Below are 72,089 nucleotides of genomic sequence, written 5' to 3' on the forward strand. Positions count from 1 at the left end.
ATAAACGAAACCATTGTGAAAACAAACCACGATTTATGTAAATAAACAATAAAATACAGAGTACAGCTCTAATCTAGTGCGTCCGGTTTCTACCATTTGGGGCAATTACTGAGAAAGAGTTTACAAACTTAGGGGTCATACTTCTTCCTATGATTAAAATACAGAGGCAATCAGATCGGTCTTCAGTCCGGTCAGAGAGGCAGGAGGATCGGTCGGGTACGGCTCCTCGGCGGGCTTCGGCGTCGTAGAGTTTCGGCTCTGGAGTCTCGATTCCAGCTCCACTTCCCAGGCGTCTTATTCGGACCTTCAGCGTCCCTGTTATCAGCCTTTCCCCCTTATATACTACGGGTCACGTTATCTCCGATCACCAATCGCGATGGTTGGTGAATCGCTGGTGATTCGATCTTCGTGACTAAGAGTTTGGATCCGAAGAGAAAGGAAGTGCTTTCCGGCGGCGGAAGGCTGAACATTCTTTCAATTTCGAATTTTTCTAAAATTTTACAGGAGGGGTTAACAAAAAAAAAAAGTTTTGGGCCGGGCTTAATCCAGTCCTCACAATATATATATATATATATATATATATATATATATATAACCTATTGAACGCGTGTGTGTCTGTCCGTGTAACGTTATGCCGAAAACGGCCACTAGAGGCGCCCCTGTCATGTGTCATATTTCGCACAATTAAATTAACAATATAAATTATTATTTACATTAACAGTATAAATTGTTATTATTCATTTGGCCAATAGTCAATAACAATATAAATAATTCAGTATATTTGTAATAGGAATTTATTATTGTCATGTAATGCCTGTAAGGCGCACTACGGGGCGTCCTTCAACACAGTTGGTCGGCAATCGGCCAAGCAGTTAATCCTCGATGCGGCTCTCTGGTACTTTTGGTATCTTGTTTCCATGACAATTTGGCTCTTCTCACTTGTCAAACTGCCGACCCCTGGTGTAGTCTAACCACCAAATACCGTATAATAATTCGTTTATAATTAGCGATTATGGCATTCATAGAAATTGGCCTACTCACTCATCTCGTGTGTCAAACTTCCACTCAATCCATAATCGCCTATATTATAAATTAATTGCATAATATACTATTTGAGTGTTCGCTAATTTTATCAGTTTATTTGTTTTGTATGTTGTGGGTGTTTGAAACAGATGTGTCCATGATGTATTTGGTTTTATGTTTGACAATAAATATGATCTCTGGTCTGTTGTGATGTATTCTTTTTGTTTGTGATTACGGCACCAGTCAATATATATTGTATGTGGTGTTTTCTACGATTGTCTGGGGTGCGTATTTGTATTATGGTTGTGGTGTGTATAGTTGATTTCTGTTTCTGTGCAGTCTTTTGAATTATTGCTTTCGCTCTTTGGTTGCCATCCGTGCTAAAAATGTGTAACCCAATATGATGTGCATAGTGTGGCATTTTCTACAAGCGTCGTCTCTACATGTTGTGCCTTTTAAAGCGTGCTTTTTGTATTTATAACCTGGTTTTGTATGGCAGTTATCAACTGTTTCGTCTCTCCACGTGTGAGTCATTGTCAAGTCAGTCAACAGTCAACAATCAGTTAAAAGTATGACGAAGTTTTGTCGATGAGATATTTGGAGTGCCTGAAGTGGAAATCTATTCTGAGTCCAGGACTGCCTAATGGCATCTATGTCTTTTGTGTACTATGTTAGATCCAATTCAGTACTGAGCAGGTTTAGTGGTATGCCGTGTTTCTGTCAAAGATTTACAGTTTTGCATAATTGTGATATTTTTTGTTCTCTATGTAAATTCTCTCGTAATATCTGTACTTGTTTGCAGTAACAATTTAAAATATTGGAGCAGCTTTGTATTCCTTTTATACGTGGATGACTCAGCCTTTTTACGGAGGCTTAGGGTAGTGATTAATTCTGTTAATTAATATTATTCATGTTTTTTTAGTTTTTCTTGTTTTGTGTGTATTCAATGTATAAATTCCAATGAATATATGAGCACTGGGACGATATATACGTTGATTGCTTTAAACGTACAATACCTTTTCCGTTGAATTCTGTTGCTAGTATTGAGTTTGACCTGATGTTGTATTGTATTGTTAGTCTTTGATTCGTTTGATGCATAAAGTATAGCTCAAAAAACCTAAAATCGGGTAATTTCAGAGTAGAATAAATAACGATACTCTTGGTAATTCGGCTTATTAGTTATCCAGCATATTGCCCATTGCAATCGGTTTCACTTCCGTGAAAGCTCTATTCATGTTACACATTTTGTTTTCCAGTTTAACTGTTTCATCTCTGAGTGTAATATTACATGTCAACACGCCAAATTATTTTTTGTATATGCCTTTAAAAACAATCAAGCAGAACTCAGCCTTTAAAAAACGGCTTTAAAATGAAATGTGACCGTCCAAATATACTCATATAAAAGTCTTACATAAATTTAAAAAGTGTCAATTTTGAATGAATTATGTACTTTGTACTAAAATAAAAAATACAGTTAAAATCACGTTAATAAATACTGTATTAAATGTACAATAGCATAATATCGTTTCTATACTTTAAACTGACATATTCTGTATTCGTAAGAATTTAATTGTGATGTAATTCGTGATATTAAAAAGTATTGACTCGTGTATTTATAGTATTTAAAATTATGTAGCAGTAAATTAAAATGTGTGATAATAATAATAAGAAGAATTATAATAATAATCTATATATTAATTTGATAAGCTCAAACACTGTCCAGCGTTGTTTGAGAGAACGGCTAAGTGTGCAAACATGGATTGTGAATCAAAATAAAGCTTCTTCCTGGTGTAGCAATTTTAATGGGCAACAGTGCAAATTTGAAGAAAATATGTAATGTTTTTAGCATTGTATTTGTCTCAGCCGGACATTCGAAGTTCGACTGGCAACTCTGGCTTTCGCCGCTCCCAGCGCACGAAATTCATTCTGTTGTACAGTACTTGTGACAGCGAAAAGTACGGATGTACAGTACACTACATTTATTCGATACTATGTGTACTAAAATCTTGTCGTATAATGTGTAGTAGCAGAGTTTAATTCGTATATGAATGTTACACACGAATTAGACACAAGTTGGTATTCGACTATCCAGCGTTAGTATTTGGAGGATTGGTAAACCCAATGTATTATGTAATATGTGTTAACTTAATCTGCGCTGTACTGCAAGATCATTTTGGAAGTAATACAAAAGACTTTATTAGTAATCTACGTGTAATAATAACTAATTATAAACAAGAAATTTTATGCTCTTTTCAATGAAAATACTTTCTCAGAGTATAGCATGATCGCGACGTTTATGAGAGTTCATGATAAGAAATATGTATTACTACAGCAACTAATTAATTTTTAAACCTTAAACATTACCTGCGCTATTTCAAAAAAACATTTCCACTAATTATAGCTTGATAGTGGACATTAAGTGGAAGTATTAAAACATTACTTAGTATCTATTGCCATAGAAACTAATTATTTTTTAATTAAAAATGCCTAATTGCTTTGCTTAATGCTTAGTTTTAATTAATATGCTTATTGATACCGTACACTGATAACACAGTTCGAGATTATATAAAAATAATTTCTTCGGAAAATTGATGTTTAACCGATATTATTTCCTTGGAGGCGCATTCCTGTCGAGGAAGAAACATCTAAAATGGACGAGGAGCAACTTTTACCGGAAGTCATTTTTTCGCCTTTATTATTAACGTTGAGAATTTCTGGTTGCGATCTTTCTTTTTCCAACAAAAAAAGTAGTAAATTCATGCCAATTTACGTGTTAATGGTAAAAACATTATTCTTTATTAAAGCCATGACTTTATTTGTATGTTTCTACACCGAAGACGAAAGTATTGAACTGGCTCTTTGTGATTTTTCAGCATATTTCAAAGAACATGCCAGAAGCAGAAGATTAATGATGTTTGCAATTAATACAGTTAACTGGCAATTTCTACGAATGTGGAATTCTGAATATTACAGAAATAAATTCACAACGTTTGAGATTGTCCTGAGAGTTTTAATTAACGATCCTTTCTTCAGATACACTCAGCTAAAAAAACTTTTGAAAACTCAACATGTACTTATGGTAACTTGGATAAGTCTGACACTGGTTGGTAGTATACTTATTCTGTATGTGCATGGTATACACATGGTATACACGTGTACTATACTTATATAGTATACTATATGTGTACTATACTATACACATGTATACACATGGTATACATGTGTACTATACTTATCGTTGAGAAAACGCAAATGAACCATTACCGATAGTATCTGTTTATTCTCATTCAACATAAACATGTTTTATATGTGTTCAATGTACCTTTCTTGTATGTTTCTTCTATTCACGATATGCGAGGTGATAAATATGCAATTTTCATGTTTACATAAATATAGCAGAGAAGGAACCATTTTTTCTTTAAAACGCATTTGGAAATGATTACAGAACTCGAAAGATATTTTGAAATTCGGCAATTTCGTTCAGAATCAACAAACCATTTTTTAAAAATTATTTATGTAATTTGCATTGAATTATCTGTAGGAATTCGATCTTCCACCGATAATAGGACGACTTCCTTCCGCGATTTATGGTTTCTGCCTGGAAGTTTGATATAAACAATGGGTGTCCGACTACAAACGACTTTTACTTACGTTTTTTTAAAGTAATAAATTTTTCTCTGTTCTAAATTAACCGTTTTTTCGCGTCTTTCGTGACGGGTCAGACACGTCCGGTACATGACATTTCCATAAAAGTTTAAACAAATACTGGAAATGACAAAAATAAACAATTTATGTATTTTAGTACTAAAATACAAATAATACATACATAATACAAATTTATACGATACAAACAATGATAGAAAAACTTGTTCTTTTAATTTTTTATAAACTAACTCTATTCAGCGATTTTTTGAGAAAAGCCGTTAATTACTTTATCATAAAAGTCGCCGGTCGTCGACTCCATCGACGTATTTAAAAGCTCTTTTTCTATCGAAAACAACGCTAGCGACGACGATCTTTCCTCCGACCGAGTGTTCCTGGCCAATGTATGAATTTGTTTCGTGGTCAAAAACTGCGCTCAGCAGAAGCACCGGTAGATGGTACCATAAAAAGTAATGATATTAAATCATATAATTCTTTTAGTACGTCTTTGTTCAGATCGAAATTAATTATAATATGTTTTATGTCTAAGAGTTACTTATCAATATAGTCCGGACACGAATATAAATATTCCGATTCGCTACGTAATTTAGATAAATCAAAAAATTTCCCATAAAATTTACTTAACTTAAAGAATTAAAACACGCTTGGAAACATTGTTAATAATTTTAATATTATGAAAAACATCTAAAAGTGATAAAAATTCTAATGATTTTATGTCTGAAAATCTGTCAATATAATTATTATCTTGTGGTGGTTGTGGTGAATTTTAAAATAGTGGTTACTGGAGTATATTATTATTTTCTTTTAATTATACTGTAATTAAATATAACTTTCTAAAAAAACGTATATAAAAATAACATTAAATACTCTATACGCTTTAAATCTTAAACAATTCACTTAGTCAGATAGCTCCCTACCAATGGCTAAGGGATAGAATTGTTGGAAGCGTTACACGTGTGTAGTGTCCACCAGCTAAACCGGCTGAGGTTTGAGCTCTGTAAAGCGCATGCGCCAATGCCCTCTGGCTGCTTTACACCATTCAGTTATTCTCTCCTTGAAAGCTGTCCCAGAAGCGCTTCCATTCTGCCACTGACATTCGAATATACAATAGCAGTCTTATCGTTTTTTTCACATGTAGTATAGAAATTTGTAATAAGATACATAATGCAGTTATAATAAAATATTGATTTTAATTAATTCAAAGTACGTTAAAATATGAAAATTTATATTTTACAAAATACAAGGGAAGGTCATTGGAAGGTAGATGCGGCGCTTTCACCGCTTCCAATGACGGCACGCTACTGGATAATATAGTTATTACATATGTAAAATCTTTAATTTAGCATGTTTTGTTCTCAGAAAACTTTCAGATAAATCATTATTTTTTGTCACATATGCTTTAATAAAAATTTTGAAATATTTATCTGCCAATAATTTAATACAATTGTCACAACACCTTTAATATTCGCATTCTTTAACCTACTGAGTGCATCTGAAAATCAATATAAACACATACGTTGAATGATAATATTTTAAAAAAGAAATGTCGATATAAATGAAAACAATCGAATTGCTTATTAATATACTTACACTTGTTTGTTTTTATAGAATCTGTAAAACGACTTGCGATCACTTTGTATCTTATAATTAAAGCAGCCATACGTAGCGAAAAATAACCCCTCTTTCGGCCATTCTAATTATTGTCAGATATAAAAATGTTCAAAACTTTATATTAATACCCAAAAACGTCTCCTTATTACATGCGGTACAAATGGAGTAAAGTGTAATTATCTCCTCGAACCACTAGATGGCCGGCAGAAGCTTGTCGCCAGTTTTGTTTTCACTATTGTCGTGATAAACTATTTGATAAAGTTACAATTCGATTGCACAAATGAAGCTTGATCCGTTGCATCACAATTTCAATTATTTAGCCTCATTTTGTACTTTTCCATATAAAGTCGTTTGAACTAATGAGTAATCTTCATGTTAGTAAACTCTTTGTATGAATTTTCAATTCTTTCCGTTTGTTAAAAGGCTCGCAATGGAGGGCAACCAAAATCTGTGCGCCTTTCTAATTACAAATTTTAGAAAATTTTCAGAAATTTTGGTACAGTGGTCTTTGATCTCTTATTGTCGATGCCACTAATAATATATAATTCAGAAACAGTGATATAAGGTTATTTTGTAGCATAAACAAATTTAATTATTGTTTTTAATCATAGAGGCAAGCGTCAAGTAAGCGAGTGATCGACTGAATGGGTTAACAAAGCGAATCTCACTATACATTTTTTTTAATTCTTTCCGCTGTTTGCACACTAAAAGGGTCTCGTTTAGCAAACTCATCATGGATTCGGCCATCCCACAATGGAGCGAACGCGTGGTGAAGGACAGGACCTAACATATTCGGTCGGACCACCCCCGATAACACTCCTGGAAATTTCTCGACCCGTCCGGATTCGATTCCGGATCTCCAGAGCGGCGAGCAGCCAGCTTAACCGCTCGACAATCCAACGGTCGAACCTTACTATACTGCAATAGGACACATTCTGTCTATCCAAATTCACGTTTTACTAAAAACATAATTTTGTTGTAATAACTGTTTGCCACAGAGTAAGTACGCACTTATTTGCTATTATTATTTTTTTACTATTTTTTTTACCGGCCGACGTTAGTAACGTAATTAAAACTATCTTTGAAAATTTAAATTTAGATAGTTTAAATACCGTATTTACTCGCATACAAGACGACCTCGTATATTGGATGAAGTGTGACTTTAAAGATCAAAATAAAGAAAATTAGATTTATTAATACAGTTCTTATTTTATTTCGTTTAATCACGAGTAAAATATCAAATACACGTAAATGCACACGTAGTCCCACAAAAATTACTGGCATTATAAACTGTAAGAAAAAATTTTGTAAAGTCGACAACACAATTTGTTCATTTAAAGCTGGACAATCGAGACCTTTATGCAAAATTCTTAACAGTCGAATTCACTCTTCGTGGATTACACTTATGAGTTTCTCCAAATTCTGATTTCCGAATAACTATCTCTTTTCACATAGAAATGGATTAAAAGTGATATCGGGCTTCCGTGCGATTTTGCAATTCGATTCAAAATCTTTGCTTTTCCGATTGCTATTTATCTTTACTCCCGACTACAGTAGAGCGTCGAAAATTGGCGTCAATTGGGGACTGGGGTTGTTCCGATTAGTCATTTGTTCCGATTACCGACTTTGTACGAAAAAATATATTAACCTGTCCGATGTTCAAATTTTTCTCCCTTGCGTGTCGGTTCGTGTGGAATTTTTCTCCGTTGCGTGTCGCTTCGTGTTGAATTTTCGTCGATTTTAAGCCTAACGAAAAGTTTTATAATAATAATCGAGGCTATCGTATCGTTAAAAATTATTTTTGCATTTTGTACAAACAAAATAAATATATTGAAGAATATAAAAAACATGAAAATTATACTTTAGAAGTAAATCTAGTATCAAAAACGTTCGATTCAGCACGACACAGTCCGACTGAAAATCGTTCCGATTACCGGCCATTCCGATTACCGGCGTTCCGATTAACGACGCTCTACTGTATACACAAGAACGATTGAAACGATCCAGATAGAATACTTCTGTTTTTAAACACGAGAAGGTAAGCATCCGGTAAAAAAAAAAAAAAAAAAAGAAAAAAGAAAAAAATGCGAATACACGGTTAACAAAAATATTAGAAATGCGAAAAAACCTTTGCTTGCTCGTATAGGACGACCTAGGTATCTAAAGCAACGAAAAATTAATTAATAAGTTGGTGCTGGGTTCTGTACTGGCCACAAAAGATTTTTTTTTTTAAATCGTTTTTAGTTTTACAGATAGACCCATGTCGAATTCCAAGAAAAAGTGTGGACAATATAATGTCGAATATTTGAAATATAGTTTATATTCAAGCACTCATAAACAAAACATGCCTGATTTTTCAGTGTTTTCTCTAATAAAACGAAGAAACCTTTACGATTTTAAAATATTTCACCAAAATAAGTTGTAAGAAAAAAAATAAAAATTTATCTCTCTTTCAAATGCTCAAAGAACAACATTCAAAGGCCCACCAGTGGCCAAGCGATTCCATTCCTTGAACACTCAGAGTTCGGTCGTGGGTTTGCGCCTCGCCGGGACGGGCAGGCCACGTGAAGTTTTCCGGGTTTTTTTTTACGTCTGTAACACCTAAATGGAAGCCAGTTTTCCTTAAAAGTCCTCCCTTGAAAGAAACCCCCCAAGGCATATCGCCCAAGTGTTGCGTTGCCATTACTTAATAAACAAATAAACAAAAATTGCTTTCTGTCAGTAAAAGTTAATGCATCTATTACGCTTGCGGATGTTATGCCTGCAAGCATGACGTTTACAAGCAAGATGGCGACCGGAACCGCCGTTGTTTGGTTCCACATTTAGAGGCGAATATCTCGCAAAGGGTCGGATTTTTCTTTGTTCTTTGCCGATAAATATCGTTAGCGTCTGGTCAACTGTGGTGTACTGACTGTTAAACTCGTCATAGCCGTAGCACTCTTTATAGCTTTTGAAGGTAGTCTTCAGGCTGATTTTCGGAGGGTTATATCTCGCGAGAGTCAGGTTTCGGGGTATGGTTCCTTTCACTATTTTGTTTCTACAGCTTTGTTAACAACCCAACAGTGTCATTTATATCTGCAACCTTACCCTGGAAATGGGAATAGCGAGTTTGTATGAAAGTAGTGGTGACTCGTGCTGATGCGACGTCACACTCGTAACGTATGGAGCCACGAAGCAATAGAAGGAGAAGATGAACATACTGAGTGAAGAGTTTTGATTTTTTCGGTGTTACGGTCTTTCACAAATTTACGTCAAATAATGAAGTTTTTACATTCCTTCTAATAAAATACAGTATAATTTGAATAATTCGCGTATTTCCTCCTGTTTTTTATATCTTGTAAAGAGAGCGTTGCTTAAAAAGCGACTTTACAGTTGGATTAACAAGCCAATGACCCAACACGTATCAAATGCCATGTCATTGGATCGCTTATCTGACAGCACTAATTGAACCCACTCTTCCAGACAACGTGCTCATTTGCTATATGAATCGGCTCTCCTCACGTAACTTATCCGACGTAGAGGTTCCCTATGTATGTTAGCAACACCATGCCCCGGAAATCAGCAAGATCGGGAAAAATTAGGAGAAAATATAGTCTGTTTATATTGGTTAGTGTAATTTCGACGACTTGTAAGAGATTTTAAAAGCGAAATAAATCATGTTTATTCTTTACGAGAATATCGCGGCGAGTTTCCGAGCGGGTGGCTACATCACCTTGTCGCTTTTTCTCGTGTACCCACGCGCCTATGCTCTAAAGTGAAAATTTGTAAATCTCTGGATAGTCAAAGACAAATTAATTTTTTCATGCGTTATACGTGGAGAAAAGCTATTTAGAGGAACTTCTTCCAGTTCTTAGGAAAATTTAATTTTGGGCTAATTTTAGACGGTCTGACTATTTAGACGACAGGAGATTGGCAACAATGTCGTGATTAACGTTACAAAGAAATGGCGTTTGTTTGTATCGGGTCGTGCGTGTCGACCTGCTAAAAACAGTTATTAATTTGATTTTGTTGCGTTATTTTGCTTCGAACCAGTTTGTGTGGCGTTCTGTAAGTATTATCCTCTTTCTAAATTGTTATTTCTGTAATAATAAAAAGTAATTCGAATAATATGCATGATTTTGTTGTAAAGAAAGTAATAGAAAAAACGAAAAGATGTCCCAATCCAATTCCTGCCGAGATTCTAGCATTGAAAAAATCGTTGGTAGTCGCTATTCGGTTTTTTTTAGATGTTTCGTTATTTAAAATTCATTAATTGTGTTTTCTGCACCGTCATTTCGACGCCATGTTTGAAGTAACAACATACGACCACTTAAAGCATCGTTCACCAATTTCGCTGTATACCCGTGTTAAAAAATGGCACACTACGTTTAACCCATTTGTTGAGGATTGCGTAAGAAACAAAAACGTAACTGTATTGCCAAGTGTAAACGGATATGAGCGGCAACACGTTTCCTCCACAGTAATTGCGTCGAAATGGTTGTTAATCGTGATTAAAAAACAGCGCCATCTCTAATTATGAGCAAATTTTGAGTGGTTAAATAATAATTATCGTCGTTCTTTTTCGTTCACGTTATAATTATTATACAACTAGCAGATGAGCCCAGCATTCGGCGGGCTGAAAGTAATGGTATTGAAGACCAATTTAACTTTAATCAATTTTAATTTCTGAAATGTAAGAAAACTTGTTTGGAACATATTTCGAATTTGGAACAAATTCAAATATTTGTTGAAACTCGTTTATTTTGGATTTATTGTTTTTGGGTTACCCAAACAGTTGTAATTGATCCATATATTCTAGTAGTTTTATCCTGTTTTGTTATATTTTTTATCTGTTGATTTACGAGTGTTTTGGATTAATAAATTGGGTTTCTTATATTCCATATCCATTTTTTCTGCAATTCTCGCATTTAAATCGCCTATAATTATGATTTTCCATTGTTCAATGAATTTAAAGACGTCATTTTAAATCTGGAGGGATATAAACTAGTATAATGGCTATCAATCTGTTTACCAAAAAGTGTAAGTCTGGATTGGTAATTTGGATTGAGACTGATATACAGTTATCAAATTTCTGTATATTTTCAATTACCCCTATATTTTTCTTAATGAGTAAGCTTAAACCACCATACGGATGACCTGGGCCAACTGGTTTATGTGCTACGGTTGATATATCAGTATATTCAATGTATTTATTTTTTAATCCTTCGTGTGACGAAGTCAACCAGGTTTCCGTTAGTCCTATTATATTAGTATTATGTAATAAATATCTAAATTCAATACTATCAATTTTTTCAATAAGCCATTACAGTTCCAATTTATTATGTTTAGGTAAGATTTTTTTTGATTTTTATATAATTAGTTTCATTATTAAGTATTATCGAAGGTTGATGATTATCGGAATTATTCAAGTCGTATAGTCTAAAAAATTCTCTGCATATACCAGTTGATTTATTGAAAAACTATAAGTTACTTTTTTCTGTTTGATTAGGAGAAAATCGTCTCATAATTTAACCTGTGTATTTTGTTTTTTTAGATCAATGTAGCAAGGTAATAAAGCTTTCCTTTTCTTACGAGAATTAACAACCAAATCTACAGACATGTTTAAATTTTGCCATGGTCCCAATGATTTATTTTGTTTTTGTTTATTGAAGGTGATCATAATTTGATTTCGCAATTGATCAGATTTTAAGGTCAAGCATAAGATATTAATTTTTGAGTTAGGAATATTGTGAATTGATTTAATTTCTTCCATTTTGCATGGAATATTTATTGAATGATCCAAGAAATTCAATATGTCTTCTTCATTCCCGTCAGCAAATGTTTTCGAATAATCATATATTATTAAATTATTATTATTATTTAATTTATTATGCAGTGCATCAATCTTAAACTGGAGCAACTCATTCTCTTTTCTTAATTTTGTAATTTCAGATTCAAGATTATCATTTCTATCTCTAATAGCCTGAAGTTGACTAGTAAAGTCACTAATTTCATTATGGATAGTAATAATTTTTTTACGGATTAAAGAAAATTGATTTTCTATTTTTTCGTTACTAGAAGTAATCAAATTGACTAGCTTCATCCAAGGAAGTGCAGTTGTAGTGTCCAATAGTTCCATATTTAAAGTTGCACATGAAGGATTCAAAGTAGAGTTTTCACTTACCAGAGCAGTCGATTCCACTCTTTGTGGTTGAGTATACTCGGTAATCAAGTTGCTTTCACTTTCGCTTAATTTTGTATTAAAAGAAGATTGCGTAGTTCGGTTTGCTGGTGGTCTACCTCTTTTCGTTGGAGTTTTTTTGAAGAGGACCTGGGTTCGGCTCGATACCAGACATTAGTAGTAGTAATTGAGTCAATTTTAAACTAAACATTGTTGAGACATAAACAGAAAAAGTGAAATGGGTTAAATATTTTCCGACGAAACAAGGTGCAATCAAAATTTCACCAGTCGCCATGACGAACGGAGCCCTAAGTGTTAACTACACAATATTTAGAAAATGTAAACTAATTACAAAATATGCTCAAAATGACTTATTCCTAAGTTCTACATAAGTGTTTTAAATTTTTTCCCAATTCTTGAAGGATAAAAATTTGAAATAGATTTTTTTAAAATCTATTTTTCACTTCTAGTCTGGTTAAAAATTTTTTTGTTTTGATTATATACAGGGTGGGCCAGCGAAAACGAAACGGCAGAGTGTTCGTTTGTCCAAGCAAATCGCTCGGACAGGTCGATTTTATTCTCGAGGGGACATCTTTTGCAATAAAGTTTTTGCGATTCTGAATGCAACAGACAACAAAAAATTTTAAAAACTCATTTATTTTGTATTAACTAAACAAACATTTATTTCGAAAAAAATGTTTGTTTAGTTAATATTCAGATTCGCAAAAACTTCATTGCATAAGATGTCCCCTCGAGAGTAAAATCGACCTGTCCGAGCGATTTGCTTGGACGAACACGAACCCTCTGCCGTTTCGTTTTCGCTGGCCCACCCTGTATATGTTTCTTTATAATTTCTTACTTGTTTATTAGTGTGACTGGAAGGTCGGCACCTTTTTAGTGCCCTGTTAGGACTGACACCGTTATGTCCCAATTTACATGGAAGCCAAGACGGCGTGTTCATTCGGTATTAGAACGTAGGTCATTAGAGAAGACCGTAGGTCATATCTGTGCGCATGCAATCAGATTCGGGATGGAGGATTGAGAGACTGCGTACTGGATGTAAATGACTCTGATTTCAGGTTAACTAAAGAGCCATTTATTTGTAAAGGAAAATACATTGTATACAATTAATATTGTTAACGAGTTATAACAAATTCAGCTAGAATAGGTCTAGATATTTCGCAGTTCTGGAGAGAGAGAGTTTGCGAGTCGATAAATACCCTTGATTAGAGGATGTCCAAAAGATAATGATAGATTTGTTTGAGACTCTGGAGTCTGAAAGTCCTGGATTGTTATCGTTCTCAAAGGGTTCAAAAAGATTTGGATTGGGAAAGTCTGGATTGGATTGTCGGAAATGTTTGTATTCACTGGTGCTGTTGGTTGATGGTGAAATCTAATCGAGTAAATTTTCGCACAGGCACAACAAATTTTTGGTAAACTTTAGTCCAAGAGGAACAGGCGATGACTGACTCTTCAACTGTCAATTTTGATATCAGTGCTTAAGAATAAACCAGTATTAAAAAGACTTTAAAACCATTACTATTTATTTTCTTAATTTTTGCTGTATAGGCATTTTGATCTTCCGATCCTCGTCGGTACATTTATAGGATAGAATTTAGTCTACAAACAAACAAACATGTCAAAAAAGCAAAAATTACAAAAGGCCACAAACTATTTTTTTAAACTTACAACTGCTGTTCTACAACATATTTCCATGAGAATCAGTTTTTTGTTTCTATGCCATATACAATCGTACACCATTCTGGTTACTCATTTTTATGCCTGCATTTAAATTTAATAAATTTACATTTTCATTTTTTCACAATAGAGAAATGTTCTCTTTTTCTTTTTCTGCTATTTTTCTCAAACGATATTTTAATATTGTCTTGGTCTATTATACATTTACATTTTTGTTGATTTTATTTAAGGCGATCAGTGGTGTTGTAGTCTTAACACTGTTTAATGTCCTTTCACTCTATTCTTAAGTTGTCTACCTGTTTCTCCTAAATAAATTTCTTTGTTATTATTATAATTACACCTTAATTCATGCACTATACCAGCTGAATTTATTTTTTCTTTTTTATTTATACTTTTATTCTTCATTTATTTTTTTACCTGTAAATTTTAGTTTTAGTTAATATAGTTACTGATTGATGTCTTACGTGTTAAAATATATCCTTATCCAATGTTTTACATAATATCTATTTTTTCCACATTTCTCCTGCCATGTTTTAAGGATAATCTGAGGATATTCATTAAATCAATATTTCCTGTATTTTTAACATCGTTCTGTCTTGGTTCAAAGTTGTACAGAAATAAATTTTTTTAAGTTCTATTATAAAATTATTATTTTTTTAATATAATTGGGACAATATCAATATAATAATTTATAACTTTTGCTATATTAGTTTAGTATTTAAAATATAGAATGTATCATTTTTCTATTTACGGTAATATCCAAATAAATATTACTATATTTGCAAGCACTTTCGAAGTTTTATAAAGTGTCATTTTCAGGCAGAACATAAACTCAAATAAATCTTTCGGACAAACATTCTGAATTAAAACTAACAATATGAGTTCTTATAAACATAGCGATATTTATATGCCTTTGTGATAATTTCTTCCTTTCTTGCTTAAAAAAAAGATTGGCTTGACATCCAAACCTCAAATTCAAGTATCCAAATAATTACGGATTTATTAAATTTCTTTTCAGCTCGAATTATGACTGTCTTTCTTTTGTTTGTTCTAATATTTCTTTATGTTCAGTTATTTTATTATCTGTCGGTACGACAATATTCACGCCAAACACCGTATAAGCGTTGCGAAAAGTTCACTGAGTTCAGCGTTATATCCACGTTTGCACAAACGTGGATATAACGCTGAACTCAGTGAACTTTTCGCAACACTTATTTTATTATCGTATAATATATATATTATTACATAATGGGAATAATGAATAATACCTTTAATTTTATTTATTTCTTTGTCAGTTGGTTTCATAACTATTTCAGCTAGTTTTCGGGCCAATTACAGCTGCTCATATTCATTCCGTCTGTCTGCGTATAAAATTTCTCCTTGCATTCTCGAAAGTAGTTGTTGTCAAATACAAATTTCACTAATTCTGTTTCTCATTCATTTATTATTTATTCTTTTCAATGCTCCATAAATCATTTTTCTTGTTATTGATGGATAGGTTGAACTATTATATCGAGTCCTGTAAATTTGTTTTTTGTTACTTAATTTGTTTATAATGTATTTGTATTTTGTATGCTATATTTTGAATATTCTAGTTCATTTAATATATTAATTTTTAAGTATTTTTCTAAATTATAATAAAAAACCTAATTTACTAGGATAGATGTACCAGTTTTGGCCAGTGTACCAGTTCTGGCCATAAAACAAATTTAACTTAAAAATATAATCACCACATATTTAAATCTGTCCAATGAAACAAACTTTTATTGTTAACTGTTCACATTGTTAACAATAAAAGTTTGTTTCATTTGTGATTATATTTTTAAGTTAAATTTGTTTTCTGGCCAGAACTGGTACATCTACCCTACATATTAAAGGTCTCACTTTATTTAATATTTTGTTTATTTTACTACTAAATTTTTAAAATTGGAATTCTAATATTAATGTCCAAGATCTTACTTTTCTCATTCTGTTACAGAAGTTTATAAATAAGCACTTATAATTTTTTTTCTCGGCATTTTTAAATTTCTACTATTAGTTCACACTCACCCTACATATATTTATATATCTTGTTCAAATTTTCAATCGTTTATAAAATACTTTTTATTCATCCACTCAAGTTTAAATACATTTTTTTAAACTTGTAGTAGATGACACTTGATGTTAATACAGTTTTTTCAAATATTAATTCATTAATTAAATTTAATTAATTAATATTAGTTTTATATGGGAGAAAAAATTTCTCTTATATATTTAGCATATGTATATATATACAGTCAAACCTGTTTTTATGCAGTAATTTTTTTTTGTGTGATTTTTTTTTTTTATTTGTGCGGTATAGTTGGCAACTAGTCTTGTGCGTTTTGTCATGTCTCACGTTGACTTATTATCGCTAAATAAACTTATTATAGCATAAATGAACTTATTATAGTAATATTATTGCACGAATATGCGAAAAATGAAATAATTTATTTTTTAAGTCAACAAAACACCACCTGGACAAAAATATGTAAAACAGACGATAGACAAGACGATGCAGTCAAATGCTGACATCTGTTGTCAATAAATTTTGCATGTGTTTTAATTACATTAATTAAACCTGCAAAGTGCTTTCACATTCCTGGACCATTAAGATAAGATTCATTTTAAAGCGTAAATGTACTGTATTATTTTTTCTATTTAGATATAAAATTTTAGGATTTTTATTTTATGTTTAGACATAATTCCTGAAAATGAATAACGGCAAAAACAAAGCGAAGAGGAAGGTAATTTTTCTAGAAACCAAAACTACGATATTAAAACGAGTTATTTTCTATGTGAGACTTTATGCAGTCCCTATTCACCACACAAAAAAATATTTTTTTAATTGTGTTGCGAAAACTATTTTTTATAGCCACTTGTGAAGTTTCGTGCAATGTTTTTTTTTATTAGTTTTTTTTATGCAGTCCCTATCCACCGCATAAAAACAGGTTTGACCGTATTTATATTAATTATATTGTAATTATTTAATAAAAAGTAACTAGAATACAATTTTTCTTTGTTGACCTAAGTAGGAATTGACTTTAAAAAAATTTTTTTTATATTACTTGTTTTAGAATAATTTCTGTTGGATCCTTTTGTAATGTTTTGTAGTTCTCAGTTTCTATAACTCCTTACTTGTGTTTTAACCACTGATTAGAAACCAATAATAGTTGTTTTATCTCCTTAAATTAGTTAAATCTTCAATAATGATTTATCAATATATTATCATCTAATTATTCATACTTTTACATCTCATATTTGTTTCTTTTTTTAACAGATTTTTTGAGGGGGGGAAAAAGGAATTATTACTGTGAAACCTTTGTAAATCAGACTTGCATGTTACTGAATATTTTTCTTGTTTGGCAGGTCACTATTTTGAGCAATTTTTTAATGGCTGCTATCCTAAGAATTTTTCTTGATTAGGCAGGTTTGTTTTATTTAGGGTTTTGCTTCGGACAGGTTTTACTATATGTAATTTTTCATTCAGTTGTTAGTGAAACGGGAAGACAGTTAAAAATTAAATTGTGTGTCTGTGCTATGAAATATAATAATAATTTAGGTGTTTCTGTCTATTGTCAGTATAGGTTGCCAAATCTTATTAAACAGTGTTCTGATTGTACTGAAAGTTGTAAATAAGAAAATTTTAAGAACATCTTTTAAAAATTAGAGCTTCCAAAAAAATTAACCATTATACTGATTTTGTGTGTGTTAAGTAAGTTTTGGCAATACATTTTGACTAAAATTAAAAATCCATTAAAATATAAGGGGGGAAACCCTGCACATAACACTTTTGCTTAATATCAGTTTTATATTTGTTACAAGTATAGAAAATCAGTTATTTTTAATGTATTCTTATCATTTTGTTGTTATAAAACTGAAGATTTAGCTAAGTAATTGTTAACTTTTTATTATAAAAATTTTTAACATGAGTAATTGCAGTTTTTAATTTATTTTTCTAATTTTATTGAAATGTTTATTTTTTAAATATTTTTTTCTTTTTAACTTAAGATTTTCATTATAACGTATCTAAATGCCTTTTATCAGTGCGCGTATCATTCACAAAAAAGTAGTTACAAACTTTTTCAAACCTAATGGTTCTTTATCAGTTAAAGATCCTTAGGTTCGAAAAAGTTTGTAACTACTTTTTTACACACTCACTTCGTTTAACCTTAATATCCGGTACTTCTTGATCGTCCAAACGAGTGTGTATTAAGTTAACCGGTATTTAAGTCAAGTAGATGTGGTAACTACTTTTTTATGTATGATACGCGCACCGGTAAAAGGCATTTAGATACGTGAAACTTTACTGTTCTCCAGTGTAGATATTCTACCATCTTTCGATTTTTATTATACTTTTTTTAAATTGGTATTTATTTAATTCAATCTTTTACAATTTTTTTTCACAATTGTTTAAAAGAAAAAACTCCAGGATACATATTTTCCGTTTTACAAAAATTACATTTTATTTCCACTTTTACATATTTCATTAATCTGAACATAAATGTTAAATTTGGAAAAATTTAAATATGCAAAAATATTTCTTAAATATATTTTTCTTACTTGTAGTTTGAAATTTTAAACTTTAATTTAGTTTTTCTGTTTAATTTTTACGTATATTTTTTGTGTTATAAAATCACCAAAAATCTTTTGTTCTAAAAATAACGTTAATCATTGTGTCTAGCATGACTGTTTTGGGATATTCAGTCTACTTCTAAAGCTGGCTCCACACATTTGATATTTGCCAAATGCTGAATGAATGCTTGTTCAATATTGAGTAGTGTGGATGATTAAGTTGTTACTATTTATTTGTATGGCTGTTTTTATGACATTTGGTGTTCCTGGGTTACTAACAATAATACATCCCTCTACATAAGAAAAGACACTGGAGTGCGAGTGTGGGGTGACTGGCAAAGTTTTACAAAAGTTTCAGAACTAAAGAAAGTCAATACATTACTAATAAACAAATAAAAATATAAAAATTAAGACAAAATTCAAATAACTTATATGAACAAAAACAAACTATATAAACAAAAAGACAAAAGTAACTTATTATAGGTCTATTAAGTATTTATTTTCTTAGCTCTTTCTTTGGCAGACTGGTTAATAATATCACATGTATTTAAATAATTAAGTAAATTACTCTCTATGGAGAAAATACTTAAATCATTTAGTTTGCCCCGTCCCAAAGAGGAGGGTAAATAATTTTTGTGTAAGAGCGTAAATAAATGAAATAAGTTTTTATTTAAGTGCCAAAAAAATCTTTCATTTGCTGAAATTTGTAGTGGCAATACTTAAAATAAATGTGCATTGCTGTGGCAATGTTAGGAAAAGTAGTCTCAATTTTTGAATTAATTAATGTCTTCAAATTTTGGCAACTAACGTCTAAGGATTCTTAACACCTCTAGCGTGAGAAAATGCAAAATTGGATTCTGGTGTGACATATATGTAGATTGTATATTTTCCTTTTGTTTATCTGTTATTATTTTATACATAATATGTTATACATATTAATAAAGATGCCTTATGTATATATATATTAATAATAATAATATATTAGTTATATATTAAGAAATAAGTCGACTCCCCCTCCTGAAAAAAAAATGAGTTTGCACCACACATGCAGAGTGAATTCATTTTTTCACGAGGGGGTGAGGACTTATCAGAGTATGGGACAGCAAAAGTATGTCGACTTATTCAGTAGTGACGAGTTAAATGGTGTCAAGTTATCTGGGTGACGACTTATGCGGAGTCAACTATACTTTCTTACTATGTTTATTTATATGTAATAATAAAAATACATATATACATAGTCTTGCATTTTTATTAATCATGTTTTTTCCATTTGTGGGGGTTAAAGAATTTGTCTAATGTGGATTACTTTTCTCTTTTCAGGATTTTTCAGATGTAATTAATAGCATTGTAATTGTAGGGAAGCCCAAGCCTATTAACTTCAACCTGGTTTGGATTCCATTCTAAAACCGTTGTTCTGACAACTCCCCACTTTAAATTATTAATAGCAGATATTGGCATTAATTGTTTTTTTTAGAAGAAAACATATCTCTCCGAGTTACTTGGTGTTTTTCATTCAAGAGTTGTTGGCATTCTTCTGTTGTCAGATCAGTTTCAGGTTTCATTATGAGTTCTTGAATGTTGTTTACTTCCCAGATGTGATTTTTGTTACTCCTTAAGCTGCTTTAGCTTTCTTGATTGTACAGTATCTTTTTTAGATAAGATTGAACTGTAACCTACTGGTGACCTGTTCAAGTCATACTGCCCAGCAACATCAGACATCTTCTGCCCACTCTCACCATTCCAAAATAAAAACTGCCGCAAAACTTAATGAGTGCCTGCCTGACAGTCTCATGAATACTATAAAAAAATATTATTTTTGTCAGAAAAATAAAAGGCTGGAATTACAAGATAAAGTTTCACAGTTCAGAGGAATACTATGCAATCAGTATATCCCGGGTTGAGTGTCGATGTCGACATCTCTTGCACTCCAAAGAGTTTCGAATTGTTGCCTGAAGACAAGGGAAGACCAATTGGTATTTAGTATTTTATGTTGCTTCTTCTTATGCTTATTCTGTGAGGTGTTCATTATGTAAACATGTGTTTGTTGTCCGAACACAAAAACATTTTGCAAAAGTTTTTGTAATCCAATTTGTTCGTTATCTGATTACCCACTGTACATTAACATGTTACACATCCTCAAGAGCCGAATTATCAGGCTAGAGTTGGCTATAATAAATAAATAATTATTAAGACAATTTGGCACTAGAGCTCGGCGTTAATTCGGCTCTTGAGGATGTGTAGCTTTGTAACGGGTTAGTCGTTATTTATTTATATTTATACGCCTTGCCGGGGTCGCGATGGCCGGTTGAGTGCCTTGGGAGGACGTGGGCACTTGATGTGTCCCCAGCCAGCATTGTAATGACCCTCAATGGTCGTCGTGTTAGCTTATATATACTGGAGGAGGCGATCGGACCTAAGGTCCGGGTAGCGTAACTGGTAACGTGTCTGCACGGATAGCAGAAGTTGCGGGTTCGAGTCCCGCTTTGGGCCGATTTCTTTTCCTCCAGTTCCATTACAATGCCGTCGATGGTCGTCAAATTTATTTAATTTAATATATTATTAAGTTTAGTAAGAGATGGCGCCTAACGCCGAGCTCTAGTGCCAAATTGTCTTAATAATTATTTATTTATTATAGCCAACTCTAGCCCGATAATTCGGCTCTTGAGGATGTTTAGCTTTGTAACGGGTTAGTCGTTATTTATTTATATTAACATGTTAAAATTATAACACATTCATATTTCAGGATAGGTAAAATTGTTTGTTTTTTTTCATTTTATTTTTGTATTTATTTTTGATATGTTTTTTATTATTCTGAAATTAATCTAAAAAATTTGTTAGGTGCATTCAAATTTCTGTAAAAACTGTGCTTAGATTTAAACCATTCATTTAGAATCTTTTAATGCTCTTGTTAAAACATTGTAATTTAAATATTGTCTGATTTGTCTGAAGATTTCGAAGATGACATTTTGGAATGTTAAAAGTACTTGTAGTTAAAAACGTTTGAAGTAGATGATTTTAACACCAACAGGTAGGTGGTTTATTTTTATTTTAAGTTGTGGAGTTTTAAGTGGTCAGTTTCATGTAGGCTTGTCTAGTTTGCTCACTCTCACATATGATTTCAAAGCATTTTTCTGTTTAGAAACCAAATTTAATTTTTAAATTAGAAATTTTAAATACTTTTAGTTCCATTTTCAGTTCTTACAAGTGAAAACTGAAGATTTTACTTGTAGTCTTTTTTTGACATTTAAAATCCAACACACTTATGATCTCATCATGCTGTTGAAAAATGCGTGATTTCAAAACTGTTTGGAATGAAATTATTGTCTTTGTAAAGAATTATTATTTCATCAAATTTGAAATGGATTCTATTAAAGAAAGTTTGACTAAGTGAATTCTAATTTTACAATATATATTTCTGTCTGGGAGCCGGAAAGGCCAACTTCAGGTAGTTGATATTATTCAATTTCTTCCAGTGGAAATAACACATTAGTAACATGATAATATGTTACTACGTAGATTTTATGATATATTGGAAAGTTAAACTTTTTGAACTAAAACTATAAAATTTTTTAGACACAATACATTAAAGGTCTTCAATTTGTCCTTTTTCTACATACCTCAATCTGACATTAAGTCTGTCTCATGAAGGAGTTGATCTGTGGTCAACTCTGCCACGAGACTTTCTAGTCTAATCTGGTATAACATTGAAACTGAATTACTTGTGAAAAATAAAGAATAATCTAATTAGCAATATCGATAATAGTGAAAAACTGGAAAAAGGTTATGTAGTAATTTTTTTTCAATGTAATTGTAACCAAAAACATGTCTATAAAAGCCATTTTGTAAAAATCTGAGGAGAAATGAGCATTTGCTACACTCTTCATTGAAAAGCTGTTGTATTCACGTCTAAAGCTTAGTTCACACTGAGTGAATAGTGAAAGCAAAAAGCGATTGCGAATTTTAAGGAGCCAGTCATTTCCAAGCGAGAGAAAATGTCATCTGGAAAAACAAAGTGTCTGCTTCCGATATTCCGTCGTTAACTCATTTGTTTATTTATTGAAAATGAAAGTTACGTCTTAAAGAAAATGATGTTGGGTGAGAGAAATATAAAAAGTCCATAATTACAAAATTTACTCTATTGCGTGAGAAAGTTTCTGTAGCCATCTTGAAAACAACAAGAACCACGTGACAACTAACAGGAATACGATTGGTGGCAAAAAAGCTCGACAGTTCCAAACTTCGAAGCGATTCGCGAAATGGTAAAATTTGCCAGAAATGATGTCATATCTGACGTGTTATTTGCTGTATTTTTTGCTCTCGCCAGCGAATCACGTTCAGTGTGAACTAAGCTTAAGGGTAGAAAATAATAAAAGTTAACTCACGCCAAAGTTGCATATATTTCTGATAATTAGCACTGAGTTCAGCGTTAACGAACTCAGTGCTAATTATCAGAAATATAAGCTTAAGGGTTATGCCGCTTCTAGGCCATACTTCATAGCATTAAAAAATGTAAACACATCACCATATGCACAGATTCAATGAGTGTCCTTAATGCTCTAAAAGGCTCATCACCCCAAACCACATACTATCATCAGGATTTTGAGAAACACTGTATTTGATTCTAAGCCAAACATAAATTTTTTGGCAGATTTTTGTAGAACAATTAGAAAAAATACCAGTAGTAAGATTCATTTAGAAAGTTTTTAAAAATGAGAAGGAACAAGGAGTGAAGAACTAATTTAGTAGAAAAAACTAGTAAGTTCCTGTCCATGGTGTGTCTTCCTTACAGAGATGGTTTCATAACTCTTTTTTACCATCTCTTGGATCAATGTTCACCAGTTCTATTTTCTGAACACTGGGAGTTCAGTCATGAGTTTGTACCTTGCCAGGATGGGTTGGCCACATGGAGTTTTTTGAGATTTCTGTACATCTGTAACACCTGAATAGGGACCAGTTACCCTTAAAAAGACTCCCTGGAAGGCATGCATTGCCCTAGGCAGATTGTTCAAGTGTTGCATTTCTTTAACTTAACAAAACAAAACTGATTGCCCAGTTATGCATTGTGACCCATATGATGGAAAGATGATCCTGGTAGGTGAGATGCAACATAATATCCCCAACACATGCTTTGGTTCCTTTTGATAAACAGGAAGCTCAAATCAGGCTCTTTCAGTTAATCAGCTGGTTGTTTAGTCCTTTGAACCTCAGCTTGAGTCAACTGATTGATGCAGATTAGGATGTATGTGCTTGACAGCCTGATGATGTCGGATTAGGTATGCTCTTCTTGGTTGCATTGTTAGGGTATAGCTCCTGGAAAAATCTGATGTGACAGTCTATGAGAATTTCTCATGTTGAAAGCATCTGCTCACTGGGCCCCATGGTGAGTGTGGTCGTTGGAAACCAAATAAGTTTTCTGAATATGGATGCCAAAAACACACATTGTTGGTGCACAAGAATAGTGACACAACTAAAAAAACTGGATTTTTCAGGACAGCCATTTAAAACTTTGTTTCCTGCAAGGCTTGTCATGATCTTGGATTTTTAAAATTTTAAAATCTATTTTGGGAATAAACATCAGTGTTCACCTTGTATCTTAACAATAACAAGTTTGTTTTGATAACATTAAGAAAAAAGCCCCAAAAATATTATATTTTCATTTCCCTTTTGAGTTATTACGATCTTCCAGAAAAGTATATTTTACACCAGGGGTTGCCAAACTTTTTTAACTGTTGACCCCGAACAACTTTTTGAAACCTCACATTGACCCCTTTGAAAAGTTTTATGACAAGCACAAGTGTATGAGCAAAAAAAAAAAGAGAAATGATCTTACTATGCATTTCCTTTAATTTTACATACTTTACATTTATTTATAACTCATAATCAGTGAGTGAGCTTGATGTTTCTTTGCAAGATTAGCAATATTTGGGTCAAAATTTGTTAGCTTTAGTCTTAAATTGCCTTGAAGTTCCACATTTAACTTATTTCTCTGTTTGGTTAAGATGGAATTAACATGGCTAAAACCAGCTTTGACCATATATGAACTTGGAAATGCCAACAAAAGAGTATTTACAATATTACAAAGTTTGGTGTATTTTTTTATGTTTACATTCGTCCAGAAATTGCTTAAAGTTAAATTTTTATAAAGCATTCTTGCTTCAAGGTCTGCTAATAATTCTATAAGTTCATCTTGCAGGTTGATGTTGACATTTTTGATCTGAGCAGAAAATGGCGCCGTAATCCATTCTGGAATATCGATATTTTCTAAATCTGCAAAACACACTTTAAAATCATTGCTCAATTTTTGAAGATGAAGACTTGGAAATATATACAAATCATCTATTATTTGCAATTGTCTTAGATTTGTAAAGTACTGAAAATCTGTACGTAACAATGAAGATTTAAACAAGTTTAATTTAACTTGAAAACTTAAAAGAATTGTCCCAGCTTGAATAATTGTGGCATCTTCACCTTGGAGCCTTGTTTGAACATCATTGAATTTTACAAATAAGTCCGCTAAGTAAAAAATGTGGTTCTTATGTTTTTGCAGTTCATCACTTAGAATTTCTTACCAAAATAAATTCTGTTCTATCGTAGAATCAAATAACTCAACGAGCCTTTGTAAACATGCACCTCTAGATAACCATCTGACTTTGGTGTGTAAAAGTAACTGGTTTGTTAATTCGTCATTTTTCTCACAAAGTTTGGAAAACATTCTTGATTTAAGAGGGTGGGCTCTAATTTCATTAATAGATTTAATACAAAACTGTAAAGCGTTATGCAAATCTGGACTGAGATATTTTGCTACAAGGCAGTTTCTTTGCAAAACACAGTGAACAGTACGTATTCCAGGGACTTTTTCTTTAAGAAAAGTTGCAAAACCTCGGACTACCATAGCAAGTGCGCCATCTGTGGCTACTGCTGTTATATTGTTAATTGGAATGTCGTATTTATTCAAATATTCTTCTAAATTCCGATATATTGTCAGACCTTTTCCATCACATTCAAGATATTTAGCAAATAAAAATTCATCAATGATTTAAATCGTAACGATGGTGGACTGCACGCCGATCTCTTTCATAAGCAAGAAACGAGAAAATTCACATCCAGGCGTTACGTGTTAACGAATATCGCTATAATCACTAGCGCTTTCGACGAAACCATTTTCGTCTTTTTTCAGGTGGATAAAAACGGATAAAATCCTCTTTCGAATCAAAAAATTTTCGAAATGCAAAAACCTCTTTAGGACTTTAGAACACACTCACCGATGGAACAGAGCGAGAAGAAATTTAAATGTGCGCACGTGGTGACGTAGCGCATGCGCTATAAATTACTGAAATGTGGAGCTAGAGGTGTTGTTTTAATCTGTTATATAAGTTAACCTACATAACAGGCAATCAAGCGTGGGCGCATAACAGGCAAACCAATCAATGTCAAATCATCAATGATTTGACATTTACTTTTACTAAAATATCTGACGTAAGCCATAAGAAGAGAAGAAACACCAAAAACAGACTCTGCAAATTTTCTATTCAACTTGATATTTTTGAGCTCTGAAACTACTATATTTTCGACGTTTTTGGCCATTTCATCAATACACCGTTTTACTGAATTTGCACTTAATGGTAAGCACTTTAAAACATCAACAGAGTCTTTTTTCATTACATTTTCAATGACATCTTTAATTGCAGGTACAATTATATCTTCTGCAGTTGTGTATGGTTTTCCCTTTTTTGCTATATTGAGCGAAATCTTCTATGAAGTGATTAAGCCTCCTTCAATATCATTTATAGAAGAAGCAGACGGCTTCATAAAACTTTTTATATTTAGTCGTGTTGCAAATTTTCTTTTAAGTTTTTTAAAAAAATCAAGATCTTTATCCTTTTTATCAGAATGAACTCTCTCAAGATCGTCTTTCATTTTAGCTGGTTTCATCGCATCATTTATAAAAGTTTTCTCACAAAGAAGACACACAGGCATTGTTTCATTTGTTGGAGAAGGAATAAATCCAAATTTTAAATAATTCAATGAATATTGTCGACATTTTTTTTAGAAACTGAAGCTGCCATTGCAGAATTGGGGTTCTATAAATAATAAAAGAAATGAAGTTACATCATATCAAGGTGAACAAAAGTAACTACAATTTTCTAACCGAGTTTAGCTTGCCACCGCTTCATCAATCCTAGCTTTTTTGGATATTAAATCTAACAAAGGCGGCATTGCTGCTTTTAGATGTATACTTATTTTTTTTCTTTTAACAAATAGATACACAACCAAAAACCGCAGCGCGTAGTTTATTGGATCTAAAAGAAAAGGCTAGCCCGTTACCGCCCTCGACCGAGGTGGGACTCGAAGCCCGCGCTGAAGTCTGACTCCAGCGAACAAAATTTGTTTCAAAAAGAAAAACGATTATTTAGCTTTCTATGCTAGTATTTTTATCGAATAAATTTAGCTTACCTTCTATAAACCTTTGTCTGTGACCTCTGCAAGTTTCGTAGTTATATTTGGTGTTCATACAAGTGATCAGTACGGTCCAAATACCATCCAAGTATGGTCCAGATACTCCAAACTATCTCGAACTTCTCTCCTCTATACAAAACTTCGTTCGGAGCTCCTTTTGACACCCTTTGTGTCTAGTCAAACAGTATCTTATCTCTTGGCCGCTCTTCCCCAGGCCACACTACCTTCTATTGTCTTCCCTGATTCTTAGAATGGCTAATCCTACCCAAAGGCGATAACGGTCACTAGAAAGTTTTACGAAAAGAGAGAACAAAGAAACAAAGAAAAGGCTAAGACTAACTAAAATTAATTTAGTTTGGCGCATCGACCCCCCCAATAATGTTACATCGACCACTTTGGCGACTCCTGATCTAAACGGTCAACTTCTCCCATTGTATCGTTGTAATCAATGACGACACATTGCTTTATTTGAAGAGTACCAACACGTGTTTCTTTAGTTACAAGTGTGGCATTGTGCACTGTAGATAGCAGCGTAACAGTTTTTTTGTCTTCCCATTTTAAAATCATTACTTTTCCCCTCTGTTGTGCCACTATTTCTCTTTTTTTCAATTTCTTTCTTTTTATGATATCTGGAATCCCCCTTCTGTTTAGATGGAGTGTTCCATATATATCTGTTTGATGAGATATCAAATAATCGGCTAACTGAGGAGACACACAATAATTAACAGTGGTTACGCAGTGGCCTTTGTTCAACAATGGGTCCACTAATGACAATACAATTTGGGAAGTTATCTGCATCTGGTTATATTTTGGATCCTGTATAGTATCCTTTCTGGTGTAAATTATAAATTTGTACAGATATCCTGATGAGGATTCACATAACATAAAGAATTTCACACCGTAACATGACCGTTTGAGAGGTATGTATTGTCTCCAGGAAATATGACCTTTGAATAGTAAGAGAGACTTGACCACACTTATGTCTTTCTCTGGTTCGTATTAACGCGAAAATTTAGAATTTAGATTATTTACTAAAGCCAAAATTTTGTTCAATTTAAGAGCTGGATGGATGGACAAATCAAATGATGCATTATCCGCAAAGTGAAAATTTCACTTTATTTCTGAAAATCTATTTTCAGTCATGAGTTTAGGAAAAATTGGTGTGCTAAATAAATCATTGGTGGACCAATACATCCTCTCATCCGGTTTTTTTACAATGCCTTGCAAGATGCAGATAGCCAGAAACGTATATATCTCGCCCACTGTAACAGGCTCCCACTGATACCTGGATGATTGCGGCTGTTGCAGTGCATAACGATTCGTCTCGCTAACAATCAGATTTACCAAATGTAAGTCAAAAAATAACTTAAAAGCGAGTGGATCGACATTATTTATATTGAATCGACAACCCGGATTTCCTGTGAAGAGAAATCATGGAGGAGGCGGAGGAGAATTGTTGATATCTACATCGACCCAATTTCTGGCAGTAGAGATGCTTTCATCCGAATCTACGCTCGATTCTGAGTTGCTGACATCGCTCAAATTATATTTGGATCCACTTTCAGAAAAACTATCATCATATTCTGAACTATACATTCTGGCAATAAAAGATTGTATATAAAATTCGTTTCTTTATATTACATGCGAAAGAATATTCTCCGGATAAAATATACTTATAAACTTAGAAAAGAGTAGAAAACACTTTTCATGATGCACAAAAGCAAAGATGTTCTACTAATGCAAAACCTAAAAAGCTGTACTGATATCAGACCTCCTGGTCTTCACTTAGTCGCGGTTCTGTTGGTTTATTGCACTCGGCAGTAAAGGGTTATAAAAAACGTAGACAAAGGATCATAAAACTAAGGGAGAAAAAGGCAGGAAGAGGGACAGGGAAAGTAATTTGGAACATGGTAGAGAGAAGGGTGAAGTAGAGGCCCCAAGAGTAGAATAAAAGTTTAGAGTTTATTGTGTAGAAATATTCGACATTTCCTACATTCTAAAATTCATATCAATACTTTGTAATGCTTTTATATGCATATATATATATATATTTGTATAATAATTTTATTACATGACTTCCATGTATTGCTTGATATTTGAAAATGATGGTCACAGCTTCTGTGCACGTATTTTTTATATAAATGAAAATAACATATCTTATATCACTGTTTTCTTTTATTATCTATTATTTAGATACATTTTATTATTCATGTATCACAAACTTGCAACCAGATACAACACATCACAGTACGCTATTGTGGGAACGCCTGGAGGTAGGACGGAGTCGTACCTTCTCTCCTTTGGCGAACAGGTCAGCAAGACCCACCCCACTGTCATGGATGGCTTAATTTTTACACTATCCTGACTTGTCGAAATTGGGTAATTAATTGTCAGGTCGAGTGGAGGAAGTGTGTGAGTTCGTCGATAAGTTTAAGGCGATATTTGTTTTCATCATGGTTCCGTTATTTCGAATAACGATTTATTCAAACGGATAAACAAATACAGAAAATCTAATGCGTCCAGTTCCTAACCGTGGGAGAGAGAGAGTTTACAAATTTAGGGGTCATACCTCTTCCTAGGGTATATCGATTGTAATCGAGGTACTAATTGTCTTGGTTTTCTGGTCGTGGAGGTAAGCAGGAGGATCGGTCGGAGCGGCTTTTTGTCGGCGGGCTTCGGGTTTCGGCCCTCAATTCTCGGGACGGCTTTTACAGGTCGGGCGTCTTATGCGGACCTTCAGCGACCTCGTTACCAGCTTTTTCCCCTCTTATATACTACAGGTCACATTATCTTTAATTACCAATCGCGATAGTGGGTGAATCGCAAATGATTTGATCTCTGTGACTCAGTTTGGATTCGGAGGGAAAGGAAGTGCGTTTCGACGGCGGAAGGCTGCACATCTGGAAGTTAATAGAATTTCACCTTGGTTAACCTCAGTGATTAATGTGGATTTAAGCTTAAAGCAGTTCCCAAAAGAAACCACACCTGACTACGTCTATAGACAGCACTTCGCAGAGATTCAACATCACGACAGGAATTTAATTCCTATTTATACTGATGGATCGAAATCGATTGATTACGTTGGTTTGGCCTTCATCTGCCTGAATGAAATTGTGGCAGAACAAATAGCTCCGATTTCTTCTATTTTACTGCGGAGTTGCAGGCTATTTATTTAGCCCTACAGTATATAAATAGGAAAGGTCATCGTTGCTGCGTGATTTACACTGACTCAGTTAGTGCATTTCAGGCTTTGATCTCATGTGAACCTAGTTCTCACTTCATAGTGATTAAAATTCGTAAGCTGATTTGTCATCTTATTGTGATTAATTTGTCTGTAAAATTTTGTTGTGTCCCAGGCCACGTGGGCATAAGGGGAAATGAAGATGATGATGCAGCTGCAAAGTCAGCAAGCCCTTCTCAGCATACAATGTCTATTGAAGGAGGTGATTTGAAGCTAGTTGTTAAAAAAACGACTAGAGGAGAGATGGCAAAATGTGTGGAATGCACAAGTCCACAATAAACTACACGAGATCAAACGTATGATAGAAAATTGGACACAGAAGAAACCCTATGACAGGAGATCTGAGGTCATTCTTACTTGTTTGAGAATTGGACATATTCGACTGACTCATCAATACCTTTTGAAGGTTGATGACCAGCCTGTATGTCAATATTGCAACTGTAATGTAAGTGTCAAACACATACTTTGCAACTGTGTTGCTTTTGACCAGAGTCGTAGACAGCATTTCGGAAATGCAAGTTTGAGAGAGATTTTGGGCCAGAGGCCAAATCTTGATAAGATATTGAACTTTTTGAAAGTTATAAATATTAATAGAGAGATTTAAATTAACTAATTTATTTATTTATTCATTTATTATATACTTATATTTATTTTGTTGTTCTGTTTATTTGTACTTGTTGATGTTATATATATTTAGTTACGTACAATTTCACTATTTATCATGGCGCAGCATAGCCTACATGGCTTTTGTGCCAAAAAACTGTAACCAACCAACCAACCAACCTTAACATATAATGGTAGTCATTCACCCAGCAAATAATCCTTACATATAAAAGTTGTTTTAACACTACAATATAATTAAAAATGTTTGGTCTTCGTTGGGGAAAAAATCTTCTTGTATGATTTGTTCACAGCTTTTGCTAACATTTGATAACTTTTGATTAAAAATGAGGATCTTGAGACAACCAGGAAAGAAAAACCGTCTCAACATAGCAATTTCTTAACGCCAATGATTAATTGTATGTAGAATTATTCATCGTTGAATACATCTTATACTAGTTTATCATATTATAATCTGTATAACTTTTATCATTTAATTTCAAAATTCTTATCCAAAATGAAACTATTAATTTTATTATTATTACTGATATTCTAGAAACACCAAATTCCAGACATATGCCTATAAAATTCCAGCTTTATATGCTAACATAAAAATTCTTTAAAGATAAACTAAAAATTGTTGTTCTTTTATATCGTAACAAGTAATTGCCTATACAGGAGCAGCATAAAGTAATACAGAAGAAATCATCAAACAAAATAACTTTACGTAGATATAAGCAGAATTAATTCATTTCATTGTTTCTAATAGAAACCATAGAACTTTATGATTAATGGTATCAAAAGCAGATAAAAAGTCTACAAAAACAGCATAAAGTTTTCCTCTCTTTTTCTGCAATTTTAATTGTGCTAATGCATTTAGTATAAATATTTTATCCTGACACGATCGGCCAGGTCAAAAACCTGCTTGCTTCTGACGCAAAATTGTGGGGTTCGGGGCCGTCAAGATGTTTTCTTACCTACGTTTTTGATAGGGTCCTGCCACCAGGTGTGTTTTATTGGACCCACCACCGATTTGGATGAAGTAAATGACTAAGGTGCGAGGATAAGAGTCACTCTGTAGTCCAGGAATGAGCCTCTCAGGAGGAAGAATACAGAGTCAGATATAAATAATTAAAAGGAATTTATTAGCCAAAAAAAACTGAAAGTTCAGAACAGAGTTATCAAATCTGATCTTTGGAAATCCGCCTATCTTTATCTATACAACGAGGGGGGTACCTAATGGGGGGTATTCAAACTACGCGACTCACAACATACCATTTGAAGAAGATGTTTTCTTTTCGTCTATTTCGACAGTTGGTCAATTTCTTGATCCTGTTTCACTCTCGCTCTTTCTTGCTTGTACTGTTCTGGTACTGTCTGGACGGGACTGCACTTTCTGGCTGCTTAAGTCCTGTGTTTGTCTGACCGCCTCTGGTCTATTCTCTCTTGTTTGTTGTCCTGAGTCTGCTCTCACTTATACTCTGTCTTGAGTATGATAATTATACTGGTGAGAATCTCTGTCTCTCTGACTAAGAGTGGTACTCCCCGTGTTGAGTATGAGAATTATACTGCATTTTGTCGGGCTGGAGCTCTCCTTTTTAAATATTTTCAGCATGGAAAAATTTGTCATCAGTGATGATTCATTTCTGGTGTCATCATCGGGTGACGATCTATTTGCGGTTATGTCATTGCAGCTGAGATGATTGTCTTCTGTTGTTTTTATTTGGCAATGACATCTAGTCCTTGCAGAGTCATCATTGAGTCGATGTGACTCATCTTGTTTTTTGGGGGCAGTTCTCATCATTACTCATTGACTGTTTTGTCATTTTCCCTTGGCATGTTGTGAGATTTGGATACTAAACTGTTTTATTCTAATCGTTTTAAATTAATATTAAAATTTAGAAAAGGGGGAGTCCCTAGATTGGTAAAATAGGCGAATTTCCTGTTACAACTTCGGTTGTTATTTAAAATACAATCAAAATTTACATGAATACATAATTATCAAAAAAAAGTAAAAATAAGTGATTAAGTAAATATTATTATATTACAAATGTTGTAAACAGTAGTTTACAAAATGTTAACATTGAGGTATTTTTGGAGGGGGGGAAATGGTTGTACTCACAAAATATTGTATTTAATAATCCAATGTTAACAATAAATAACAATAAATAAATAGTAATGGATGGAGGAACAAGCGGAAACATCTCCCCAGAACCAGTAGTCGTAAGAGAAAATATAGTTTTGTACATTTTTCAAGAATAATGTATATAAAACTCTGATAATAATTATACCAGATTATTGTTCCAAACTTTGCACCATCTACCTTGTTTGCTAGCACATATGTTTCCAGAAAAAGTGCAATTGTATTAAAAATAGAAAACAGATGATATTTGCAGGAAAGAGATTATTATTTTGTACATTATGCAAAATTTATCCATATAAAATTAAAACAGAATTATATCAATTTATGCACATACCTTTGTGCTAGCAGCGATGTTTGACCATCAGTTGGCATTAACACCTTTATTGCATTGTGTGCAGGCTTTTGTTATTGTCTTCTTGTGTTTAGATGTGCTGCACACAATGCAATGGTATGCAATCTTGCTTGGTAGTTTACGTAGTCCTACTGGTCCTCGGGGTTTTGGAGTACGTTGAACTTCCTGCTTTTTCATCCATTCTCTCCCCAGGCTTTCCACTTCCGCCTTGATAAAATCGACGTGAGGGAGGACTTTTCTTTGGCTCCTGGAAGAATTTTCTTTATAAAGTATGTAGGCATTCAACATCATCCTGGCTATGATGTTGAAAGCTACTTTCTTCCAATATTTCTTACACCTCCTTTCATGCAAGTATGCGTGTAACATCATGTCATTTGTATCAACTTCCCCCATAAATTTATTATAAGTTGCAACTATTTATGGCAATAATTTTACCTCTTCGCACCTAACAATTTCTACATCGCATGCCTCTGCATGGCTGAATAAAAGAACTGGTTTGTTTTGGGATTGTTTTTTTTATCTTGGAAGCCACACGCCAATATAGGACCAGATCAAAAATAGAAGATCTGGCCTACTTTGAATGTATTTTTGAATCTTAGCAGTAGCAGTTTCCTGTTTTTTTTTTCACTGTGCCAGTGCAGTAAGTTCCCTGGGAATGTAGGTGGCAAATAAGGGTGGCTGTCATGAAATAGTTATCGACAAGTACATGGTGGCCCTTGTTGTAATAACCACCCCTGTCCATTAATTGACATACAACAGTATACGCCAGACCAAACTTTGAGATGATGGACGACTTCTCTGCCTGGAATTTGGCTTCTTTATATGTGAAAAATCCCAGGCAGTAGTTTGAAGTGGAGTTGCACATCATCCAAAGTTTGATCCCCCACTGACTATGTTTTTTCTGTCACATATACTGAAGCATGCAGGTATGGCACTTGGTACCTACCATGGACTCGTCGACACATATTTCCCTACGTGGAATGTAATGATGCTGGAACATTTTATTCGCATGATCTTTTAAAGGTTGGTATCGTGCACTCGGATCATAACCTAATTCCCCTGGGCCAGGCAACTTACTATTATCCACAAGATGAAAGAATTTAAGCAACTGACAATAGCGGTGCCTACTACAAATTTCCGCATACATGTAGATATGTACGGAGGAAGAGTGGACCAGTAATCCGATATTTTAGGTCTTCTATCAATTCCCATTGCAAAAATAATAACCAAAAACCCCTTAATATCTTTAATTGTGACTGCTTTCCACTTCTTCAGATATTTTGGCACATTCACCCCCATGCCATTTATGAGTTGCTTGGCGTACCTATTTGTTTCTGTCACCATAAGAAAAAGTAAAGGAAAAGTGAAAAAAAGGTTAAAATATTCTACAGGATGAGAATCAGAACAAGGCATGTGTTTGGGGTTGGATAGTTCTACCCCCTCGATGTGGGTTCCTGTCCGTGGTGAGGGGACCTCCCAGAGATGGTTTAGTATCTCTTCTTTACCATCCCTGGGATCTGAACGCCCACCCACGTGTTTGCCGTGCGTGGTGACCCGTACGCCGGAAAGGGGGATCCTGGTAGTTGAGGGGCAACATACCGTCCCCAACACACTGCTTTGGCCCCTGCTTCGGATAAACGGGAGGCTCAAATCAGGCTCCGTTTGAGTCAATCGGCTGGTCGTTGAGTCATTCTTGACCTCGGCTTGGAGTCAACCGATCGATGCAGACCGGGCAGACACGTCAGACAAGGTGTGCTCTTCTCGACTGCATTGTGAGGGTATAGCTCCTGGGAAACCCTGGTGCGACGGTCTATGGGAGTCTCCCATGTGACGGCATCCCCCTGTTGGGCCCCATGGTGGGTGGGGTCACTAGGAGCTGAATATAAATTCTTAAATATGGATACCAAAAACCAAAAACAAGCACAGACAAAAGAAAAGACCTCCAGCCAACCTGCTTACTTAATAGTGCATGCAACTGGAGAAAAACCCCTTGCTAAGTGTTCCCCCTTTTTGATTCAAAAGCTGTTTGAATCAACCATTGGGCATTTGAAAAAAATTCAAAAATTGAGGTCAGGGGACTTACTTGTAGAAACAGCCTCTCCTCAACAAACAACAAAGCTTTTGTCAATTACAACTCTTGGAGACATGGGAATATCGGTCACACCACACGGAAGTTTGAACTCATCACGTGGTGTGATATCTGAGTTTGACTTGATGTCTGAAGACGAATCAGACATTCAGATCGGCCTCTCGGACCAAGGTGTCACTTCTGTCCGACGCATTTCGATCCGTCGAGACGGCAAGTTGATACCCACTAAACATTTAATTATAACATTCAACAACCCGACACTGCCATCTTTCGTTACAGCAGGATATCTGCGCTGCGCAGTTCGTCCGTATATTCCAAATCCGCTGCGTTGCTTTAAATGCCAGCGATTTGGACATTCCCAGACCTCTTGTCGAGGCAAAAACTTGTGCGCACAGTGTGGAACTGAAGGTCACAACAGTACTGAATGTAAAAGTACGCCACACTGTGTGAACTGCAAAGATGCCCATCCTTCCTACTCACGAAAGTGTACCGCATGGCAAAGAGAAAAAGAGATCCAACGGGTAAAAACTATGAAAAACATCTCATATCCAGAGGCTCGTCGTATGGTCACTCCAAGTGCACCTATGCAACAAAAGACATTTGCTGCCGTGGTGAAATCTACTAACACATGTGGGGTTCAAACAGAGATTTCTGTATCCCCAAGTGAATCTTTTACACGCCATGCGAAATGTTTAATACTCTCATCTATGAAAACACCAGAACAGGAAAGTACAAAAGCAAAAACACCTCTACCAAAAACTGGGATAACAACTAGGAATGTGGGTTCCAAAAAAGCGAGTAAGAACCCACTAAACAAACAGAGAGTGAAAGCAGCACTCTCCAAATCCAAAAAATCGGAGGCTCAGTCGATGAGTGAGTTCTCTGATATCTCTGACGAAGAGAATAAACTGGAGGTGACCCAAACAACATCGCCTTTAAAAGGAAAATCATCAGTTAAATTGAAGAGGGACACCTTTGCAAAGAATGCTGTATCAAACACATAATGGATTATAAAATAATTCAGTGGAACTGTCGTGGTTTCCGCAACAACTTCTCTGACGTTAAACACTTGACATCACCTACCACATCTCTCTGCGTGGCACTCCAGGAAACACATTTAAAACCTGGAGAAAAAATATCTTTAAAAGGGTTTGGACTCTACCGCAAGGATGATGATAGCCACAACCGCGCCAGTGGAGGTGTGGCTATACTGGTTTCAAACTGCATACCGTCCTTACCGGTACAAATAACAACAGAGCTGCAAGCTGTGGCAGTCAGAATATCTATTGGAGTAACTGTCACAGTTTGTTCCATATACTTGCCACCAGATGTCAGAGTCGATGAAGATGAATTGGATGCCTTGGTTGAACAACTGCCGACTCCATTCCTTTTACTCGGTGATTTCAATGGCCACAATCCAATGTGGGGCAGTCTTGACATAAACCGTCGAGGCAGGGCCATTGAGAGGTTTATAGGCAATCACCAACTGTATTTATTTAATACTGGAGAAGTGACATACTTCCATGCCCCAACAAGAACATTCACTGCCATTGACCTATCATTAGCAACCCCGAATCTGTTTTCAGCGTTTACATGGGAGGTTGGATCTAATCCACTCTCTAGTGACCACTTCCCAATATTTTTAAAATATCGAGGCAGAGAAAGCTGTGAAACAGCCCGTCCACCACGCTGGAAATTTGAAACGGCAGATTGGCCTGCATTTTCCTCTCTGGCTAACATCACTGAGGAAATGGTCAATGCTGCTGGTATCAATGATGCAGTTGAATTTGTCACTTCTAGTATTATTGAGGCAGCCGAAAAAACAATGGGGATAACATCAACCAGATATCCAAAACATCCGAAACCATGGTGGGATCAGAATTGTGAGGCAGCATTTAAAAAACAAAAGAAAGCATGGGGGATTTTCAGAAGATACCCCACTGCTGAGAATTTGATAGCTTTTAAAAAAGCAAAGGCAAATGCCAGAAAAATAAGGAGGCAAAGCCAAAGGGATTCCTGGAGGAAGTATGTTTCTAGCATAACATCTTCCACCAGCTCAAAAGCAGTCTGGGATAAAATCCATAAAATTAATGGGAAATATGCTTCTCACTCTCTGTCCATGCTGGAAAATAATGGCACAATAATCAGTGACATAAAAGGTATTGCTGATTTGTTGGGTGAAACATTTTCGTCTTCATCCAGCAATATTATGTACACAACAAATTTCCAGGCTTATAAAGTCCAAAGTGAAAAACAATATCTAAACTTCCACTCCCCATCTAATGAGGAATATAATGTGCCATTCAGCAGAATAGAACTATGTACAGCAATTTCACGCTCGGGGAATACTGCTGTAGGTCCGGATAAAATCCATTACAGCATGATTAAAAATCTGTCAGACAATTCCCTTAGTAACCTTCTAAATCTGTTCAACAGAATATGGACAGAACATACTTTCCCTGACTCTTGGAGGCTATCTATCATAATTCCCATTCCCAAGCCAGGTAAAGACTGCAAGAATCCCTCTAATTATAGACCAATTTCTCTGACTAGTTGTCTCTGCAAACTTTTCGAGAGAATGGTAAACAGACGCCTGATGTTCCTCCTAGAGGAAAAGAACTACTTTTCACCACATCAGAGTGGATTTCGTAGGAACAGAAGTACCACAGACAATCTAGTAAACCTTGAAACATCTATACGCGAAGCGTTTGTAAGACGACAGCACTTAGTGTCTGTGTTTTTCGATATAGAGAAGGCTTATGATCGCTGTTGGCGATATGGAATACTCCGTGATCTTCATGAATTTGGACTGCGGGGTAATCTGCCAATTTTTATAAAAAACTTCTTGCAGAATCGAAGATTCCAAGTCAGGATGGGCAACACTTTGTCTAGGCCTTTCACACAAGAAGAGGGTGTTCCTCAAGGTTCTATTCTGAGTGTGACTCTGTTCCTAATCAAAATTAATAGCATAGCTAAGTGTCTTCCTCCCAGTGTGAAACACTCCTTGTATGTGGATGACTTTCAGATCTCCTGTCAGTCTACTAACATGAGTTTTATTGAAAGACAACTGCAAACCTCTCTGAATCGCATTGACAATTGGTCCAAGACCAATGGTTTCAGTTTTAACGTAGAGAAGACCTCGTGCATTCACTTTTGCCGAAGGCGTGGTTTGCACCTGGACCCTGAAATTCACCTAAATGGGGTTAAAATCCCAATGGTCAATGAAGCAAAATTTTTGGGTGTCGTGTTTGACCAAAAATTGACGTTCTTGTCACACTTGCGCAATTTGAAGAGTAGATGTTTAAAATCTCTGAACCTTTTAAAGGTATTATGCTGCTCATCCTGGGGAGCAGACAAATGTTCTATGCTCAGGATATATAGAACCCTCGTTCGCTCTAAGCTGGATTATGGGTGTGTTGTTTATGGCTCTGCGCGAGAATCTACTCTTCGGATGCTGGATCCAATCCACCATCAAGCATTGCGTTTGTGCACTGGTGCATTTCGAACTTCTCCTATTCAAAGTTTGTACGTGGATGCTTATGAGCCTCCACTATCTCTCAGGAGAGAGCAGTTGTCTTTGTTCTATTACATTAAACAGAAATTTCTGGCTAAACCTTCAGTTTATTGTAGAGTATCAGATACTCAGCTGAAAAGATTATTTACAGCTCGCCCAAGTTGTGTCCCTACATTTGACATTAGAATGGAGAATGTAAGCAGCACGATTGACCTGGACACAAGCAACATTTCACAGGTCGAGGTTGATAATATATCACCTTGGTCAACTCCTGTGATTAATGTTGACTTTAGCTTAAAGCAGTTTCCTAAGGAATCTACCCCGGACTACATCTATAGGCAGCACTTTGCAGAAATTCAACATTGTGACAGGAATTTAATTCCTATTTATACTGATGGATCGAAATCGGTTGATTACGTTGGCTCAGCCTTTGTCTGCCAGGATGAGATTGTGGCAGAACAAATCGCATCGAATTCTTCCATCTTTACTGCAGAGTTGCAGGCTATTTACCTAGCCTTAAAATATATAATTAGTAAAGGTCATCGTCGCTGTGTTATTTACACCGACTCAGTTAGTGCACTTCAGGCTTTGATCTCACATGAACCTAGTTCTCACTCTATAGTGATTAAAATTCGCAAACTGTTTTGCCATCTTATTGCGAGTAATATTTTTGTAAAATTTTGTTGGGTCCCAGGCCATGTAGGTATAAAAGGGAATGAAGCAGCTGATGCAGCTGCAAAGTCAGCGGGTCCTTCTCAGCATGCAATGTTTGTTGAAGGAGGTGACTTGAAGCTAGTTGTTAAAAAACGACTAGAGGAGAGATGGCAAAATGTGTGGAACGCACAATTCCACAATAAACTACACGAGATCAAACCTGTGATTGAAAATTGGACACAGAAGAAACCTTATGACAGGAGATCAGAGGTCATTCTTACTCGTTTGAGAATTGGACACACTCGACTGACTCATGAATACCTTCTGACGGGTGATGACCAGCCTGTGTGTCAGTATTGCAATTGTACTGTAAGCGTTAAGCACATACTGAGCAATTGCACTGCCTCTGAAAGGATTCGTAGGCAGCATTTTGGAAATGCAAGTTTTAACGAGATTTTGGGCCAGAGGCCAAATGTTGATAAATTACTAAACTTTCTAAAAGTTACAAATATTTATAAACAGATTTAGTTGTTTGTTTATTTTATATTTATACCTTGTTACTATATACACTTTAATTGTTATTTATTTTTGTTATCGGTTCTATGTTTTTTTTTTGGTTTTTTTCTGTTGTTTTATTTTGTTCTATTTTATTCTATTTATTATTATTATTATTATTTATTTATTATTTATTTATACCATGTGTTGTGGCGCAGCTTGGCCTGTGTTGCCTTTGTGCCAAAAAACTATTACCAACCAACCTGGATAGTTCTACGAAAGGGAGAGGAGCGGGGAGAGATTGTTTCGGTGGCAGAACCTCAAGGTACACTTCATCTTCCAACTCGTCATCAGAAAGCTGAAGAGAGGAGGGTCCAGCGATGGACGACGAAGGTCCAGCGATGGTTGAAGGCTCCTCATCTTCTGAGTCGTATTCTGAATACAAATCATGGTATTCGGGTAGGTCAACACTACTTTGACTGTCACTGTCAGACTCAATTAACTCATCAAAGTAGGCTGACAGTTCCGATTCCTTTATTTTCTTTGTTGAAGACATTTTCAAATCTAACTTGAAATAAAAGATACAGGTTACAATTAAGAATAAGAGTAAAACAGGAAAAATAATGTAATAATAATGTACTAATAAAAAAAATTAAGTTTTACGCATTTATATCCGCAACTTCAGATAATACAAATATATAAGAATCCGCCAAAAAAAGTTAATTAATAATAATTAAGATTGAAACAAAATATAAAACTTTTAAGGTAAGGAAACTTACAATTGAATATATTTTTACTTTATTTAAATAGAGAGATCAATACTTTTTATATGTCTGAGAAAAGCTAAAAAATTGCTTGTACATTATGCAGTGTTAATATTTTGAAAATAAATAAATGATGACCATTTCTGAAAAAGAATGTTGTTTATTCTTATCATTATCAATAAATAGTGATTTGTTCTTCATTTAAATTAGTATATTTTGTAATCATTAAAGTGTACAATTTATAGTAATTAGCAAAAAATACTCAAAGTGTGTAATTAATGACTTATAAATAATCATTTCATTTTATAATTTGAAATATATAATTGAAAGTAAAAAGTATTAAATCGGTTAAGACAGATTATAAAAATCAGGTAAATTTTTATTTTCTAAGTTTATGATGATATGATATGTTATTCCAGTGTAGCTCTGGTATTATGAATTTGAAATGAACAATGAAAATGAATTAATTATAAATAGCAGTACAACAAGAGAAGACTGAATCAGGTTATATGCTTACACAGTGTGGTAATAATATTCCGGGACTGGATCTATAAAAATGAAACAAAACAATTTTATTCAAATCTTTTTACTAAATCATTCAAAATACACTCCTCCTGCTGTAATACACTTTTTACAGCGATTCAATAGTGATTCAAATGCCTGCTCAAGCTCAATTTTCGGTATTGCCTGTAATATGCCCCTCAATGTGGGTTTCTGTCCGTGGTGAGGGGGACCTCCCAGAGATGGTTTAGAAACCCTTCTTTACCATCGCTGGGATCTGAACGCCCACCCACGTGTTTGCCGTGCTTGGTGTCCCGTATGCCGGAAAGAGGGATCCTGGTAGTTGAGGGGCAACATAACGTTCCCAACACACTGCTTTGGCCCCTGCTTTGGATAAACGGGAGGCTCAAATCAGGCTCCGTTTGAGTCAGTTGGCTGGTCGTTGAGTCATTGTTGACCTCGGCTTGGAGTCAATCGATCGATGCAGATTGGGCAGACACGTCAGGCAAGATGTGCTCTTTCTGACTGCATTGTGAGGGTATAGCTCCTGGGAAACCCTGGTGTGACGGTCTATGGGAGTCTCCCATGTGACGGCATCCCCTTGTTGGGCCCCATGGTGGGTGGGGTCACTAGGAGCTGAATAGTTATTTCTAAACATGCATTCATCAAAATCAAAAATTACAAGCAATGATGCGTCACCACCAAAAGAGGTCAGTTCCTCCGGCCAACCAGCTTATCTCATTGTGCATAGTTTTGGTGAAAAACCTATGTCTAAGTGTTCCCCTTTCCTAATTCAAAAGTTGTTTGAATCAACTATTGGGCATCTGAAGAAAACACAAAAATTGAGGTCAGGGGACCTACTGATAGAAGCAGCCTCCTCTCAACAGTCAACAAAGCTTTTGAAAATGACATCTCTAGGAGACATAAAAGTCACCATCACATTACACGCAAGTTTGAACTCATCATGTGGTGTGATATCCGAGATCGATCTGATGTCTGAAGATGAATCAGATATCCAGATCGGTCTTGCAGATCAAGATGTCACTGCTGTCCGACGTATCTCCATCCGTCGTGATGGCAAGTTGATACCAACTAAACATCTCATTCTCACTTTCGGAAAGCCGACATTGCCATGATTTGTTACTGCGGGATATCTTCGATTCCCAGTTCGACCATATATTTCAAACGTACTGTGCTGCTTCAAATGCCAGCAGTTTGGACATTCTCAAACATCCTGCCGAGGAAAGAGCGTATGTGCACAGTGTGAAACTGAAGGTCACCAGAGCACTGAGTGTACCAATACTCCATGCTGTGTGAATTGCAAAGATGCCCATCCAGCCTACTCCCAGAAATGCCCTGCATGGCAGAGAGAAAAAGAAATCCAACAAGTAAAACAGCAACATACCTTACCCAGAGGCTCGGCGCATGGTCACTTCAAGTGCACCATTGAAACAAAAGAATTTGCAGCTGTTTTGAAATCCACAAAAACATGTGCAATTCAAGCGGATATTTCAGTTTCCCCAAAAGAATCTCTCACTCGCCATGCGAAATGCCTACTGATCCCATCAAAGGAAACACCAGAAAAAGAGAATGTAAAACCAAAACACCCTTACCTAAAACAGGAGTAACAACAAGAAACCTGGGTTCTAAAAAGGCTGGTAAGAACCCACTAAACAAGACTAAGACTAAAGAACTAAAAAGAAATTCTATGACAGGAGATCTGAGGTCATTCTTACTCGTCTGAGAATTGGACATACTCGACTGACTCATCAATACCTTTTGAAGGGTGATGACCAGCCTGTATGTCGGTATTGTAAGTACCCTTGTAGTGTAAAACACATACTGCAATTACTCTGTTTTTGAGAGGTTGTGTAAACAGTATTTTTGAAATACAAGTTTGTCAGAAATTTTGGGCCAGAGGTCAAGTCTGGACAATCTACTGGACTTTCTGAAAGTCATTAATATGTATAAAGAGATTAGATCATTTATTTATTTTGTTTTTTCATCTAAATTGTTGTATATATTTGTTGTTGTTGTTTTTTGTTTTTTTATCTATTTATTTTATTTCATTTTTGTGTTTAGTACGTAATTTTTATCATATGTTTTTGATTTATCTTGTTTAAATTTATTTACCACTTGTTCTGGCACAGCTTAGCCTACATGGTTTTTGCGCCAAAAAAAAAAACAAGAATCAATTATCATCTTTGTTCCATCTGATTTTGTTCAAAACACGCACTTGGTTTATATTGGAGCTTAATCTTTTGGAAGTTTTGTTTTAGTCCAGGTGCCAAATTTTAGATGAGCTTCCAGTTCCTATTCTATGGCATCTTTCCATTTTTTTCCTGACTCTGCTGCCTCTTCATAGGTTTCTGTGGTAATTTTATAGTTCTTTTTTTTGTGTTTTTTGTTTACGTTGATATATCTTTAAATGATCACTATTAGTTTTGTTTTATTTTTTGTTTCTTGCACAGAAGTCATCATCACTTTGAGTTTTGTACTACATTGGCATTGAATTTTACATCTTTACCTATTTGAGATTCAAAAGAAAATGAAATCCTGAGACTGTATCCTACCATTCTGACTTCCTTGGCACATGATTCTAAATTTTTAGATTGTGGTAGGTTATATAACCAGGCTTGACAACCAAATACTTTTAGTTTTGATAAATCAACCTTTCCGTACCATATTCTTCAAAGAATATTTCTATTGAGTGCTGCTATAGGGGATCGATTTACCTGAAAGGCTGCTGTATGAATTTTTTTTTCCACAGGTGTTAATTTAGATCACTCTTTTCAAATATAGTTCTTGCTTCATCCGAGAGCTTCCTATTCATTCTTTCTGCCAATCCTCCTTGCTGAAGTGTGTAGACTGTTGTGTATTCCATTAGACTCCTATAAAAACAAAGGAATACATTCAACATCTTCAAGGAAAATTCACGTCCATTGTCTTATCTAATACAACTTACATGCTCAATTTGAAAAAATATAATGAACTGTCATAGAAATACTCTTAAAAAACAAAGAAGAATCAGCACTTCTGTTATTGTTTGGAAATATTTTTTGCTATTTATAGTATTTGGATTTATGGGTCCACATATATTTGTGTGCAATAGTTTTATTCTGCATGATCTTTGTTGAGTCATTTTGAATGGTAATCAAGTAGATCATGCCCCTCATGCATGATCCACAGGGTTGGTTGGGACATGGCAGATTAGGTGGCCTAATCTTCTATGTTAAAACGGAAGTCATTGGCTTCTGTTTTGAGGCATTGTATATTATTTCTTATGGTAAACTCTGCAATAAACAATCAATGTGAAAATCTTTGTGCCTTATAACAGCCGTTTTTCTTTCCAAAATAACCCTTTTTTCAGTGTCATTGATTTTTTTTACAGATAACTTATGGGAAGTCGTTGGTACAATGAGAGCAGTCAGAACAATATAGTTATTATTATAAGATAGTTCAAGAAAATACTGCTACTTATATGACAGATATAGAAAGTTTAATTAAACCAATAAGCATAAATTTAGCAAATGGAAAAAACTTCTAGCACAAAAGAGAGGCAAGATAAAACTGTGTGTTCTGTTGCTCCTGAATCCAATGTAAAATGTATGATGCTTTCATGTCCAATATTTGCATCAAGTTGTGTGTTGTTACACAAAAGATTATTTGCTCTCTCTTCATAATTTCTCTGGTTACTTCTGGTTACTTTTTCTGGTTACTTCATAATTTTTCTGGTTATTCTGATAATTGTTTCTCCAATTCCTTGCGCAATTTGAAGAGTAGATGTTTAAAATCTCTGAACCTTTTAAAGGTATTATGCTGCTCATTTTGGGGAGCAGACAAATGTTCGATGCTCAGGATATATAGAGCCCTCGTTCGCTCTAAGCTGGATTATGGATGTGTTGTTTATGGCTCTGCACGAGAATCTACTCTTCGGATGCTGGATCCAATCCACCACCAAGCATTGCATTTGTGCACTGGTGCATTTCGAACTTCTCCTGTTCAAAGTTTGTACATGGATGCTTATGAGCCTCCACTATCTCTCAGGAGAGAGCAGTTGTCTCTGTTCTATTATATTAAGCAGAAATCTCTGGCTAAACCTTCAGTTTATTGTAGAGTATCAGATACTCAGCTGAAAAGATTATTTACAGCTCGCCCAAGTTGTGTCCCTACATTTGACATTAGAATGGAGAATGTAAGCAGCACGATTGACCTGGACACAAGCAACATTTCACAGGTCGAGGTCGATAATATATCACCTTGGTCAACTCCTGTGATTAATGTTGACTTTAGCTTAAAGCAGTTTCCTAAGGAATCCACCCCGGACTACATCTATAGGCAGCACTTTGCAGAAATTCAACACTACGACAGGAATTTAATTCCTATTTATACTGATGGATCGAAATCGGTTGATTACGTTGGCTCAGCCTTTGTCTGCCAGGATGAGATCGTGGCAGAACAAATTGCATCAAATTCTTCCATCTTTACTGCAGAGTTGCAGGCTATTTATCTAGCCTTAAAATATATAATTAGTAAAGGTCATCGTCGCTGTGTTATTTACACTGACTCAGTTAGTGCACTTCAGGCTTTGATCTCACATGAACCTAGTTTTCACTCTATAGTGATTAAAATTCGCAAACTGTTTTGCCATCTTATTGCAAGTAATATTTTTGTAAAATTTTGTTGGGTCCCAGGCCATGTAGGTATAAAAGGGATTGAAGCAGCTGATGCAGCTGCAAAGTCAGCAAGTCCTTCTCAGCATACAATGCTTATTGAAAGAGGTGACTTGAAGCTGGTTGTTAAAAAACGACTAGCAGAGAGATGGCAAAATGTGTGGAACGAACAAGTCCACAATAAACTTTACGAGATCAAACCTATAATAGAAAATTGGACACACAAGAAACAGTATGATAGGAGATCTGAAGTCATTCTTACTCGCCTGAGAACTGGACATACTCGGCTTACTCATCAATACCTTTTGAAGGGTGATGACCAGCCAGTATGCCAGTATTGCATTTGTACTCTAAGTGTTAAACATATACTTTACAACTGTGTTGCTTTTGACCAGAGTCGCAGACAGCATTTTGGAAATGCAACTTTGAGAGAGATTTTGGGCCAGAGGCCAAATCTTGATAAGATACTGAACTTTTTGAAAGTTATAAATATTCATAGAGAGATTTAAGTTAACTAATTTATTTATTTATTATATATTTATGTTTGTGTTGTTTTGTTCGTTTGTGTTTGTGTTGTATTGATGCCTTGTGATATATATATTTAGCTTTGTTTAATTTTACCATTTGTCATGGCGCAGCATAGCCTGTATGGCTCTTGTGCCAAAAAACTAGAACTAACTAACCAATTCCTTCTACTTTTATTCCCATCGCTTTTTCCTTTCCCTCCGGCACCATGGCCTGGGTGAAGACAATTATATTTCAAATATCAACAATCTTTGCAAATAAAACAACCTTTATTTTCCACTCCTACAAAACAAGGGAAACTTCCAGTCTTCTCTCCATGTTTTGAATTTTAAAATTTTTATAATAAATATTAATGAATAGAAAAAATGAAATCAATATGACAAATTTCTGAGTAAAAAGTTAACACACTTCTTTGGTTTCTTCACTGACTTCTTTGCAGGGAGATGAATAGATGGGAGATCATCCCACAGAGAATTTGGAATTCAATGGAATTTTACCTGAAATGCTGTAGTATGCAGAAACTAGTAGATTTCCGTCTAATTTTTCAGAGAATCCATGACATCAAGTGAATGAAATGCTGTAACATTCTGTGTATAACATTACATTAATCAAATAAATTTTGGTTTTTTTAAGCTACAAATAAATATTGTATAAAGAAAAAAGTATCCAATGGAAATTTTTTGAATAATATGAATCTAATCTTTTGCTTAATTTATCTCTAAATTTGATTCTGTTAAAAAGTATTTTAATGAATAAAATATCTATATGTTCCACGAAAATAATGTTTTTAGTTCAACTTTCTTCATAAAAATATACAGCGCCATTTTTCATTTAAAATAAATAATCATATAAAATTATAAATATCGCTAGTGATTTCTGTTTGTCGCCATGTATCGCAAATATTTTGAATTATTTGAACGTATTTTTCGAAAAATTTGCTAACATTCTTACAAAATAACAATAAGTCATAGTCATAATTAGAGAGCCAATTCCATGTTTAAATAAAGTATCTGTATTAAAAACAACATTTGCATCGAAAATAATATAAATAAAAATATCATAACTTATTCGCTTGTAAAAAAATAAATCATATGAAACATTTATAAAAGAATATAAAACAGTACCTCAGTTACGTGACGCTACACTTCCGTTACATCACCCTAGTCTGATGTCAGTGTTTAAATATTTGCTTTAAAAGGACAAAGAAAACTTCAAAACTAATACTCTAAAATGAAAACATATTAATTAAAATACACAAATTAATTTAATATAAGTAAAACTTTTTTAAAAAGTTGTAATATTTCTAAAATTCTTCAATTTATATATAATTAATATCTACCAATTAATTAAATACACTAATTATATATTATAACAAACTAAATGCATATGAAAGAACATACCATGTAGAATCTCCTACAAGTAAAAACGTGCTTAAAATGGCAGCACTGTCGATTCAATAGTTGGATAAAAATGTGACTGGAGGGTCGGTGTTTCTTTGACCCCTCGTCAAGATGTGACAGAGTTCTTATGTCACGCGAGCGGTCGCGGGTGAGTGGGTCGCGTTCCGTTTTGTTCCGTTTTGTTCTGTTTTGATTTGTCTGATTTGGATGTGTTGCACTTTGCTTGCTCTTCATTGCCTTTTCCTGCGGTGTTTTGTTTGGTTTTTTTGCTTGTGCTCTTGCTTTGTGGCTGGGTTGGAGAGTTGGATGTGGTGGGATTTCCACAGCGTCTAAGTGGAAGAACAGATTCTGAGTAGAGATTGCTTTAATTTAAAGCTTATATCTCATTTGACTAAGCCTATTTAGGCTGAATAAAACTTAAACTAAAATTAAGTTTAACTAAAGTTTTGAATTCTAACGTGAATTTAAAATTAAATCTAAATTTAAATCAAACTCCAAATTTAAAATAAAACTAAAATAACTGAATTTTAATGGTTGAATAATGAATAAAAGACCATAAATTATAAATTGTAAATATAAAATCACAATGTTGAATTTTAATTTGAATTTTAACTTTTATATTTTATTGTATTATTTTAAATTAGATTATAAAATTGGAATTATAGGAGCTACTGAGTATTTCAAAACACAGGCATTTACTGACTAATTGTGCTCCTTCTGTGGTATACCTAATCCACCTCTCCACCTTCTCCTTCAGCCTGATCAGCTTCACCTTCAAGAGCTGGAAGGTCATGAAGGTCTCCAGGCTGAGGTTCGGCTACTTGTGCTCTTCTTTGTGCTCCTGGTCTTTCAATATGCCCCCATCCAAAGATCTGAACTTGTAATGCGTTACCTGCAATACGGCCGCGTACTCGTATGGGGATTTTTTTGTTAGCAAAAGTTGATGAAGTAAGTGGCAGCTCCTAAAGATATTGTTGCCTTCGCCCAGGTTCGCTATCTCTTCTACCATAAAGAGATCTGTAACAATTCGAAGAGTCTCCTTCACCTCCAACCGCATGTTGATGCTGTTCCTCCAGCTCGCGGACTGTCTGGTGACTGTGGCCTCATAATTGGTAACGCAGATGCTGCCCAAAACTGGTACCATGTTGTCGAATCTCGAATACGTACAAATAAAAGGGGGCATGTAAATATTTGTCACGAGAGTAGTAAATTCAGCAAAATGACGAATTAACTCGCTGTGACTTCTGCGCATCAATTCCGCCCTTTTTTCTGTTCCAATTGGAGCGAGGCCCAGCTGATAAAGGAACTTATTAACTACCTTAAAGCCATTACGGCTATTTACTCCCAACTTCCTGATCCAATAGTATGAATTGAATATGATGTCAGCAGCCGCGATTTGCTGCTGAAAGAGGCTTGCTTCTTGACCCTCTAAACCAGCAATTAGTAGTCTGGCCTCTTCTACTGCAGTTCTGACGATAGGATCCTGTATGTTTGCAGCAACATCTACAAATGTTGGATCCACTTTCTGGGATTGGTATGCGATAGCTGTTGATAGTAATAGGAATCCTTTATTGTTAAAGTTGCGATCCTCCTCACCAGGGTAACGGATAGCTTGTTGGTGGTGTGTGGCCTGTCTGCGATCAAAAGGCACTCTGCCTAAGTAATCTTGATTGGGGTCTTGAATCCATTCCACAAAGTCGTCTATGTAAGCAGGCCTTGGTCTTCTTATATTTTCACCTGCAGCAAGTCGTTCTGCTCGCTGCTCCCTCATGATTGTTAACATACGGACCAAAGTTGTCAAAACGGCCTGTCCCACTCTTAATTCAGCAGTAGTGTGGCCCGCTATCGCAAAAAACTCTGCGTGATTCAGTTCGGGGCGCAAGTTGTTTCTAAATAACTGAACTGCATTTCTGTAAATTCGTAGCGATTCTTCTGTGCCAGGTTGTCCATGTGTAAAGTTTTCGTATATTCTATCCAGCGGCTCCATTATTTCGTTTGTCATGGCATTAAGAGCTGCTGTAAAAAACTCTTGGCTATGAAGCCATAACATACCTGCCATCGGAGCAGCGTTCCCTGAGGCGTCGTTAAATAACTGTCCTAATATCGCGGACTTCTCACGATAAGTTCTCCCTTGCATTCGCTGTACGAATGGACCGCCTCTAGGGACCGTCATTAACAAGGATGGATAAAAAGTTATTAAATCTGCAGCTCCATGCCTGCGAGCTTCTCTAACAGCTTCTTCGTAGCTGTGAACGGGAGAATCGCGATCCACCATGCTGTACCAATTGCCTAAATACTCACACAATTTGAAAAATAGGAGTGTTAAGGTGAGGATTTTGATAGTTTGGTTTTTAAGCCAAATGAGACCTGGTTCGGATTTTGAATGAGTTGAGTCAAACTGGACTGCCTTTAAAAATGAAGATGTTGTATTCTTCTATATATAATTAATTAGTTGATTTTGTGTTTTTACCATTCGATGTTTGTCCAAGGTGGCAGCCTGTGTTTCTTCGAGGGTTGCTATCCCTTTCCTATAGACATGTTTATAAAGAAGTAGAAAGCTGTCCGTCTTATTAGCAACGGACTTAGCTTTGTAGAAGTAGGAAAGGAGAGAAAGCTTGAGGTGCGAAGTGTGAAAAGAAAGGAGGATAGGAAAGTGTGAAAGAAGGCGTGGGATCAGAGGGCGCCTCGTCTCGGCATTTATTAAACAAAACGAACAATATTTACAATATGTACACTGGTGTCTTTCCAGAATTATTGTCCCGACAATAAGTGCTTTCAGTAACAATGTAACATGATACAAGGTTTTATACAATAAAAGAACAATGAGAGCTGAGATAACAATAAATACAAAGAACCAATACCACGTCTCGTGGTTGGCAAAGATGATCAAGCCCCCAGCAGACAATCCCGCCCCATGTTGGTACCGCAGTCCAGGTGCAATATTGTGGCACCGACGGTACCGGGGCTCAACACCATTTAAGTGGAGGAATGTAACTTGAGATCGCCCACGGGCTCTCGCGTAGGGGCAAACACCGTTGGACTAGGGTTCCTTACCCTCTTCATCCGTTTCGTCACTAGAAGTAGTTGTGCTTTTTCCGTTTTCTTCTTCGTCCTCGGTTCTTATGAAACTATCCTCTTCTGTCTCCTCTGTTGAGTGTTCTTCGTCGTCATTGTATTGTCTCCTGTCGTTATGATGTTTGTCTTTTTTAGGTATTACCAACACCTTGGTTTTCTGTATATATTTCTCCAAAGCCTTGAATAGATTTTTGTTTGTCACTAATTCGGTGTCCTTGGGAGGCCAGTTGTATTCGGCACGAAGGCAGCTGTCTATAAGGATTTCCCGTTGTTGGTCATATTTGGTGCATTCCATCAGAAAGTGTTGTGCGTTGTCTTCTTTTGTGTTATCTATGTCGCAGTAAGGATTATCTATTTTTCTGAATCTGTTCAGGTAAGCCCTAAAGTTTCCGTGGTCTGTGACGCATTGTGTGATGCCAAAAGAGGGTTTGAAGACTTTGTTTTGAAGCCTGTTTTCAATGCTTGGAAAATATTTGTAGCAGTTACGTCCTGTAGTTGACGTTGTCCACTCCTGTTGCCATTGTTTTGTAGTTATTTTCTTAATGTGCTTTTTAATTTCAACTATTGGGATCCTTGTGTAGATTTTTGTATTGTTGGTTTTTGTCGCCATTTTAGCCAATTGATCTGCTTTTTTGTTTCCTTCATGGCCTTGGTGGCCCGGAATCCAGTTGTAAGTGATGTTCTGTTTTCTTTGTAAGTTTTCAGAATTCTCTATCAATTCGTTTGTGAGCTTTGTTTTTCTGTTTTTGGTTTTCAGTATAGAAAGAGCTGTCTGACTATCTGAATAGAAACTAAGCTCTCCTTTGTATTGGCTTCTGTTGTTGGAAATGTGCTCAATAGCCTTGTATATAGCGAATGTCTCAGCCTGAGTAATGGTACAATACTCCGCCATTTTAAGAGATGCTTGGTACATCGTGTTGCCATCATTTCCTTTTATAACAATTCCGCTTCCTACTCCTGTGTCTGTTTTAGACTTGTCCGTGTAGATTTTTATCGTCTCCCTTATTGGAGGCTTCGTCGTGGGTCAAGTTAGTTTTAAAGGTTTCCTTGTCTGCAGGGTTGGCAACAATGGTTGTTTTATCTATATCTTCTGTATCGTTTTCTATAATCATTCTTATTGGTTGTTTGTCATTTGGGAGTTGGCCTTGCTTTATTTCCGCCCTTATTTGCTCTTCTGATTTATTCTGATTGTTCCCTTTAATTAAGTTTCTTTCCCAGATTATGTCCTTGGCAACTAGATGTATCGGTTTAAGTTTGGCCATTACCAAAAGTGCGTCGGTTGGGGAGGTTCTATATGCCTTGCATATCCTAATCGCTGCTTTTCTTTGAACGGTAATCAATTTTCTTTTGTTGTGAACTTTTTCCAGGGCTTCTCCCCAGACTTGTATACCATACAGCACCCCCGGTTCTATTGCTCCTTTGTAAATTAGCCGAGTATTCGTTGGGTTGAGACCCCAAGTGTTCCTGCTGATGTGTTCGATAAGGTTACATCTTTCAATCATTTTGTTGTAGATTTCGTTGACGTGTGTTTTCCAGTTAAGGCTTCTGTCAAAGAAGATACCTAAGTATTTTAAACTTTGTATGTTCTTTATGTTTTTGCCCCTCGTTGTGGGTTCCTGTCCGTGGTGAGGGACCTCCCAGAGATGGTCTAGTAACTCTTCTTTACCATCCCTGGGATCTGAACGCCCACCCACGTGTTTGCCATGCGTGGTGACCCGTATGCCGGAAAGGGGGATCCTGGTAGTTGAGGGGCAACATAACGTCCCCAACACACTGCTTTGGCCCCTGCTTCGGATAAACGGGAGGCTCAAATCAGGCTCCGTTTGAGTCAATCGGCTGGTCGTTGAGTCATTGTTGATCTCGGCTTGGAGTCAACCGATTGATGCAGACCCGGCGGACACATCAGACAAGGTGTGCTCTTCTCGACTGCATTGTGAGGGTATAGCTCTTGGGAAACCCTGGTGTGACGGTCTATGGGAATCTCCCATGTGACGGCATCCCCTTGTTGGGCCCCATGGTGGGTGGGGTCACCGTGAGCTGAATATTAATTTTTCAATATGGATTCACTACAATCTAAAACATTAGGTACCAAAGCATCACCACCAAGTGATTTTACTTCCGTTAATCAACCAGCCTATTTTATTGTTCATGCTACGGGAGAAACATCTCTGTCTAAATGTTCCCCCTTTTTGATTCAAAAATTATTTGAATCAACCATTGGGCATCTTAAAAAAATCCAAAAATTGAGGTCAGGAGATTTACTCGTTGAGGCAGCCTCTCCTCAACAATCAGCAAAGCTTTTAAAGACTAAATCTCTAGGAGACATAAATGTCACTATCACACCACACACAAGTTTGAACTCGTCACGTGGTGTGATATCTGAGATCGATCTGATGTCTGAAGATGAATCAGATATCCGGATCGGTCTTTCAGATCAAGGTGTCACTGCTGTCTGACGCATTTCCATACGTTGTGATGGCAAGTTGATACCAACTAAACATCTCATTCTCACTTTTGGAAAGCCAACATTACCATCATTTGTTACTGCAGGATATCTGCGCTGCCCAGTTCGACCATACGTTCCAAACCCGCTGCGCTGCTTTAAATGCCAGCGGTTTGGACATTCTCAAACATCCTGCCGAGGAAAGAGCATATGTGCACAGTGTGGAACTGAAGGTCACCAGAGTGCCGAGTGTACCAATACTCCATGCTGTGTGAATTGCAAAGATGCCCATCCTGCCTACTCCCGGAAATGCCCTGCATGGCAGAGAGAGAAAGAGGTTCAGCGGGTGAAAACTGTCAACAATTTATCTTACGTAGACGCTCGTCGCATGGTCACTTCAAGTGCACCGCTTAAACACAAGACATTTGCTGCAGTTTTGAAATCCACAAACTCGTGTGGAGTTCAAACAGATATCTCTGTTTCACCAAATGAATCTCTCACTCGCCACACTAAATGTTTGCTAATTCAGTCTAAAAAAAAGAAGAAAAGGAGAACGTAAAGACAAAATCAACCGTTCCCAAAACAGGAGTAATAACTAGAAATGTGGGTTCTAAAAAGGCAAATAAGAACCCACTCAATAAACAAAAATTGAAAGCAGCCCTCTCTAAATCAAAGAGATCAGAGACTCAGTCCATGAGTGAGCTTTCTGACTTCTCTGATGAAGAAACTTATTAATAAGGAGGTGACACCACCAACCACACCTCGAAAAGGAAAATCAGTTGTAAAACTAAAGAGGGATACTTTTACTAAGAATGCTGCCTCAAACCCATAATAGATTACAAAATAATCCAATGGAACTGTCGTGGTTTCTGCAATAACTTCTCTGACATTAAACATCTGACATCATCTACCCCATCTCTCTGCGTGGCACTCCAGGAAACACATTTAAAACCCGGAGAAAAAATATCCTTAAAAGGATTTGGTCTCTACCGCAAGGATGATGATAGCCACAACCGCGCCAGTGGAGGTGTGGCTATACTGGTTTCAAACCGCATCCCGTCCTTACCGGTACAAATAACAACAGAGCTGCAAGCCGTGGCAGTCAGAATTTCAATCGGCGTTACTGTCACAGTTTGTTCCATATACTTGCCACCAGATGTCAGAGTCAATGATGATGAATTGGATGCCTTGGTTGAACAGCTGCCAACTCCATTCCTTTTACTCGGTGATTTCAATGGTCACAATCCAATGTGGGGCAGTCCCGACATCAATCGTCGTGGCAGGGCCATTGAGAGATTTATAGGCAATCACCAACTGTATATATTTAATACCGGAGAAGTGACATACTTCCATGCCCCAACAAGAACATTCACTGCCATTGATTTATCATTAGCCAGTCCGAACTTGTTTTCAGCATTTACATGGGGGGTTGGATCTAATCCACTCTCTAGTGACCACTTCCCAATATTTCTAAAATACCGAGGCAGAGAAAGCTGTGAAACAGCCCGTCCACCACGCTGGAAACTTGAAACAGCAGATTGGCCTGCATTTTCTTCTTTGGCTAAAATCACTGAGGAAATGGTCAATACTGCTGATATCAATGATGCAGTTGAAGCTGTCACATCGACTATTATTCAGGCAGCTGAAAAAACAATGGGGATAACATCAACCAGATATCCAAAGCATCCGAAACCATGGTGGGATCAGAACTGCGAGGCAGCATTTAAAAAGCAAAAGAAAGCATGGGGGATTTTCAGAAGATACCCCACTGCTGAGAATTTGATTGCTTTTAAAAAAGCAAAGGCAAATGCCAGGAAAATAAGGAGGCAAAGCCAAAGGGATTCTTGGAGGAAGTATGTATCTAGCATAACATCTTCCACCAGCTCAAAAGCAGTCTGGGATAAAATCCATAAAATTAATGGGAAATATGCTTCTCACTCTCTGTCCATGCTGGAAAATAATGGCACAATAATCAGTGATATACAAGGTATTGCTGATTTGTTGGGTGAAACGTTTTCGTCTTCATCCAGCAATATTATGTACACAACGAATTTTCAGGTTTATAAAGCCAAAGTGAAAAACAGTACTTAAACTTTCACTCCTCATCTAATGAGGAATATAATGTGCCATTCACCAGAATAGAATTACATAGAGCGATGTCTCGCTCGGGGAATACTGCTGTAGGCCCGGATAAAATCCACTACAGCATGATTAAAAATCTGTCAGACAATTCCCTTTGTAATCTTCTGAATCTGTTTAACAGAATATGGACAGAACATACTTTTCCTGACTCTTGGAGGCTATCTATCATTATTCCCATTCCCAAGCCAGGTAAAGACTGCAAGAATCCCTCTAATTACAGACCAATCTCTCTGACGAGTTGTCTCTGCAAACTTTTTGAGAGAATGGTAAACAGACGCCTGATGTTCCTCCTAGAGGAAAAGAACTACTTTTCACCACATCAGAGTGGATTTCGTAGGAACAGGAGTACCACGGACAATTTAGTAAAGCTTGAGGCATCCATACGCGAAGCGTTTGTTAGACGACAGCACTTAGTGTCTGTGTTTTTCGATATAGAGAAGGCCTATGATCGCTGCTGGCGATACGGAATACTTCGTGATCTGCACCAATTCGGATTGCGGGGTAATTTGCCAACTTTCATAAAAAACTTTTTACGGAATCGAAGATTCCAAGTCAGGATGGGCACAACTTTATCTAGGCCTTACACACAAGAAGAAGGTGTTCCTCAAGGTTCTATTTTGAGTGTGACTCTGTTCCTAATTAAAATTAACAGCATAGCTAAATGTCTCCCTCCCAGTGTGAAACACTCTCTGTATGTGGATGACTTTCAGATCTCCTGCCAGTCTAGTAATATGAGTTTTATTGAGAGACAACTGCAAACCTCCCTAAATCGCATAGACAATTGGTCCAAGACCAATGGTTTCAGCTTTAACGTAGAGAAGACGTCGTGCATTCACTTTTGCCGAAGGCGTGGTTTGCACCTGGACCCTGAAATTTACCTAAATGGGGTTAAAATCCCAATGGTCAACGAAGCAAAATTTTTGGGTGTCGTGTTTGACCATAAATTGACGTTCTTACCACACTTGCGCAATTTGAAGAGTAGATGTTTAAAATCTCTGAACCTTTTAAAGGTATTATGCTGCTCATTCTGGGGAGCAGACAAATGTTCAATGCTCAGAATATATAGAGCTCTTGTTCGCTCTAAGCTTGATTATGGATGCATTGTGTATGGCTCTGCGCGAGAATCTACTCTTCGGATGCTGGATCCAATCCACCATCAAGCATTGCGTTTGTGCACTGGTGCGTTTCGAACTTCTCCTGTCCAAAGTTTGTGCGTGGATGCTTATGAGCCCCCACTATCTCTCAGGCGAGAGCAGTTGTCTCTGTTCTATTACATTAAACAGAAATCTTTGGCTAAACCTTCAGTTTATTGTAGAGTATCAGATACTCAGCTGAAAAGATTATTTACAGCTCGCCCAAGTTGTGTCCCTACATTTGACATTAGAATGGAGAATGTAAGCAGCACGATTGACCTGGACACAAGCAACATTTCACAGGCCGAGGTCGATAATATATCACCTTGGTCAACTCCTGTGATTAATGTTGACATTAGCTTAAAGCAGTTTCCTAAGGAATCCACCCCGGACTACATCTATAGGCAGCACTTTGCAGAAATTCAACATCACGACAGGAATTTAATTCCTATTTATACTGATGGATCGAAATCGGTTGATTACGTTGGCTCAGCCTTTGTCTGCCAGGATGAGATCGTGGCAGAACAAATTGCATCGAATTCTTCCATCTTTACTGCAGAGGTGCAGGCTATTTACCTAGCCTTAAAATATGTAATTAGGAAAGGTCATCGTTGCTGTGTTATTTACACTGACTCAGTTAGTGCACTTCAGGCTTTGATCTCACATGAACCTAGTTCTCACTCTATAGTGATTAAAATTCGCAAACTGTTTTGCCATCTTATTGCAAGTAATATTTTTGTAAAATTTTGTTGGGTCCCAGGCCATGTAGGTATAAAAGGGAATGAAGCAGCTGATGCAGCTGCAAAGTCAGCAAGTTTTCCTCAGCATACAATGTTTATTGAAGGAGGTGACTTGAAGCTGGTTGTTAAAAAACGACTAGCAGAGAGATGGCAAAATGTGTGGAACGAACAAGTCCACAATAAACTTTACGAGATCAAACCTATAATAGAAAATTGGACACACAAGAAACAGTATGATAGGAGATCTGAAGTCATTCTTACTCGTCTGAGAATTGGACATACTCGGCTTACTCATCAATACCTTTTGAAGGGTGATGACCAGCCAGTATGCCAGTATTGCATTTGTACTTTAAGTGTTAAACATATACTTTGCAACTGTGTTGCTTTTGACCAGAGTCGCAGACAGCATTTTGGAAATGCAACTTTGAGAGAGATTTTGGGCCAGAGGCCAAATCTTGATAAGATACTGAACTTTTTGAAAGTTATAAATATTAATAGAGAGATTTAAGTTAACTAATTATATTTATTTATTTATTTATTATATATTTATATTTGTGTTGTTCTGTTTGTTTGTGTTTTTGTGTTGTATTGACGCCTTGTGATATATATATTTAGCTTTGTTTAATTTTACCATTTGTCATGGCGCAGCATAGCCTGTATGGCTCTTGTGCCAAAAAACTAGAACTAACCAACCAACCATCTTTATGTTTTTGTTTCCGATTTTCACTCCTATGGGTTTTTTTAATTGGTTGCCTTTGTCCTTTCTTGTACATACCAGAGCTTCACATTTTGATTGATTGATTGATTGGTTGTTTGTAGTTTATACTCCATTGATTGATTAACTTTAATACTTTATTTGATTCGTCTCTAAGTTTATCGCAGTTCTTGTTTGCGATCATTAGTAGAGCATCGTCGGCAAATGCTTGTAAACGTATTTCTTCTCTGTCTGGAATCCTGTCGAGCAGTCCATCGAAGGCCAGGTTCCACAGGCCTGGTCCACTTCTAGACCCCTGTGGACACCCTCTTGTGATGTTCTTTGTAATTGCTATGTTGTTAGAGTAAAAGCCAGCCTGCCTGTTCTTGAGGTATCATTTAAAATGTTTTTGATGTTTTGGGGGCATTTTATTTTGTTTAACTTTTCCATTATACCTGGCCACCACATATAGTCAAATGCTTTTTTAAAGTCTATTTTGATAAGGATTGCATGTCTTCCCTTTTTCCATGCTTCTGTAACGAATTCCTTAACCTTCAATGCGGCGTCAATCGTCGACCTTCCCTGTCTGAATCTATATTGGTTTTTATTCATATGTCCATTCTTGTGTAGGTGCCAATTAATGCGATTAATAATTAATCCATCCAAAATTTTTCCCATTACGGGGAGCAGACTTATTGGTCTGTAATCCTCCGGTTTTTCTGGGTTTTCCTTTTTCGGTATAAGTTTAATGTCTGCTTGCTTCCAAACGGTTGGAAAGTGTTGTAGCTGAAGGCATTCGTTATATAGATGTACCATTGCTATCGGTATGCGGTAAAAGACGCTCTTAATCATCTCTGTTGTTATTCGGTCCAGCCCCGGGCTCTTTTTATTCGCCATTGTTTTAATTGCTTCTTCGACCTCTTTAAAGGTAAAAATTTGGTCATTGATTTCTGACGAGTTTGTCTTGGCTTGATTTCTAATATTTTTGTGAATGTTTGAATCGTCTATTATGTTGTCCTCTGGGAAGTGGAAATCCAAAATCTGTTTGACATTGTCTTCTATATTTAAGTTGCTATTGGTACTGTTTATCATGTGAGGGATATGTGTTTTTTTCTCTTTTCTTGAACACTATCCTGTATGGTGTTGCCCATGGGTCTTTTTTGTTGAGTCTTCCGCAAAAGTCTCTCCAAGCCAAATTTCGTTGTTTATTTATTTCTTTTTTGTAAGTTTTGAGTTTGGCGTTGTAGTCTTTTTTAGCCTTCTTTATCTCGTTTTCATTTGTTAATTTTCCTATTCTTCTTCTTATTTTTCTGATCTCCGTTTTTCTATTTGTTAAGTTTGTTGTCCACCAAACAGTGGTTTTTTCCGTGGTATTTTTAAAATTTGAGGCTTCGTTTTCTGCATCCTTGATAATTCGAGTAATGTAATCAACGTAATGGTCAAGTTTGTTTGTGTTGTTTATTTTATGCGAGTGGTAATTTTTCCACTTTTCTGCTACTTTCTCCTGGAACAGTTCCCAGTTATGTTTTTATAGATAATTTTCTTGCTTTCTGTAGTTTGTTGATTTAAAACTAATTCCGCTAAAATATATCGATGGTCGCTTGCGGAAGTGCGCAGTAGCGTCTCGCAGTTTCTAATTTTGTGGCTTAAATTATTGGTATTCAGAAAAACGTCTGTCCAGCCCTCCGCAAAACCCGTGTAGAACGTCGGTGCTGTTGACATGTTAGAGGACACCATGTCCAGTTCGTCCATCATGTTGTTGATCAGCCGTCCTCTTTCGTCCTTTTGGGGGTGAAACCATGTCGCAGATTTTGCGTTGGCGTCCCCCGTTATTATTATTTCCTTTCCTCTGAAGTTCTTAACAACTTCGTCCAGCTCTTTAATGCATTCCCTATCATCCATCTCAGGTGACAGGTATATACTGATCAGAATGATTGGTTTCTCCTGATTAATGATTATTGTTGTTATTATATCGTTACTATATTTAGGAATTAGTGCCACATCTATTTCTTCTTTTCTAATGATTATTCCACTTTTTGGTTTTTTGTTTCTACTATTTGAGATTATTCTCCAATTATTGAATCATACTATTTTGTTTTTAATTGTATGTGGCTCCTGTATGGTAATTATGTCTACATCTAGGTCATTTGCCGTTTTTATCACTGCCGAACTAGCTGCCCTGCTTTTTTGAACGTTAATTTGCAGTATTTTGATACTTATGTTTTTATTTGTAGTCTGTGTTGTTGTTGTTTTCTTGTTCTGTCTGTTTATATTTTCACCATTTATAATCGGTACGTCTAATCGCTGCTTCCTTAATTCGTTTGGTGATAGGGCAGTTCGGATGCAGGGCCCCGTGGTTCGTCGGATTTCTTTTATTATTTGGTTTTTGTTTATTCTCGTTCAGGCAGTTAATACAGCACGGGGGTTCCTTTAATCTGTCGCATTCAGCATATTTGTGGTTTTTTCCACAATGGCTACAGTGTTGTTTATTCTTGCATGTCTTTGCAATATGTCCTGTGCCACAGCACCTGTAACATCTTATCAATGGGCACAAAGTCGTCGACCTTAATTGATGTCCATTCCATTGATATGTATTTTTCCCTGATCAGGATATTTCTGATGTTCGGTGGGACAGACAAGACGACGTGTCTACGATTTTCTATTTGTTTTCCTCTAGTTGTTATGGTACTCACTCTACATTCGGTTTGTATTGTTTCTCTTTCTATGTCATTCCAGATGTCATTTTGATCCATCATGTATGTTAGTATTTTATCTTTTTCTATTGTGTTCGGAACATTCAACAGAATCACTCTTGGTCTGCGACCTTCAGATCTTTTGCAATTAATTTTATTTTTCATTTCTGGAAGATCTGTTATTGCTTTTTCTAAAATTTCACTTTGCTCTCTGTTCCCAACTCTAATACAAATACCATTCTCCCTGACCTCTCTAATTGCCGTTATCTTTATTTTAAGTTGGTATGGTTTTATTTTACTTTTAATTTCTTCTGATATTTCTTTCATATTTACGCTTTTGTCATCTTGTTCTTTGGGATACAAGAGCACTGCATGTGATTCCCCGGTGCCCTCAGTGTTTAATTTCTGATCAATTGATTTTATTATTTTCCTTGTTGTTTCACTGGGTTTGATGTTTCTCCTGGCAATCTTGCAATATGTTGGCTGAGTAAGTTGTATGACATTTTGTTGTTGTGTTCTCTCCCTCCTGGCTTCCTTCACTATCGCATTCATCTCGTGCAAGTAGCCAAATAGTTTGGTTGCATTTGCCCGAATTTTGATTCTCTCCTTTTGCTTGACACCTGAATTCGTATGTTCTGGGCAGAGCTCGAGGATGACCCCAAGTAGTTTGTTAGCATCTTTCAGCAGTTTGGTTTCAGTCTGTTTTTCTGAATCTGCTTGTTGTTGGCTTACTTCCATTCCATTTTCCTCGATCTCCTCCTCGAGGGGTTTTAATGTTACCCTCAGTTCCACCATTGTAGTATCCATTGCAAAACAGTAACACTAAATTAGAAGGTGTGTCTTTGGAAAGATGGCTCTGTGCCAAAGCAATACTGTATCACTGAGCAAAACTCGGCAATACAGTACTAAAAGATAGACTTACACTTAAATAATCTAATTATACTACTTAATCAGTAATACAATTGTTACATTGGTGCTCTATTGCAGATAATTAATCAATCGTGGTATCACTGTTGTTGTTCTGTCTATTCCACCGTTATCCACTACCTGGAATCGTAAAAGACAGCTTGCGACAAGCCCTAGGCACGCAAAAAACAACTGCACTACAATGACGTAATACGCCGATCGGCGTGAGTCAATAACCGTTAAAATCCGTTACACTTGGTCAAGTGAGAAATACCTAAAAATTTATAAATTGTAAATTCTCGAAAACTACTGGTCCTAATTCAACGAAACTTTGCATATGGGTGAACAAGAAGGTCCTCCCTCGAATATTGACGATATTTTTGGTGGATGGTTGCCAGGTGGCCCGATGCGGCCCGCCGAATGCCGAACAAAAAAGTCGAATTAAAGCAAAACGGGTGGGCCAATTTGCCCAAAATTTTTATAGGGTACTCACAGTACAACAGTCCTCAGGGTGCTGTGTCCAAATCCGGGCCCGCGGGCTCCACTGGTCGTTTATTGCGGGCCGAAAAATTCCAATTTTCAATCGGTCGCCTACTGAAATTGGGTGGGCCAATCTCGTCAAGTTCGACGTCAATCGATTCGTCTTGACTTACGGTTTCCAAAAATGTAATCCTTTAATCACTGGTATCAATACTTCCGGAGATATCGCTGGTCGAACAGGAGCACAAAAACTCACCACTTAACCAAATAACTACTCGACGCCCTCTCCTTTCCTATAGACATTAATACTAAAGAAAAGAGAGAGCTGTCTGTTGTAAGCTACAGACTTATGCTCTATTTGGAAAGGAAGGAAGAGAAAGCATGTGATGTGAAGTGTGAAAAGAAAGGGGGGATAGGAAAGTTGGGAAGGGAGGCATGGGACCAGAGAACGCCTGCATCGGTTCTTTTATTAAACCAAAACAGAATACAAAAGAGAGTAAAATTACATAACACATACATAATACATACATAAGATTACAATTATACGTGAAATAGACAGAAGTATATACAATGCTGGCTAACTGGTCGTGTTAACATATTTACATAGTACATAAAAAGTTGCTCCTAGAGATTAGGAAGCCTAAGATGGCAATGATGCACATTAATGGTGGAGCGAGAAAAGGTCAAACTGACCTACAAGATGTACCGAAGTACACACAGAGTACGTAGGCCAAACATATACAATTACAGACAAGATCAGTGAGAGGCGTAGGAGAATATACATGGTATACCCGACAATGATAGAGCCTTAATCTAACAATCACAGATCCAATAATGCACGGTATTTACACAGAACACAACGCAAGCACATGGTCACAGTGACTCAGTACGTGCAAGCGCACAAATAGAAGTGGGTAAACACAGAGATTGCAGCACAATGTACATGGATTGAAGATACAACAGTAGGAAATGACTATATCGACACTTCCTCCCCGGACTCTTCCTCCTCTTCTGTGTTCTCGTCTTGTATTGTAGTTTCTTCGTCTGTTGTGTTTTCCTCTGTGTTTCGCCTTTGATCAACGTTGTTTTCCGTAAGGGCACCGGTTTTATAGATGTACTCCTCAAAGGTTCTCCAAAGAGTTTTGTTTTCGAACAGTTTGTTTTCTATAAGAGGCCATCTTGGGTTGTGAGTAAGATATTCCTTTATTAGCCTTGCCCGTTGGTTGTCGTATTTCGCACAGTGGAAGGCGAAGTGTGTAGCATCACCTACATCCTTTTCAGGGCAGTCACACCTGTCGTTGTTACTTAACTTGAACCTGGTCAAGTAAGCGGGGAAGTTATCGTGCCCCAAAAGAACCTGTGTGGTTAATTTATTAGGGACATTGTACAGACAAGGAGAAAGGCTACACACTGAGGGGATATCCCGAAAGCAGCTCCTTCTGGTATCCGCTGTCTCCCAATCCCTCTGCCAGATAGCGTCGATGATTGACAAAATGTCTTTTTATCTTGACCTGGGGAGTGTCTTTGAAAGAGGGGAGGATACTGTTGTTGGCCCCTAATTTGGCCAGTTTATCAGCCATCTCATTACCTTGGTTTCCACTGTGGCCACGTACCCATCCAAAAGTCAACTTCCTTTTGGCACCGAGGGTATTGGCAGCGTTGAACAGGCACTTTGCCAAAACTGTTGGATTTCGCAAGTGGTTTAAGATGTGGAGGGCTGCCTTGCTGTCGGTCAAGACATGTATGCTACCCCTGAAAATGTCGCAGTTGTTCAGAACATGCTCAATCGCTTTCAAAAGAGCGAACATCTCCGCCTGGGAGTTAGTACAGTGAGTGTCCAATTTGTAATAGTGTTGATATATGGTTCTGTTGTTACTGTTCCTAATTGTGAAACCGGCTCCAGTGCCGTTGTCACCTTTTGACTCGTCCGTGTAAATCTTCCATTTTGCTTTATTTTGTTTATTTTCTTCGTTATCCCAGTTGATATTGTAGTTGGTATTTCCAGCTGGGTGATTAGCGTATTCGTCGCGCTTAAGTTTCCTGTCGATTCCACAGTTTGCTTTGTTAATGTTGATGAGATTATTGTCCTTTTTTTATTTCATTGTAAACCTCGTCGTTATCGGGGTGTCGTATCCACGTTGTATAGTCGTTGATGTTAGTAGCCAGTACCAATATATATATTTTACTTTCAGATGGATCGGTGGGATATTTGCCATAATTTGGAGTGCATTTGTGGGGGCTGTGTTGTAAGCCCTGTTAATTTTTATCATAAATTTTCTCTGTATTGATGTCAGCTTTCTTCGCATGTGGACGTTGTCCAGTGCTTCTCTCCAAACCTGGACAGCGTACAGCATTGCCGGCTCAATGGCGGCCTGGTAAATAAGGTTGGTATTGGCGAAGTTGAGACCCCACGTCTTGGCGGTGATCCATTTCATCAGGTTGGCCTTCTGGTTCTATCTGCCTACAGATGTTCCGGACGTGGGTGTTCCAATTTAGCTTGTCGTCGAACCAGACGCCAAGGTAATTTATTTCTTGTTCGATTTTTATTTTATTTTTGTTTACAAAGATCCTTGGTGGTCTTTGAAGTCTGGTTCGCTTGTTTTTCCTGGTACACACCATTCCTGTAGTTTTTCAAAGTTTATCGGGAGTTTATTTTCATTGCTCCACTCATAAATACGGTTTAGATGTTTATTAGTTATTTCTTCTAACTTGTCAACGTTCTGGTGTGTGACCATCAAAAGCAGATCATCTGCAAAGGCCTGGATGTTTATGTCATTTTCTTGAGATAGTAAGTTTAATAGATCGTCGCATACAATATTTTACAACCAAGGGCCGCTTGGGGGCAACCTCTATCAATGGATCTTTGGATGGTGAAGCTGTTGCTGATGTAATGAATACTTCTATCTTGTAGATAGTCTTTGGTCAAGTTATAGATGTTTGCCGGGCAGTTCGTACTGCGCAGCCGATTAAGAATGCTCGGCCACCAAAGGTGGTCGAAAGCCTTATGGAAGTCGACTTTCACAAGAATAGTATGTTTGTTTTGCTTCCATCCGTCATGGACCACCCTCTTTGCTCTTAACGCTGCTTCAATAGTGGATTTTCCTGGTCTGAAGCCGAATTGATAGTTGTGAACTTGTTGGGAGCTGTAAAGATGCCAGTTAATCCTGTTAATGATAAGGCCATCTAAAAGCTTTCCCATAGTGGGAAGCAAGCTAATGGGTCTGTAGTCCCTAGGCTCCATGGGGTTGTCATTTTTGGGTATGAGCTTGACGTTAGCAATTTTCCACTCGTTTGGAAAATAACCGGTATTTAAACATGAATTAAGAATGTGGTTGAATGCGATTGGGATTTCGTTGTGGGCTTCCTTAAGCATTTCTGCAGTAATCCCATCGATCCCTGGCGATTTTTTATTTGCCAAGCTTCTGATTGCCCTATCCACTTCCTGAAACGTGAAGGGTTTATCGTCAATGGTGCTGATAGGTTCTTGTGTAATGCTTCTGATGTGTTGTTGGATTGTTGAGTCCGTATCTTGGTCATCCTTCGGAAAGTGGTAGTCCAAAATTTTATTAACGTTGTCTTTAATGGTAGTATTGATGTCAAAGTTGTCATTTATTTCTGTTATGTCCGGCAGATAAGATGATTTCTGTTTCTTTAGGATAAGGTTGTATGGAATGTCCCACGGCCCGTTCTTATTAGAGTCCCTGCAGAATTTCCTCCAAGAGTCTGTGCGAGTTTTATTTATTGATTTTTTATATTGTTTAAGCATTTCTTTGTACCTGCTTTTATATTTGTTCTCCTGGTCAGTGTTTTTATTCTTTTCATGTTTTTTCCTTGCTCTATTTAAATCACGCTTCATCTGGTTTAGCTCCTCGGTCCACCAGTGTGTTTTTCTTGGTGGTACAGTTTTGTGTTTTAATGCTCTCTGTCCCGCAATCTTTAGGGCTTTAGTGAAGTGCTTTGCATAATTCTCTATGTCTTCTTTTGTGTTAATTGTCGGAAAGTTATAGTCGCGCCATATGCTGGCAAACTCTATTCTGAAAGCAGTCCAATTAGTCTGTCTAACTTGAAATGAATTTGAGTTTAGGTATCCTGTTGTATTATTATGACGGATTTGGGTTAGTATGTAGCGGTGGTCGCTAGCTGAAGGGCTGAGAAGAGTCTCGCAGTGTCAATCCTATGGGCCATATTCTCAGACACCAGACATACGTCTGTCCATCCTTTGGCTGTTGGAGTAAAGAAGGTAGGGTGGGTTGTCATGTTCGTAGAGATTAAGGTGAATTCTTCCATCATCTCGATTATGAGTCTGCCTCTTCTATCCTCTTTCTCGTGGAACCAAACGGGAGATTTCCCGTTTAGGTCCCCAATAATGATCAAGTTTTTATTTTCTTAGGACATCGGACAGTTCTCTGATGCATTCGTCATCGTCGTCCTCTGGCGAGAAGTAGACACTGAGTAGAAAAATAGGCTCTGCCATTTGTAAAATTACTGTGGTGATTTTTTTCATTGCATAAATGGGGAATTTTGCCAGTGTCGAGATCGGGATTGCATAATAGAATGCCACATTTAGGTCTGTTTTCCGTGTTACCAGTGATTGCCCGCCATTTACCGAACCTTGCAATATTGTTCTTGATGTAGTAGGGTTCCTGGATTCCTATTATGTCTATGTTTTCCTTATTAGCAGTATGAACTAGATGTGAGCATGCTGCCTTGCTCTTTTGTGTGTTTATCTGCAAGATATTTATGGTTTTATTTTTCTGGATCTGCTGAGTTGTATTTATTTTCTTCGTACTTTGTGTATCGGGTTTATAGGCCATAGTCGGTTCGTTTAATGGCAGCTTCTTTGTACTTCTTAGTAAAGGGGCAGTTCGGATTTAGCGCCCCGTGGTTCGTCGGTTGTTTTTTTGTGTTCAGCAGGTCTTTGTTGGTTATGTGACAGTTTACACAGCAAGGCGGTTCTTGTAGTCGGTCACATTCAGAATAACGATGGTTTTTTCCACAGTGTGAGCAGCTTTGGTCCTTATCGCAGCTTTTGGCGATGTGATTCACGCCACAGCAGCGGTAGCATCTGACGAGGGGCACGTAGTCATCGACTTTTATCGTTGCCCAATTTATTGATATGTGTCTTTCTCTTATAAAGATGTTTCTGATTGTCGGGGACACAGACAGTATTAGATGTCGGCAATTTTCTACGTGTTTTCCTCTAGCCAGTACCGTGCTGACTTTGCAATTGTCTTTGAAATTCTGTTCTTCAACGTTGCCCCAGATGTTATTTTGGTGATAGATGTAGTTGGTTATGTTCTCTTCTTGTATAGACTGTGGAACGTTGAGGAGTATGACCCTAGGTCTTCTCCCCTCGGATCTTTTACAGGTGATTTTGTCCTGTAGGCTGCGTATTCCTTTAATTGCTTCCTCAAGTGATTCGCTTTGATCCCGATCACCAACTCTTATGCAGATCCCATTATCCTTGATCTCTTTTACCGCCTTTATTTTAATTTTAAGTTTATGTGGCTCTATATTTCGCTTTAGTTCTTTCGTAACTTCCCTCATATCAGTTTTTGATTCGCCCGTTTCCTTCTCTTTGGGGTATATCAGGACCGCATGAGATCCTCCGGAACCCTCTGTATTTAATTTCTGGTCCAGGGATTTCTGTATTTTCTTAGTAGTGGCACTTGGTTTTATATTTTTTTAAATTATGTCACTGTAGGAGGGTTGTTGTTCTGTCTGATGCGTAGCTTGCTGGTTCTTAATATTTTTTTCCTCTTGTCGTTTCCTGGTTTCTTTTAAAATCGCGTACATTTCATGTAGGTAGCCATACATGCTTGCCACACACTCCCTTATCTTGCATCTTTCCTTTTGTTTAACATTAGTATTCGTGTGCTCTGGGCACAACTCCATCACAGTTCCGAGGAGTAATTTTGCTTCCTTTATTAGTGAGTTTTCGATTTCTTCAGTGTCAGTTTGAGTGCTGTGTTCGAGAGTTTGTCTCTCTTCCTCGATCTCATCGTCTAATGGGGTCAGGTGGACCCTCGGATCCACGTTTGATGGATCCATTTGAGCAAAGATAGAACTAATAGAAGGCTGTGTCTAATGTTCAAGAATGGTACAGTGCCCAAGCAATACTGATTCACTGAGTTGTCACTCAATAAATCAGCATAGAAGATAGAATTGATTTTGGTAAAGTGAAAATGCTCACCACTGTGGAGTCCAAAGTCCTGGAGCATGCACCGGGATGCACGAACAGTTGATGGGTATCTTCAAGGTAGGTGACTGGAGACCGCACTAGTCTGGTACCCAAGTCACACCAGAAGAGCGAAGAACCACTGCCTATAAGGGTCGGCAGGACCAAGATGACGGCCAAGCTAGCTTGGCCGGTGGTAGTAGCTGGCTAGCTGGCAGGAGACTGGTCTGCTCTGATAGCGGGTCTCCCCTAAACCAAAAGCAGACAAGTTCACTTACCACGGCAAAATGGCAAAGTCCAGAGAAGGAGAACAAGATGGCGGCCTTGTTGTCTTCAAACTTTTCTTCAGCTGGGGAAGCCAAGATGGCTGTAGCAAAACTCAGAAACTTTGCCAATTAAAATTGGCAAAAAAGTTAGGCTTAGCAAAGCTAAGACTAACTGACTAGCTAGCCCTAACTTAACCCTAAAAATTTATTCCTAAGCACTGGGAACAGCTGGCTAAGCCTAAAACTAGGCTTAATGCCTAAAACTAACTTAAAAACACTGGCTGGAGCAGAGTAGCACAGGTTTTGCCTCTTCAACTTCCAAACTCAGAATTTTCCTATAGACATTGATACTAAAGATGTTAGAGGGCTGTCCGTTTTCTTCTACAGACTTATGCCCTATGTGAAAAGGAAAGAAGATAAAGCCAGTGTTTTGAAGTGTGAAAAACAGGAAGATAGGAAAGTGGGAAAGGAAGGCATGGGACCAGAGAGCGCCTGCACCGGTCGTTTATTAAACCAAAATAAATTTACACAAATTTACACAAATTGTGTACAAAACATAATTGATACAAAATAAATTACAGAACCTAATAGATACAAAATAAATTACATATAAGGTTATATAAATAACTAAACAAAGACAAACATTGTGTACTTAGCAGGCGAACTGGCCGCTTTGACAAATAAGCTGAGAACATAGTTAATTGCTTTTTTAAAAACAGAGACACATATGATAGTGTTCAAAAAATTGAGGAGCGCGGAGAGTACCATGCGTGGATGTGACCCAACAGCGCGGTTCCCATGTCTCATCCTGCCCCATGGTGATACCGCAGCCTGGTGCAAAGCTTTTGGGCATCGGCGGTATCAGGGCTTAATGCCACTTAAGACGGAAAGGAGTGGATCATGGGTCACCGCAGAGCCAGCAGAAAACCCCAAACATAGACTGAACTGTGCTCAGTGCAGGGTAGTGAACTGTTGCCTTTTGATTCACTACGAGTCTTCGTCTTCTGTTGATTCTTCAGACGTATCCCTATCTGTGCTTTGTTCGTTGTCGCTAATGCTGTCGCTATTGGTGAAATTCTCTTTTAATGCTTTTGTCTTTTCAATAAAATCTTCGAATTTTTTCCATGTTTCCTTGTCCTGAAAAATCTTTATTGCCTCTGGTGGCCATCTATAGTTTTTTTGGAGATATTTGCGCTCTAGTTCAGCTCGTTGATCTTTATATTTGTCACAATAGAAAGCAAAGTGTATTGCATCCCCAGTGTCTTTATTATTGCAATCACATTTGTCATTCTTTCCAATTTTGAACCTGTGTAAATATGCCGGGAAATTTCCATGGCCAAGTATAACTTGCGATGTGAGCTTATTCGGTTTGTAGTGTTTTGCTTGCCTTCTTATTTTTATTGATGGGATAAACTGAAAGCAATTCCTTCCCGTATCACTTGTCTCCCACTCCTTTTGCCATATGTTATCTATTATCGATAACAGGTGACTTTTAAAAGTGACCTCGGAGATGTCGGAAAAGGATGGTTTAATATCGGTCCTAGCCCCCAGTTTGGCCAACTTATCCGCGGTATCGTTCCCTTTGTTACCGCTATGGCCACGAACCCACGTTAAATTTATTTTTATATTCGGGTATAAATTGTTGATTTCATCTATTACTTTCTTTGCTAATACCGTAGGATGTCTTATCGTACTCAAGCTATAAAGGGATGTCTTACTGTCAGTTATTATAAAGCCGGTCCCTTTTAACTTCTCCTTATTATTACTGATGTACTGGGTAGCTTTGAGGATTGCAAACAGCTCAGCTTGATTGTTTGTACAGTGCTTCTCTAATTTATAGTAACTTTGATAGATCGTTCTATTATTGGAGTTTTTTACGGTGAAGCCTGCTCCGGTGCCTTTTTCATTCTTAGCGCCGTCCGTGTAGACTTTCCAGGTTGATTTTATTTCTTTTCCCTCCTTTTCCTCCCAATGAATTTTGTATTTTAATTCCTCAGCTGGGTGTGTTGAATACTCGTTCTTTTTTAATTTTCGATCTATGCCATAATTTTGTTTTTTTAGGTTTACCATTGTGTTATCTTCATTAAGCTCTTTATAAATATCATCTTCTTCCGGTATGTGATGACCTATTTGCTCCTTTGTTGTTGTCAGATGCCACTTCCATATTAGATACTTAGCCTTTAAATGTATTGGGAGTAAGCCAGCCATTATTTGCAGAGCGCTGGTAGGTGCTGTATTATATGCTTTGTTAATCTTCAGCGCGAATTTCCTTTGAATTGATGTTAGTTTCTGCTTCATATGAATATTATTGAGTCCTTCTTTCCATACTTGTACGGCGTATAGCATTGCTGGCTCCACAGCTGCTTCGTATATAAATTTTGTATTTGTAAAATTTATCCCCCAGGTCTTTGCTGTTATCCAGTTGATCGCGTTTACTTTTTGCTCCATTTTTTTGCATACGTTGCGAATATGCGAGTGCCAATTCATCTTGTCGTCAAACAATATACCCAGGTAGGTAATTTCTTGTTCAATCTTAATTTTGTTATTCCCTATAAATATTCTGGGTGGCCGTTGTAAGCGGTTCCGCTTATTTTTTCTAGTACATATCATTCCGGTTGTTTTTCCATGATTTATCGGCAGTTTATTTTCTTTACTCCATTCGAGAATTTTTTCCATTTGTTTGTTTGTCATTCTTTCCAGTTTATCTACGTTTTGGTTTGCCACCATTAGCAGGAGATCATCAGCAAAGGCCTGCGTTGTTACGTCCTTGTTATTGTCCATTAAATTCAGTAATTCATCGCACACTATGTTCCATAGCCCAGGGCCGCTTCGCGAACCCTGTGGGCAGCCTCTGTTGGTAGTTCTGGTAATTGTAAAGGTGTTAGCATTGTATTGTATTTTCCTGTTCTTTAGATAGTCGTTTGCGAGATTGTAGATATTTTCTGGACAATTGGTTTCCTGTAGACGATTCAATATGCTCGGCCACCACAAGTTGTCGAACGCTTTATGGAAGTCTATTTTTATTAATATGATGTGCTTATTTTCTTTCCATGCTTCTTGAATTCTTTTTTTGACTCGTAGTGCAGCCTCCACTGTAGATTTACCCGCTTTAAACCCAAATTGGTTGAGATTTGCTTGTTTGGTTTTTGTCAGATGCCAGTTTATTCTGTCCATAATGAGCCC

The 72,089-nt window shown here is 36.5% G+C and overlaps 4 protein-coding genes across 4 annotated transcripts in view; 2 read left to right on the plus strand and 2 right to left on the minus strand.

Annotated features, from left to right (window-relative positions):
* Nucleotides 1-35,437: 35,437 nt before the first annotated feature.
* On the plus strand, nucleotides 35,438-36,634 carry LOC136973523 (uncharacterized). Its single transcript, XM_067268250.1, has one exon. It carries the CDS (start codon nucleotides 35,438-35,440, stop codon nucleotides 36,632-36,634), a length of 1,197 nt encoding a protein of 398 aa, XP_067124351.1.
* Nucleotides 36,635-36,708: 74 nt separating this feature from the next.
* LOC136973521 (uncharacterized) lies at nucleotides 36,709-56,059 on the plus strand. Its single transcript, XM_067268248.1, has 2 exons — nucleotides 36,709-37,396; nucleotides 55,284-56,059. The coding sequence occupies exons 1-2, from the start codon at nucleotides 37,051-37,053 to the stop codon at nucleotides 55,763-55,765; spliced, it is 828 nt and encodes a 275-aa protein (XP_067124349.1). The 5' UTR covers nucleotides 36,709-37,050; the 3' UTR covers nucleotides 55,766-56,059.
* Nucleotides 56,060-63,865: 7,806 nt separating this feature from the next.
* On the minus strand, nucleotides 63,866-64,897 carry LOC136973524 (uncharacterized). The gene is made up of 2 exons (XM_067268251.1): nucleotides 64,649-64,897; nucleotides 63,866-64,549 (listed from the first exon to the last, which is right to left on the minus strand). Exons 1-2 carry the CDS (start codon nucleotides 64,895-64,897, stop codon nucleotides 63,866-63,868), a joined length of 933 nt encoding a protein of 310 aa, XP_067124352.1.
* A 4,996-nt stretch (nucleotides 64,898-69,893) lies between these two features.
* LOC136973526 (uncharacterized) overlaps nucleotides 69,894-72,089 on the minus strand; it is a 2,214-nt gene continuing 18 nt past the window's right edge. The window contains exon 1 of the mRNA XM_067268252.1: nucleotides 69,894-72,089. This exon is cut by the window's right edge and continues 18 nt beyond it. Coding sequence (XP_067124353.1) covers nucleotides 69,894-72,089 — 2,196 coding nt within the window.

This window comes from Centruroides vittatus, unplaced genomic scaffold, assembly GCF_030686945.1.
Source record: "Centruroides vittatus isolate TY-2023 unplaced genomic scaffold, ASM3068694v2 contig_319, whole genome shotgun sequence".
In the NCBI taxonomy this organism is placed as follows: Eukaryota; Metazoa; Arthropoda; class Arachnida; order Scorpiones; family Buthidae; genus Centruroides; species Centruroides vittatus.

Coding starts and splice junctions, on each gene's coding strand:
- LOC136973523 (XM_067268250.1), top strand. CDS start 35,438: ATGGATACCAAAAACCAAAAACAAGCACAGACAAAAGAAAAGACCTCC.
- LOC136973521 (XM_067268248.1), top strand. CDS start 37,051: ATGTGGGGCAGTCTTGACATAAACCGTCGAGGCAGGGCCATTGAGAGG. Junction 37,397..55,283: donor GGAAATGGTCAATGCTGCTG/GTATCAATGATG, acceptor TCAATGATGCAG/TTGAAGCTGTCACATCGACT.
- LOC136973524 (XM_067268251.1), bottom strand. CDS start 64,897: ATGAAATGGATCACCGCCAAGACGTGGGGTCTCAACTTCGCCAATACC. Junction 64,550..64,648: donor TCCCACCGATCCATCTGAAA/GTAAAATATATA, acceptor AAATAAAAAAAG/GACAATAATCTCATCAACAT.